Consider the following 60948-nt stretch of genomic DNA (forward strand, 5'->3'; position numbering starts at 1 on the left):
GCAGGTTCAGCAGCAACCAGCCCTGGCTTTCTGTGCTTCTGCCCGACTCGTGCTCCCACACAACCACATCTCTCCAAATACAGCATCTTAAAGCAGAGTCCTTGTTAAAGGGGATTAACCTGTACTTTTTCACTTTGCTCAGTGGGTCCGCACTTATCAGGCACCTAGCATTACATTTTCTTCTAATATCATGTATGACTCTTCTGTTGGCAGCAGCTCCTGGCTCAGGGAAGCTTTGCTGTGCAATGGTATGGGGGGGGGTACACAGGACAAGAAATAGATGCTACTTATGGATAACCAGACAGTTACCCAGATAGCACTTTGTTTGTCCTGAGAAGTTCCATAAATGCCTCTGTCTGTCAGTGCTCCCTCTCATAACCTTTTGTTGAGCCATTAACTATTATTTAGGAGGGCCTAGCAAAATTTAACTGTCTAAAACCTGTCTAAGCAAACACGCACTCCAATTTATTATTATAAAAGGTACACAGACAAGCAAGAAACACCTGCCTAAGCTGGCATTTGGCCAAGACATGGGTGGGTTTTTTTTCCTTTCCCTTTTATGAAAGAATACTGAGCGTTTCCCGCAACTGAGGCTTGAACTTTTTGTTCTCAGAGTTTTCACAAAGCAGGGAAAGAGAAAACTCTCTACCTTTTGGGGAGGCCAGAACTTTCTAGCAGGCTGTGGGAGCAGGATGTTGATCTGAATTCACCTGATTCACCTACTGAATCAGTAACAATTTCCTGTAACACACTGGATGTTTCCTTTGGAAGAGAACCACCTCATATTGACAGGGTCTGCTCCTACTTTGAGGTCCAGCAGAGACATGAGGGGTAACAGCTGTTACTCCTAAGTATGATCTGTATTTTTCAAACTGTCTAGACACATGGCCAGCAAAGGTAGTTAATCACATCAAACTTTTTATTTCTGTAAAGACCTGTGTTTGGCTTGGGTTTTGTTAATGAGCTATATGGAAATCCAGGGCAAGACAATGAATCAAGCAGAGAAGTGGGGTAATTTGAGCACTGAGGCCAACACTTTGACATTTTTAATTCTGAACAGATATAGACAGTGCACAAATTTAAAGATTTCAGAAGTTCTTGCCTGTGGTGGTTGATAACAACACTGACACTCTTCACCCTTAAAACAACAAGCTGTATTGCTGCATCATATGTGGTCTCTGAGATGTTAAATGGAAACTGACTCAAACTGCTGCACAATAGGAAATGACAGCAATGAAAATTATGTTTACAGAATCCTAGAAATGAATTTTTAAATTGCTTTCGTAAAGGAAAAAACTAGAAGAATGAGCACTCAGAGTCCTTATGATGCATTCTACTTGGATAAATACAGATGTTTCCAGTTAATGTTCTCACAGATGCCAACTATCTATTCCAAAGCAAAGTGCTGCATGATAAGATTGTTCTTGTTAGAAAGGAAAGAAGGTGATTCTTCATATTCAATCTGACATTTTTATTTGCATTTAAAAAATAGTCAGAAAAATGCAGATAAACCTGGAGTTTAAAAGGGTAACAAGACGTTTCTACATTGGAACCCCTCTGAGAAACTGCATCCTGGTGTTCAGATGCTCTTGAGCTGGGCTTGCAAATCCACAGAGCAAGAAATGCCTTGGAGGATTTTTCACATTTAGACTAACAGGCTTGTGCCACACATGCTTTAGGTCTGCATTTTCTTGTGTTTATGTTTCTGTTTGCCTATTGTATTTTAAACTTCATCATCATTTCAAGAGAATAAACTTGTTTTCCTCTGTTGCCTGGCACCAGCACTAACCTCAAGTACATTTCAGTAAGCACAAGGGATATATGTTTCTCTATAAACAGCAAATGTAAATAAAATGATGTTATGGTGATACAGGTAGGATACTTGCAAGCTAAACAAGCCTGAGAATTTCAAGACAGGTTATGATGCATTTTTCAGCAAGTTTAATTTGGAGTCTAGGAGAATTGGGCACCAGTATTAGATACTATCTCCCCAAATGAGTGTTAAAGGATGTTTTCAGGAAGGGATGAACACTGAAAGAGCAGTCCACCTTCAGAAGGAAGAAGCCAAGTTGTAAAAAGATAGTTGTTCAGAAAAAGCCTTTCACGTTAGTCTCTTATCATATGCATTTGGCAAAGGTCATCATTCTTGGGGACAAAAGAGGAAAAGATTTAGCCTGGGGGCTAGTTCAGACTTCATGGACGTAGCTGTTTGATGAAGGCTGGTTAGGTCTAAGATGGTAACTGAGGCCCTACAAGCTTGCTGTATGTCTGAAGTGGCAGGCTGGGTACCTGATCAACAGGTAGGGTGATTTTCTTTGCTTGTTTTCCCAGTTGTCTGCTGCTCCAAATGGTGCTAGAAACAGTGTGAGAGGAGCACTGTGCTGCAAAGTGCTCTCAGTTTTTAAAGTCTCTCAAATCTCTTTCTTGCCAAATACTCTTGGACAGAAGTTGTGTAATCAAACTGGGATGCATGTAAAAACACACTTGTGTAAGTCCAGGCGTGTAGGGTATTGCCAAAGTGGACAGTCTGTCCTACTTGTGCCTGCCAGAAAAGTTGTGTTTTGTCCAGCGGAAAAGAAAACATCCTTTTTTTCTTTGGAATTTGTCTTTTCAGACTCTGAGCTCATTAGCAGTGTCTCCATACTATGATAAGTTTGACCATCTTGGGTCAGGACCATGGTCCAGTAAATTGAGTCTTGCAAGAGTAGCCAAACCTCAGCTGTTCTCCACAGGAAGTGGTCCTCTTGGTAATGTGGCAGATGCTTCAAAGATTGCAGAGACCCAGGAAGAAGAAAGGGAGCAGTAATTTTGTAATATAAGTCTTTGGTGCTAGTTGTTCTTTGCACTATAAAAGACAGTATCTGCCTCTAAACAAAGTTGACAAAGTTTCATAATTAACAGATCTAATAGCTGAGTTTCAGAACACAGGCAACAGAAGTGATTTTGTTTCCCACTTCACTGCCAGCATTGGATTGAAATGGCAGATTTCCTTGGATTGAATTTTACTGTGAGACTACCAATTGTAACTGGTGGTTCCATTAAATATTGCACATGCTTTGTGTTCATGTTTTGGGGCTGCCAGAATGGCTGCATGAGAAAAGTCCACATTAGACACAAACAAACTAAAAACAGGTCAGCATTCATAGAACCCAGGGTTGCTTCTGCCCTTCTCAGACCTGCAGGTCCAAATAATTTCAAAATGCTCACAACTTCTCCCCATCATCCTTAGCCCAACTCTTGCCCCTGGCACTGCTGCACAAAGTCCCCAGCCAGCCTGATACTGGTGTGCTCTCCTGTAGCTGCTGCCTCATTGATCCAGCACTCCCTGGGTCCTTTTAGCATTTCACCAGCCAAGCAGCTATGTGTTAGGTCTAATGCTTCACTTAATATGAACTCTTTGCTTCAACATCTCAAACAGGAAGCTCTTATACCTTAGTGTAGCTTGTCTTTAAAGTTTGGCAGCTGCTGTGTAAAATTATAGGCTGATTCCATCAAAATCCTTATACAGTGCCCTGGGTGATGGTACACTGCTCATTCAAGGGAAGGGAGCAGATGGAGCCCAGAAGTTTGTTTTGCTCTTTTCCTGCTTGACTCCATGTCTGGAAACCTCCTAAAACCTGTCAACTTACTGCAAAACAAGTGCAGTGTGAAGGCCAGACAGGTGGCCTGCAGCATGGCCATCCTATGGGTGGCAGGCACAGATCCCTGCCTGGCAGAGCCTCCCTGGCCCTGAAAGGGCACATCAAGGGCTCCTGCTATCTACCTCCCTAGTTTTTATTTTTTGCTGCAGGCAGAAACAAGAAGATTGTCAGATGTCAGCATCAACGTGATTGGAGTCTCTCTGCATGAAAATATAGCAGCTTCTAGTTCAAAGGATTTTCTTGGAAGGGGAACAGCTGCCCCTCTGCAGTTCTTCTGCTTTTCAAATGGGTGACCAGTTTGTTTGTAAACTTCTTCGTTGGCAGGGTAGATGGGGACATGTTTAAAGCAGCTAAACAAAGGTGGGAGGAGAGGAAGCAAAAGGAGACACTCTCCTGAAGCCAAATTGTTTTGGAGGGGTGGCTGGGAGGGGGAAGTTGTTTTGTTTTGTTTTCAGAGAAAACATCTCTATAGCCAAGACAAACAAAGATGCCTGCTTTAGATTTTGTTACCTTTGGTCTCCCTGTGCCCTGTGTCAGTTCCCAGATTGTTTTTATGTACTGTTTAATTCAGGGCTTTTATTTCCCCTGTAAATAAACGGTATTTCAGATTCCAGGACAGCTTCAGATACTAATACCAGCTGTCTAGACAAAGAGCAGCCCATGGACATGATCATAAATAAAAATAGTCTCGGGCCTTTGTTGTTGGTTTTACTATTTTTGTTTTTTTTTAATCTTCCTTGTCTTGTCAAAATATCTTGCAGGGAGAGAGACTGGCAGGAGAGGCTGGCTGGGTGAAGGCAGGCACAGCACAGTTCTCACCTCCTTCCCCATCCCTTGGAGAGGATTTGAGCTGGCTGGTGCCATGCCAGGGGATTTTCGGTGTCTCAGAAATGTAAATAGTTTCCAGATAAGAAACCAGGGGAAGGAGCTCACAGTTACACAGCACATCTAGGTTTCATAAAGGAGCATGGAAATGTCTTTATGCCTCCCATGGCTTTCACTGTGTACAGATCTTCAGCTGGCTTTTTCTGCAGGAAGGGGAAAGTTTCTTGTCCCTTCTGTTTTTCATTACAGCTGTGCTGCACTCTCCAGAACCTGCCAGCCTCCTGTGTCACTTGGGACCATGCAAGAGAAAACAGTGGGCTAAGACTTGCATTTATAAACTATAGGAATCATCAGACTCTATAAACTGTGGACCTGTAGCTTGATAGTCTAGGGCAGTGCTGCTATTTTTTTCTCTTTTTGTCAGTCTTTCCCTGCAGCTGGCTTCCATCTTGCTCCCTTTGTTCATTCAACTGAGCAGTGTTAATGCCAGCAGCTTCTTACCTCGGGATTTTTTCAAAGCAGGTCTCAGTAAAGAATTATTATTCAGATTTACTTGGGAATCTGTCTTTTAAAGAGCAGAAAAACTATGGAAGAGTACAAATTAAGTGACTAAATCTGAACCCTCAAAGCCTGTGACAGAGAGGCAAGTAGGAGCAAAGGCTCCTGGACTGTTCCTTTGCAGCAACGATCTTTCTGACATCAAGACTTGCCATGCTAGATTTCCTTTTCTGATGCTATTTTAAGGAAGCATTGATACTTAAAGCATGTACTGATCTTTTCTAACAGCAGAGCTGATGCCAAAGTGCTGAATAAACAGATCACTTCTTCCTGCAGCACTGCTGCAGCTGTTTAACCTCCTTTCACATGCTCCTGTGAGTTCTCTGCAGGCCACAGGTACCTGTCACAAATGAATGGGGACATTCACGTTCCCAGCTGACTAGGACAGAAGAAGCCAGACAGGCAACTGGATCCATCACAGCCAAGCCATAACCAGCCCATGAAATGAACTTCCTAATTGCAAATATCCCTGGGGAGAGGGACAGTATCTTTAATGACGTGGAGAAGTGTTTTTTCAGATTTTCACAGAAGCAAACATTACCAAGCCTGTCAGAGCCTCAGGCCACACTTCTTTCCAGGGACCTGACTGTATCTTCCCAAAAGGCATCTTAAAGAAGGAATAATCCTAGAAGCAGAAACCATTTCAAAAGAACATTTATCATTGTCCTTACACCCAGTGATGACTCACATGGCCTTTGCTATCCTGTGCAATGGAATTCATTGCTTGACTCTCAAGGACAGATCTAGGAGCCAGAGTGGTATCTGCTTGGAAACTGCTGTGCTCTGAAGCAGACAAGATACTTGTGCCTAAAACACATTCCCTTCCAACCTGAAGCTGTACTTGTACTTTATAAAAAACAGATGAGCAAGACTACAGCTGAGGGCAAGCTCACTCACACCAGTGAGGGATGAATGTCATGCAACAGTGCCTGGATATCAGAAAAACAAGGACTTGCTTTACAATTTTTATGACCATTGTAATTAGGAAGGGGCTGATCCTAAATTCTGTTTATGTCAGTGGCAAAGCTTGATTCAGTGATCTCTGTGTTTGCCTTCCTTTGGCCTCAGCTAAGGAACATGGTCAGGCTTTAGTACCTGCTCCAATTTAAACATTCACATAGGTCACCTTAGTGAGCAACACTTGATTTTGTCTGTTGTAACCACCAGTTCTGAGGTACTGTCCCTGAGGGGAGATTATTGCAGAAAAAACCCAAATAAGTGAAATCACAAAGTATAGAAAGATTTTGGTGGGTTGCTTTTCTCTTGATAAATAAAGGGGGAATTTTGAACTACAAATTAAAAAGAAAAAAAAAGTTAAAACTTTCATGTTCCCTTTACAATACTGGAAGAACCATGCTCATAAAATTGTATTGAACACAGACATTATTTCAAAGGAAGCAAAATGATACATTTTAGTGGTTCCTGACCAGAAAGAAATTTGGAACTCTCATTTTGTGGGAAATGTCAACATTTCAATGCTTTTCCAACACTGTCATTTTTAAGAAATCCCCAAATTCCTGCTCCCAACCAGCCTTTCTGGCCAGCAGCATAAGACACAATGCCAAAACCCAATAGAAAGAGTGTCTTTTAATAGTGTACACACACCATGTTTATAAAACCTGCACTTTGTTTTCAGTTGACTCTTGGAGAGGATGTACAACTTCCTAAGCATTTCATTTCCATAGGTTCTTCAAAGGCTTGGAGTATTCCAAACTGTCTGTGAGCCAAAACAACCATAAATCAATCGTGCCAAGAAGTTCCCTTCTCCTGTGTGTTGCTTCTCCACAAGAGCATTTTGAGGAGCATAATGTTTTCATTTTATAGGCACCAGTGGCCTTTTCAGGGTCCTTTCTTTGGCACTATGATCTCAAGGAATTTTTAGAATAACCATTCTGTGCAAAAGGCTTACACACTCCATGTGTACCCATGGAGCCTGCTCTGGCATCACTCGGGAAAGTGGTGCTGTGATGCATGGGCAGTGATAGAATGACAGAATTGCTAAGCTATGCCCTTTATTAGAATGGAAAATCCAGGAGTAGAGCTCTGTTCAGAACTGAAATCTCTTACAGATAAACCCTGGAATACATGTGACAAGACCCAGAAGGGACTTTTCATTTGAGGCACTGGGGTTGGGACAGGGAAAGATTTGGACTTCTTTCCTCACATACACAAAAAGGTGTGTAACACCTGGATGCTTTTTTTTAATTTTTTTTTCCCTTTCTTCCAGAAAAGTGTCTATCCCTTTTAGCCTTTCCACAAGGTGACAGGAGGTAGTGGATAAAGTCATAGAATCATTAAGATTGGAAATGACCTCTAAGATCATCAAGTCCAACCATCAACTCAACACCACCAGCCAACTCATCCATGTCCTCAAGCGCTACATCCACAATATGGAGGTCAGAAAGACAGCAGCATTTCTACAGGTTGGTATAGTTTCTAAACCTGGTATTTACTGCCACATTTGTTTGTGAACCCACACATCAGATATATCTAGGCCAAGAAAAAACACAGAAATAATGAAATACAAGTGTCCTACCATGGGATGTGGTGTTTCTGCCAAAAGTGACTGCCTCAGGGTTGCCTGGTGTACAGATCTCCCGCAAAGTTCTCCATGTTTCCTCCTCCTGCCATCAGATCAGATCTAATATTCCTCTAGGAAGATGAGGTGCCACCAGCCAGGAAGCTGATGCCATTGCAGTTGTCTCATGAGTTTCCTCATGTTGCTGGCAGCCAGGGCAGAGGAATGATGAGGGGAGGGGGGAATGGGCAGATGGATTTTCGAGGTAACACCTGGTGAAAGAGGGACAACAGAGTCTCATTTAGAACAATGGGCTTGTTTTGAGCTGCTTGTCAGGAACTGACCTCTTTCCCCTCTCATCCTCTGAGCATGTGATCCTCGGGGTCCTTGTTTTCTTTCTGCTCTCCCTCCCTAAGATGATTTTTTTATTCTCACTTGGTGCAGTGACGCATGCAGTGTCCATTAGGTCTCCTTGATATCCTCTAGGCTAGGTCCTTGCTGATGTCTCTGTGGGTGTTGAAAGACTTTGAGGATGGATATTGCAGAGACCAGTTACAGTAACTCATCTCCTGACCCAGCCTCCTCCTGTTGCAGACAGCCCAAGGCTTTTGGCAGGCATGGTGAGGGTCAACATCTTTAATTCTTTTTTGCCCACCATCTGAGCGCTTTGTGTGGGGCAGGCACACATCAGAGGTCAGTTATCACTGGGGAGGCAAGGAGATGAGGTGCAGCACTTGCTCAGGTTCTGATGAAGGAAAATGCAAGTGCAAGTCTGGTGGGGAGGATACAGCTGCATCCTCCTGGGTGTACAGGCTGCAGCGGATATGGCCCTCCCTGTCAGGGCTCGGCTGCTGCTTTCTCCAGAAGCCAAAGCCATGATACACCCATGAGGACTGAACATTGCTCACAGCCTCTGTAATCAAAATACAATCTGAACCCACAGTCACAGCATGTCCTCTCCTCAGAGCCCCTCTACTAAAATCCTACCTGGAGCAATGAAGTGTGGGGAGGCAAGGAGTAAGCAAGCCAAGGGCTTGGCTCTGAGCAAGTCAGAGGCCTCAGGCTCTGTTCTTTGTAGTGGAACAGAGCGACCAGGTGCCTCTGATCATCAAGAAGTGGGTGTGAGCTGCCATCAACTCCACCTGTGCCCGTGCGGTGATAGCGGATGGGGAGTAGGAAGGTCCCTGTGCAGAGGGGGTGCTGGAAGAGAGTCCCATTTTTAGTGATAATTGAAGGATAATGGATCTTCTTACCCGAATGCCGGTTGTCGTTTGCCCTGGGTCAGGTCCTGTTTTTTCTTGATCCGACGGAAATTTGGGCTAGACCAAGGTCTATGCCCGCATTCTCCACCAGATGTTGCCGGAAAGGAGTCTCTAGTCCGGGATCGAAGCGTTGATGCGATGATATAGACTCATAGGATGTGATCTGAGTCTATTGCCCACAGTGTGGAACTAGCAAAGATGGTCTGCTGCTATGGAAGCAACCAGCCACTCTCTAAGCTAGCTCTAGAATGAGCTGCCTCGGTGGGTGTGAGCCTCACTATTTATTGGCCCCATGGTCTTGCACATGCTCCATAGGGGCCCTGCCCTGGCTGGGCACAGGTGGAGTTGATAGCAGCTCACACCCACTTCTTGATGATCAGAGGCACCTGGTCGCTCCTACAGTTCTTCACACTGGGCTGGCAAGTTCTGAGAGGGGTTCTGATACTGTGTTCATCCTTGCAGCATCCACCACGACCTCACAGGACTGATGTGCTATTTTAGGAAGCAGTAGCTGTTTTGTTACTGCTCAGAGATTTCAACACGTTGTATTGGTACCATACAGGCCTCACCATGCTAGGCCTGACTGGATTCAGGCTGTAATAGCATTCCACCTCCTCAGTCCTACCGTCATGGAAGCCACGGCCACATCACCGGGATGTCGTTCTACCTTGTGGATGGGCCAAGAGGACTGTGCCTGTGATCACACTGCTCTGCTCCTCTCCTGGGCAGCAGGTCTCCACAGCTTGGATGGAGGCTACGTGTCACGCCATGTTGCTGGCCATGTCAGTAGGATTCTACCAAGGGTTGTCAGCATCGCTTCTTCAGTCTCCACAGCCCGATCCTGGGGCATGGGGTGAGGGGGAAACTGCACAAAGTTGTTCTGAGGCAGTCCCAGAGGGGTCCCAGAGTTGTTCACCTGGCAGTAACCTCACCACCTCCTCTGTGACCTGAGCAGCCTGGCAACTCCTTCCCACCAACATGTCCTTCTCAGCCAGCTCTCCTCATCTCCACCTCTGTGAAAGAGAGGGACGTTTCCCTGCCTTGTGAGCTGCCTGGCTGGGCAGCAGCCCTTCCCTTTGACAGAATTTGCTGCTCCAGACCCACACTATCCCTCAGGGCCAGGGCTCAGCCTGCCTGGCAGCCAGCAAGGTGCATCCAGGCCAGGTGAGGAGCTGCAGAGGGGGGTAAGCAAACCCCCACACTCCCCTTCAAGGGAGAAACAAACTAAAATAAAGCGTGTGCTTGTAGCCACAAGGCTCAACAGCTGCTGGAGCAGCTCCCAGTGGTCCTCTCCAAGAGGAACGTTGACGGAGAGCTCCTGAGGGAAGCACTGGGGATGGCGTCAGAGCCCGCGGTACGTGAGGGCAGGCGGGATGTGCCCCTGGCCTGCGCTGGTCGTCACCCTGGCTGTGGGCCACATGAATCATCAGCCTCCTCCCAAGCACTCCTCCCTGCTCTCACGTCTCTCAGCTGTTAGGCCACAGCTGGGAGAAGCTGCCTGTGTCCTCCCTGCCCCGGGGACATCAGAGAGCTGAGGGCAGCCAGGACTTTGGCCAGCCTGTTCAGCCATGTGCTTGCCAGACCTGGTTTTTCTCTGCCTGGCACAGAACGGCCATGATGCTTCCTACGTGGCCTGCAGACCCTGGAGACCCTGGACAACGTTAGCAGAAGAATGTGTGGCTAAGGCTGCCTAAGAAATTTGGAGCATCGGGGATTGTCCAAATTCACTGCAATAAAGTTCTTTAGGTACATTGTGAGGGTCTTTGTTATGGGGAGGGACAACACTGCACCTGCGTGCCTGATGCTGATTTACAGTGAAGAAAGACTATGAAAATGTAAAAAGAGTGGAAACAAAAGAGAAAAAGCATCACAGTGTAACAGCAGAGATTGGGTTCTCATTCTCTGTGTTAAAAAAAACCAACAACCCTTCAAATGCCAACAGCAGCTGAAGTATGAGCTGAGACATGCTTCCCAGGAGCTGTCTGTTAGCAGTTCTCACCATGGAGGCATAAGGATGGGGTACACCTGCTCTGGGCACCACTGAAAGGAAGTGACTGCAGCCTTCCAGTGTGCTGAGTGGCTGAGACCTGCCAGGAAGCTTCTGCCTGGAAATTCTCCTGGGAAGAAGGCAGGAAAGTACTTTTCAAATTTTATGGAAAATGAAATCACAGAAAGGGGACAACGAAGGAAGAAAAGGGGCTTTTCATTGTTTCTATTTCACTTTTTTTTTTTTTTTTTTTTTTTTTTTAAATCAGCTTGTTTCTAATTAGGTGATGCGAATTCTTCAGATGAACTCTGAGTCTGAGGGGGAATATAAGGTTTTATAGAGCACGGCATGAGGTTGTGTGTTTTGTACCTTGTCTCCTAGCAGCAAAAACCACATGGATGTGAGAGGCTGTTTTATGATCCGGCAGGGCTGTTGTTGGACACGCTGGAGTGAGCAGAGTTATTCCAGCTAGCTGGAGTGCTGTTCCCTCCCTCTTTCTTTCTATCATTCTCTTCTCTCCCTTTTTGTTTTTTCTTATTTCTTTTCCTCTTATCTATTTTTTTTAAAGTATGGGAGGGGATAGATGCTTTCATCCTTCTTGTACCAGGACTCTCTCACTGGACTTGGCATCAGCATGCTTCTCATCTCCCTTGCAAACACTTTTCCCTTGCTGGCTAGGACTTCACCAGGCATTTCTAAAGAGGCAATGAACTATGTTGCTTACTCTTTCAATTGCTCATCTCCTTAGTATTTCCCAAAAAAAAAAAAAAAACCCAACCTAAAAAACAACAATTTTGTGCTCATGCTGTGCAGCAACTTCCGTCAGAGGATTTCCAAGCAGCTTGGCAAACATTAATGAGCTCAGCCTCACAATGTCCCTGTGTAGAAGAGAAAGGCTGTCATCTTTGTTTCACACAGCTGAGGAAACTGAGGTGTGGGGAACCTAAAAGCTTTGCCTGGGCACATGAAGTGTCATAATTCCTCCCTGAACTGAATTGACTTCCCTTCTTGGTGTTTTAACCTGCTGGGGTGAAAGGGTTGAGTTTGGTTGGGTCTGTTCTTTAGGCCCTTAGACCATCTGTCTCCCAAGACAATTTTTGGTCCATTGCAAATGAGTCTAATGGAGAGGAAGATATTCCTAAGCCATTAAGTTGCTGAAATAGAACCTGGTTGAGGACAGAAGTCCACTTCATGATAGTCTCTACAGGGGAAGGTTGCCTTTTGAGTTCAGTTCCCAAGAATGCAGATTTTACCTCCAGCATAGGAAGAGCTACACCACATTAGGCACAAGAGAATCCAGCCACAAGACTTACATAAGAAATCAAGTTTCAGTTGGTTCTTTTGTTAGAATAGATATGCCTGCCTCTAATACATGCCTGTTTTTTGTAAATACAAGGATTTGTTTGATTGCTGCTTATTATGGGAGACTCTGAAAGAAATTAGGGTTAAGAAGAGGGCCTACCAATTAAGGAAAAAAGGGGCTAACTACTCAGGAGGAATTTAGGAATATAGTTAAGTCATGTAGAAAGAAAATCAGAGAGACAAAGGCACAATGTGAACAGAATCTCGCCAGCTCTGTGAAGGATAACAAAAAGTCCTTCTACAGATACATAAGCAGCAAAAGAAGGGGCAAGGGAAACATCCATTCTTTACTGGACACAGGTGGGAATATAGTTGTCAAAGATGAAGAAAAGGCTGAGGTATTTAACACCTTCTTTACCTCAGTTTTCAACAGAAAGACAGGTTACCCTGAGGACAGCTGGCTTCTGGAGCTTATAGAAGGTGACAAGAATCTAAACAGCCCCCCTGTAATCCTGACGGACACAGTCAGTGACCTGCTGAGCTGCTTGGATCCCCACAAGTCTATGGGACCAGATGGGGTCCATCCAAGGGTGATGATGGAGCTGGCAGAAGAGCTCGCCAAGCCTCTCTCTATCATCTACCAACAGTCCTGGCTCACTGGGGACATCCCAGATGATTGGAAGTTGGCGAATGTCACGCCAATCCACAAAAAAGGGGCCAGAAAGAGGACCCAGGAAACTACAGGCCCATCAGCCTGACCTCAGTGCCTGGCAGGGTCATGGAACAGATCATCCTGGGGGCAATCACACAGCACCTGCAGGATGGACAAGGGATTAGACCCAGCCAGCACGGGGTTAGGAAGGGCAGGTCCTGTCTGACCAACCTGAGCTCCTTTTATGATCAGGTGACCCGACTGGTGGATGAGGGGAAGGCTGTGGATGTGGTCTACCTGGACTTCAGCAAAGCCTTTGACACCGTCTCCCACAGCATCCTCCTGAAAAAGCTGTCAGCCCCCAGCTTGGACAGGAGCACTCTGTGCTGGGTTAGGAACTGGCTGGAGGGCCGGGCCCAGAGAGTGGTGCTGAACGGGGCTGCATCAAAATGGCGGCTGTGGTGTCCAAAATGGCGGCTGTGGTGTCCCCCAGGGATCAGTGTTGGGCCCAGTTCTGTTCAATATCTTTATTGATGATTTAGATGAGGGGATTGAGTCCATCATCAGCAAGTTCACAGATGACACTAAGCTGGGGGGTGAGTGTTGATCAGCTGGAGGGCAGGAGGGCTCTGCAGAGGGACCTGGACAGACTGGAGAGTTGGGCTGAATCCAGCGGGATGAGGTTTAACACAGCCAAGTGCCGGGTCCTGCACTTTGGCCGCAACAACCCCATGGGGAGCTCCAGGCTGGGCACAGAGTGGCTGAGAGCAGCCAGGCAGAAAGGGACCTGGGAGTCTGCATTGACAGGAAGCTGAACATGAGCCAGCAGTGTGCCCAGGTGGCCAAGAAGGCCACTGGCATCCTGGCCTGTATCCGGAACTGTGGGAAAACAGTCTGCGGAGGCTTAAGGATTCCATGTGCACATCAATATGATTGTATGAAATCCTTTATTAACAACTTGCACTCGCTTTATGTAGAGAAGCCTTGTTTATACCATCTTATCATGCAGGTGGCTTTGTATTCCAATTACATATACCATTCTCATGGAACCTTCTTCTCACATAATTATTTTCCTCTTCTGTTGCCAATTAAGTTATCTCTTTCCCATTAGCTCGTTCTCAGAAAGCCTCTATATAGGCCTCAATAACCATTAACCCAATGTGGCCTAAATTGAAGTAAGTCAGGATTGCTCACAACCTGTATATTTCTGAACTGTTTCCCCAACACGGAACAGTGTTGCCAGCAGGTCCAAGGAAGTGATTCTGCCCTTGTACTCAGCACTGATGAGGCCACACCTCGAGTACTGTGTCCAGTTCTGGGCCCCTGAGCTCAGGAAGGAGATTGAGGTCCTGGAGCAGGTCCAAAGGAGGGCAACCAGGCTGGTGAAGGGACACGAGCACAGACCCTATGAGGAGAGGCTGAGGGAGCTGGGGCTGTTCAGCCTAAAGAAGAGGCGGCTCAGGGGAGACCTCATCACTCGCTACAGCTCCCTGAAAGGAGGGTGTAGCCAGGTGGGGGTTGGTCTCTTTTGCCTGACGACTTTCAACAAGACAAGAGGGCAGGGTCTTAAATTGTGCCAGGGGAAGTTTAGGTTAGATATTAGAAAGAATTTCTTTATGGAGAGAGTGATCAGGCATTGGAATGGACTGCCCACTGAAGTAGTGGATTCTCTGTCCCTGGAGATATTTAAAAAGAGCCTGGATGTGGCACTCAGTGCCATGGTCTAGCAACTGCAACGGTGGTTCAAGGGTTGGACTTGATGATCTCTGAGGTCCCTTCCAACCCAGCCAATTCTATGATTCTATGTTTCTGTGGATAGAGAATCAACTTGACTTTTAGGCCAGCTTTGCATTTACCTCTTGGCTGTTAAAGTTTCCTGGGTCCCTTTCTCCTGTCAGATGCAGTCAGTGGTGTAACGCACTTCTGATGTGATATTTTTCTAAGGTGCTGACCACTTTTCATGCCCTGAAGCTACAGGGACTTACAGCTGCTCAGCATCACTGAAACCTAAGGTAGGAGTGTATGTTCCTAATCCTTCATGCATATTCTACCTGCCACCCAAAGATGTCTGGCACATAATAAACTACCAGCTCTGTTTTTGTAGCTGGGGAAACTAAGACACAACAGGTCCCAGAGTGAGCCAGTGGTAAAGCTGGAAAACAAATCCATGGAAATTTGAATCCCTTTCTTCCATCTGCTGCTGGGCCTCACACAACAAGGTTAGTGGAGTGAGAACAGTTTAAGGTGGTAGGTACAAGCCTGACCCCTGGCAGTAGCTGACCCATTTATTGGTGAGAGTAAGGGAGTAAATTAGAAGAAGGATCATTCCTTAAACATGTTAAAAAGAAAACCAGTCTGACTCAGTGTGGCATTCTTTATGAATCCTAGCGAGGGAAGAAAACACAAGTTAGCTTTGCACCTTCCTGCTCTTCAGAGGGCAAAACTGCATTGTCCCTGTCTTGCTGTAAGTGCAAAGAGGCTGTTCATGGAAAGAAAATCTCTTCTGAAATGAGAACATTTGGCTCAGCTGAGTCTTATCCAGCCCAGGCTGGCATTTGCATCATTTGCTATCTGAATCTTCTAAGTGCCAGGGCTAGCACCAAGCTTTTATTCAGCTTGGGATATTATTCATAACATGCACATCCAGGCAGGAGTGGGGGTGGACTTGATTGATCATGGTGATGGCTGATTGTAATGATGGTGTCACTTCATCCATAAATTCAAGGCCAAATTGCAACATATCAATCTCAACCTAAATAATGTGGATCAGAGATGTTTCAGTCTGTTTCAGCCTGTTTCAGTCCTGGATACAGGACGGAATATCCTTTGGATACAAAGAACATGAAGATAAAAAGGCCTGACTGAGGACTGGGCTTTTGCCATAGCTCATTAGATAGTTTTAGCCTAGCCAAAATATTTTGATCTGTTTTATAAAGGCTGAGGTGTCAACTCTGCCCCAGGCAGATGGTAGTGAAAAATTATTCTTGCATTCAGAGGCTCCTTGGATTACCCTTTGTTTCCTGTGGCATGGAATTGGCCAGGATTTATTTGACACTGCCAGAGGAAATGTTTGTGATTAATTTTTTCCCTGCACAGCCTGTTCACTGTGTGTGAGACAAGTCAGGTCACAAGTCAGTCAGAGGAGGAAGTCTGCAAAAGACACAGACCCAAATGAATTTGCCTGCTATGCTTTTGACTGTAAAGATACATGATTCAACATGTTAGAGGCCTATGACCCAAGGCACTACCTAGGGAGATTTTTCATTCAATGCTGCTCTTTTTCACACTGGTATAAAGCTGTCAGTTCCTTCTTGGTGATTACAGATGTGTCACTGGCTCCTTTTTGGTATGAATAAATCACCAGGGAAGTGAACTGAATGATGGGGAGAATCAGCAGAGTTCAAATCCCTACATTTACTCCTTGCTCCTTTCTGCCAGGTTAAGATCACTGTATATACATGTGATTCCTGCACATTGCTGGTGGCCAAATGCCTTCTTCATCAGAGGAAGAAAAATCAGCTTTGCTTAAAAAGAGGACAAGCATGGAAAATCCCCTTAATTAGTGCAAATTGCAGCCAAAACCACTTGAAAGCAGAACAGTTCATGCTGGTTAAGCAGACTTCATAGGTTGAAAATGTCATGTCTAATTAGTAAATCACTTTCTTAAGGTCACAGAGACAAATAGGTATAAGGTACAACATGAAGCCACAGCAAGAGGTGTATCTTTGCACCACTGCAATAATCAAATCCAACTGCACTGTCTATCTGCTGGCATCAGTGCATTGATAGCACAAATGGAATCAATCCAGTCCCTCAGACTGGTTCATCTCAGTGTTTCTGAAGTGATTTATCCCAGCAGCTGGATTCACTTTTCTTGCTGCTCTGCTCCCTTGGTTTTGTTCTTCCTTGCCTCCCTTTCCCACTTTATACTCTTTGCCCCCATCCCCTGCTCTGCACTCCTCCTCTGCCCAACTCCTTTTCCACCACATCTGTGGAGGATGCTGCAGCCACCTTGGAGGTCTCGGTCTGTGTGTGAACAGAGCAGCTTCCTGACAGAGAGGGGGCCAGACAGTGCAGTGCTTCATTCCTCCTGCTCTGGCTCTCCTTCAGAGAGCTGAGGCAGACAGCCTTGTGTGAGTGGTGCTGCCCACATGGCTTTGTGGGGAGGCAAGGAACAGGCTGTGACTAATCAGGATTACACCGCAATTAAATAGAGAGTGAGAGAGAGTGCCCTGTGTAAGGAGGGGTGAGAATAGTCACGAGGTCCCTGAGGCCCTAATCTGCACAGAAAAATCCTATAATATTCTGCAGTGCTTTTTGCCCCCAAGGCATCACCACAGATTTTCATTAAGACTGTTCTTGCTGCCCTCTGTATAACTCGAGAAGAAAGAAGTGCAGTATTCAGTGTGCAGCCTAAGAACCAATATGGTTTATCAGGGCCTTGTCAATATTTTAGATAAACCTTTTGTGTCCTGCTTCTAGTTCTACTTCACTGCAGATTTGTCCAGCCTCTCCAAGCTGCTCTGGATTACTTACTATGCACTGATCTTGGGAGACTTATGAGCAGTTGTTAAAAATGTGTATATACTGGCCCATCTTATACACTGCCTATTCAGTGGTGGCCAAAATATGCCAAGCAGCCAGGGGGCTTTGCTTTCTGTGCTCTGCCTGCTTACAGTTTCTTTTCTGTATCAGAGACAATTGTATTTATTTTTTGTGTTTGATTCACCTGCAGTCAGTTACAGAGAAACAACTTGAAGAAACATGATCCAACATAATGGTGTTTACTAAATATGCACTAACATTTTATGCCTGACTCCTGTACATCCTTATAATTTCTGGAGTGCTTCCTAGCACAGGACATTGTGCCAACAGAAAGCTTCCCAACTGATTAAAGAAAGCCCTCCTCATTGCTCTGTGCTACGACAGAGGACTTTTATTTTCTTTCACAGAAACATAGCTCTTTCATTCACCTGTATTGCAAAAGGGAGTGAGAATGTGTGTGTAGTAAAACAAGACAGGAAAAAAGGTTGTGGTGCAGGGTATGGGAACTGATTTGATATTCTCTCCTGCCAGAAATATTTCATCTGGGGGTAAAGATCCAAAGGGAGCAACATGAGGGTTGCTATTACCATCTTTCTGCAGTAGTGTTCTCCATCAAAGAGTGCTGTGCTGGCCAGATGGCAGAGCTGCCAGAGACATTCTATCCACAGCTATTACAATGCTGGCACCCACAGTGGCTAATGGCAAATAGCACTTTTGTCCATTCCTGGCACTTCCTGGATTATGTGGGAGGGTTTTCCATAACTTCCAGTCAGGGAATGTGCTCGCTAATCAGTACAAATGCAGATGGAGATGTGTGCTGCCTTCTTCTGAACTCATCATGTCCTGCCAGTCTGACATGTAAATATTCTCTGTGTTCTGACCAGAGAGGGAGTGCTGAGACCAGAACTGTAACTTTATGGACTGTTAGACTCTGATTTTAGCCTCTACCAGAGGACTCATACATTAAACATAATATTAAAAATCCTGTAATCATTGTTCTGTCTTAGATTGCCAGGTAGAAATGTTTTATCCTGATTCCACCAGGCATATAATCACACTGTATAGACTCATCATCTGTCACTGTCCAAGCTGGATGCAGACTCATATGCATGGCAAGAACAAAAATGTTGTGCAGATCCTATACTTAAACACACTTTGTTGGTCTAACTTAGCCTATGCTTCCTTAGTAGTGTTAGGAATGGCAGTAGGTAATACGTAAAAACTCTTAATTTTTCTATTGCTCCTCTTATGTCTTTCCCTTTATGTGTTTGCAATAGACTGGAGTTGATTCTTTGCCTTGCTTTAATTAAATAGTAGCTTTTAAATGACTCCATCCAAAAGATTGCTTCCAGTCCAAATGCCCACTGATGCTGAGGAAGAGCTTCTGTAATTTCATAAGCATATAATGGCTGATTGAATTAAATGTAATTATAGGAGAGATTTCTGTCCGTATTTTCCTGCTGAAAACAGTTATTTTGTTCACAAGATCAGTCTTTGCTTTTACACAGAATGACCCTATCACAGATGGATCTGTGATATCAAAGACTCAGGTGCAATACAGCAACTTCTTTACTTTCTTCATGCAGAAAGATATTAGCCATTTTCTGCCATATTTATTGTAAAACTAGTTCAGAGTATACTTCTTTCATATATATAAATAATTTCAAGCTTATGTATCTTAGCTTTTGAGGAGGGCCAGCCACTTCTGAATGTTAGCAACATGAGCCCAGCCAAAACAAAACCTCCAATCTTGAGACAACCCTTGGGTTCTGCAAAGCCATCAGCTGCCAGGTGTTGCTGCAGATGATCAGCCACAGGGCTGGGGGAGTTTCCAGTAAACCCAGTTTCAGTCTCTCACATATGAGCTCCAGCCAGACAAACCACAACCACAATTTATGGCAACTGTGGCAGCAGCAGACAGGAGGCAAGGAACATCTGGCCTTTGACTTCCTTGAAAGAGATGTGGGTTTAGGTTATTCTCTTTTTTTTTTCCTCTCTGTTGGCTCTCACACTGCTCCTGCTTTCACAGAAGGCAGGCAGGATATGAAACCACACACCTCGAGGTGGCAGAGGAGACAGACATTAGGGTCAGCCCAACCTCTGCTGTGCCTTCATGAGGTCATTATTGAAAAAGGGAGGGTTGACTCCTGACTTGACCTTGTCAGGGTCATCATTACAGAGCCCTTCTTTTCTCTAGCTAAAGGAGTTAATTTTTGTGCAGTTTCCATATTTCCCTGTTCCCCAGATTGAATACACCCTCACTTGAGGACACAAAACCAGCTCAGGTCACAAGATGCTTCTTGAGCAATTAGCAGTTTCCCTGAGCAGTATGTCACCTAGCCAAAGAAGTCTTTTTGTCTGCATTTCTCTTCTCTTGGCTGATGGAGCTGTGGTTTGTTTACTTATTTGTACATTGCTTTTGCCTTTTATTCTAACGAGGCATACTTGAAGTACAGGATCTTTTAGAAAGAATAAAGTCTATTAAACATGAGGAATGGGGATCACAGTGAGACTGAATTAGGTCAATATTGCTAGCAGCAATATTTAACATTTAGTAGTGTTCAGAAGCCCCCCAAGGATGTCTGTACCACTGTTTCAGAAAGGCACAGATCAATGAATCAGCTCATTGAATGGCAGTCAAAAGGCCAGTGTAGAGTTAGGAATAGAGCCACAGTCTCTTGAATTTCAGCCCAGAGGACACAGGGACACAGTGCTTCTGGGCTTGGGTGTTGCCTAGTTTTTATGTTGCTCTTTCTGCACAGGAAGCAGTTTGCTCAAGACATGAATAAACGTGAATAGTCCTTAGAGTTTGATTTTTTTGTTGTTGGGGTTTTTTTCTGTTTAAAGGACAGTCTCCCAAAATAAATGTTCCCTTAAGTCAGTTCAAGTTCTGGTAGGAAGTTTCCACCATGTAAAGACCTTAATCACCTTAACCATTAGAACTCTACAAAAGGGTGAGGCAAGGAAAAAAAAAAAAAGCCTGTGATCATATAACTTCCTATATTAAGCACTTGTGTTATTGAATTTTCTGCTCAGTAACTTCTGAGAATAGCTACTGTAGATACTTCAGAGGAAAACAGAATCCTGTCCTCCCTTTCACCTGCCCCTATGACTCTACAAAAGACAATTTTGTAATGTCATTTTCTCTTGAAGCTCAGCTGTGTCCTTGGGATCATCCTTGTTAGTCTTCCAGCCTTTTCTCTGCTATCTAAAAAATGGCCTAATCTCAATTTTGGCTTCCCAGCTGAGGTTCCCATAGGTTGTGACAAAGGGCACTTGACATTGCAGCACTGCCCGTTCCTCAGTGGCATCACTGATACCTCTGGTGTGTTTTTTCCTCAGACTTGAGGAGTTTGTCCTAAGCAACTTGGTGTTGTGACTTTCCATCCCTTATTCATCTCTTTTGACTCTGACTCAGTATTATGACTTGACTGCAGCTTCTTTACTGACCACAGTGCTTGAATTACACTAATTACTGTCACAAGGGGAGATTGGACAGGCAGCTCCCTACTCTGTGTCAGAATGGACTTTCCAAACCATGGTGTCAGGACAAGAGAGGACCCTGATGAAAAATGTAATCACTAAGGTGAGTGTCTGCATGTCTGCACACTGAAGAAATGAAAGGGAACCAAAATTGGAGAGAAAAAGGACTTGGTGAGATAGGAGTTAATACCCTGTGGTGCAGACACCTCTAGGAAGGGAGGAGAGATAGATGAAGGGTGGCAAATGAAGTTTCCTGATGGAAGAACTTTGGCTGACATTTGCTATGAGTAACACAGATGAAGTGACCCCTGTCTGATACCTATTTATAGCTTCCCAACAATGATTCCCTTATCACAAGGCCATGATCAGTGTCTGCACACCAAGCAGGGTGAGAAACCAAGTTGGAAACAGTATTTTTGCAGCAGGAATAAGTGAATTGCCAGGAACTCAGATGTGGTTAGTGCAATGTCCCAGCAGTCCTTGACTATAAAACAAGTGGAAGGTATTTATGGACAGAACTACAGTGCATGCACATAGGTGCTACTCTCCTGTTGGCTAGTTACACCCAGATGGACCAAAATCCCTTTGCAGGACTGAGGCTGTGTGAAAGGGGTGGGGTTGGATAGTTTTGTCAGTCCTTTCATCTTTAGAGCCTTGAAGCCATCTGTCCTGCTGCAAAGGGGGTGCAAAGGAGCAGTGAGGTTAAGCCTCTTCAGTCCTTGCAGATTCAAGTTTTGATGAGTGCTCCATCTGCTCACTGGGAGGGAGTGTAGGGCAGTGGGAGCAGGAGAAGGGCTGTGGAGGAGGAAGACTGATATTAGTGGTTTAGGACACTCCACCCACCCCTCTCCTCAGAAATAAAGGGAACAACAGAGAGAAGAACAAGGCTCAGAGGCAGAGTAGCTGTCTGTACAGGGCAGGCCCCCTCACCCAGTGTAGGAACAGTGATACTGCACCAGAACTGCACATCAAAATGGGAGTCTTCGTTTTGGCCATTCTTTCTCTAGACAGTTGCTTCTAGATTACTATCTCTCTTAAGATGCCTTTCCCACTTCCCTTCTTGGTCAGAAAGGGAAGAGGTCTTTGAAATCTGCTTTTGTGTCCAGAAGCCTCTTGGAGCCTCTGTCTTCCTCTTTCGTTGATTATGCCTCCACCCCATCCAAGCCCATGGAGATGTGAATTGTGTTCATACATTTGTGGCTTGCCTTCATTAAAGACCACAGGTGCTCTCAGCTCTCCCTGGTTATGAACCTGCCCAGTTTTCTAGTCAGAGGAAATTATTTTGACTTCCTAGTCCCCCTGTCCATCTATTGGTTTGGATGACAAAGTAGAAGCAACATAGAAGGAAGTGCCCATTACTCAGGGTTTCCAGGGAAAGTTTGGGACAACAGATGCCCAAGTCATGGAGAAAGGGAAATATCAGAGCCAACTGCCTGGCTGGAAAATTTGTGTAATGGACACCTGGAGGGAGGCTGCTGCAGCTTTGCCATCATATCCCTTATACCACTGCTCTTTAACAGTCTGTCTTCTGGCTTTCAGAGTGCCCTCACTCATTGCTCTGTGAGAGGAGTCAGAGCTGCTGGCTGGTCTGTACAGAAATCACCTTTCTAACTTCCCCACAGAGCTTCTGCAGGTACAACATTCACATAGCTTTCCAGCTGTCCTCACTTCTATGAGAAAACCATGAAAGAGAAGACCTTAGCATGTATTTTTCCCTGGTTCTAATCCATGTAGCTGTACCACCCTGTATTTCTGGGTGCCACTGACCTCCACCCTGTCAGTGAAAAACTGAGTGGCCATAGATCACTGCAAGCTGAGGAGTTAATTTCCTTGGCAGATCAGGGAATTATGCTTGGTCATCCAGTAAGTTACTGTGGTTACTGTGGGTGTGATGGGCAGAGGTGAGAGTAAGATTCTAACATGGAAATTTTGAGGGTGACAGTTTGAAAACTAGGTATTCTCACTGCACACCAGGTGACAGACCCCACTGTTGGGACAACAAAGCTTCTCACAGCTTAGGAAAACAGCCTCCTTAAAAAAATCTGTTAGGGATATGGGAAATTTTCCTAGTGAAAGCACTGGAAGATTGGGTTCCTTGACCTTTCTCTGACTTCTAGGATGTGCTAACATTTGGGCAGTATACTTTCTGCTTGGGTAATCCACTTCTACCTATGAGTGACATCTCTCTATTCAGGGCAGAGGTTTGTAGAACAGATGTTTGCCCAGTGCGTGGGATTCTCAGGAGAAAGTCCTGTGTTTGTGCAAGCTATTATTAAAGCCAATTATGTCTGTAAAAGTTTCTTTCCAGGTGGAAGGTTGAGGTTTCATGACATGCAAGTCACACAGAGGACACAGATGGGTATTTATTGCCAACCTTACTCTTCTACTCCCCCACCATCACCTGCAGAACCGGTTCTCCCCACCTATAGGCAGTAACCTAAAACCCTTTGTAACAAGGAGAGGGAAGAGCAGTCATGTCCAGCTCTTGATGTGGCACTCCTTTCCCCGAAGGACTGAAGGAAGATTTGACATGGAGACTTCCTTCACCCTGTTATCACCGCTCCATCACTTTGCCTTCCTGTCTCAGCCAGCCTGTCCCACAGGGTGTCCATGTTCCAAGAGGACACGACTTTGCCACACTATGATAACATAGGAGAGTGTTGGGGAAACAGTTCAGAAATATACAGGTTGTGAGCAATCCTGACTTACTTCAATTTAGGCCACATTGGGTTAATGGTTATTGAGGCCTATATAGAGGCTTTCTGAGAACGAGCTAATGGGAAAGAGATAACTTAATTGGCAACAGAAGAGGAAAATAATTATGTGAGAAGAAGGTTCCATGAGAATGGTATATGTAATTGGAATACAAAGCCACCTGCATGATAAGATGGTATAAACAAGGCTTCTCTACATAAAGCGAGTGCAAGTTGTTAATAAACGATTTCATACAATCATATTGATGTGCACATGGAATCCTTAAGCCTCCGCAGACTGTTTTCCCACAAAGGGGGCCCGAACAGGGACTAAGGATGGCCCGGACCAGGGACTCTCATGCTGTTGCTTCCAGGAGCGATGAAGACGGCTGGAATGAGAGGGTAGCAGAGAAGCCAGTCGAAAGGAGATTGCTGCCCCGGCAGTCTATGTAGCTGGTGCCCGGCTATGGAATAAACGAGCTCAGAATTGAAGAATCTTGCCCTGATCAGGTGAGTGGCTGGGGAGGAGATGGGGTCTACACTCTCTAAAGAAGAGGCAGTAGTTAAGCTCCTCCAATGTATTCTTTCTAAGACACGTTTACCATACGAAGGCAGGATCTTACAAGAATTACTGAAATGGGCACGGGATAGAGACTTGATCCTCTCGATGGCAACCATTTTTGAGCTACCTACTTGGGAAGCCATAGGTACTGCCCTATGGGATAAAATTACCAATGGAGATAAGGAGGCACGATGCTTAGCGACACTCTGGAAATTGATTAGAGAAATCTTAAAAGAGATGGAAACCGAAAACACAACCAGGATCATCAGAGGACCCAGAGGGAGAGAAGCCGGAGAACACCGACGGAAAAAAAGAATAGAAAAGAAGAATAACAGTCTCGTAGCCTGATATTGCTCTCTTCCAGCTTTTATTTCAAGAAACTTGGTGTTTGAACGCATTCAGGGTGAAGCTGAGAAGAGAAATCTGGGAAACAGAACAGCATTTCAAAACCTTCCGGGCACCGAAGCATATGGGGTTCATATACATATGGGGGTCAACGATACATATAGCATTCCTAGCACGTTTGGTAGTGTGAGGGCTTTTTCATGCATCCAAAGCAGTTTAGCTCTGCTGCTTTACGCAGACCTTTACACCTTTGGACCATTGCGAACGTAAGCCAGTATGAGAATGACACTCCTTAACTCGTTTACCATCTCCCCACGTAAAGGGAATCGTGAAACAATATTCATATCTGCTTTAAAATGTGAGGGTGTCCCAGCTTTTTATCTCACTTGCACCACCCCTCGTCGGACACTCTCCCACTCTTGCCCAATAGGGCTTCCAAAACTCCGAGCGAAGGTGACTGGCAAAACAATGCCAAGAGTGACCACTGAAAACTTTGGCTGGCCCTAAGCCTCACATGGAACCCTGCCCACAGCACCACCAACAATCGGGCTACAGCTTTGCATTTTACCAAAAATCTTGAATATAACACCTACAGGTCCCCCCCATCCCATAGGTCTCTCCTACCCGTGGGTCCTGGTGGGGTCACAGTGGTTTTCTGGAGCCCGAATCCAAAAGGGGAGAAAATGGACTCAAACAGAACCCAAGTGGGCCCAAGATGGGACAAAGGGACCCAAAATGGTAGAAAATGAGCCCTAAAATGAAGGAAAATGGACCAAAAATCGGACTGAGGGGACCAAAACAGGAGACAGGGATCCAAAATGGGAGGAAAGGACTGAAAATGGGAGAGAGGGACTCAAAATGGACCCAGATGACTCCGAAAGGGGAGAAAGGGACATAAAATAAGACAGAGGGATCCAAAATTGGACAAAGAGACCCAAAATGACTCAAATGGACCCAAGATGGGTCAAAAAGACCCTAAACAGGACACAGGGACCCAAAATGAGAGAAATGGATGCAAAAGAGTATAGAGGGACTCAAAATAAGAGAAACAGAAGCAAAATGGTGAAAGGGTCCTGAAACGGGCCCAAAATGTGCCCAAATGACCCCGAAACCAGACAAAAGGACCCAAAATGGGACACAGGGACCCAAAACTGGAGAAAGGGACCAAAAAAGGGAGAAAGGGACCCAAAATGAGAGAAGCGGACCCAAAATGGGATAGTGTCTCAAAATGAGCCCAAAACGTCCCCAAATGACCCCAAAATGGGACAAAGGGACCCAACATTGGCCACAGGGAGCCAAAACGTGACAAAGGGACACAAAATGAGAGAAATGGACTCAAAACGGTGTAATAATTTACATACAAAGTTATATTTGTTCATTTAACCTATGTAACTTTGTTTATAAAATAGAAGTATTAACCGCAAAGTTATGTGCCAAAACCATTGTGTGACTGTGACAAACTGTAATAACTTTCATAGAATCATAGAATCACAGAATCCTAGGGGTTGGAAGGGACCTCGAAAGATCATCTAGTCCAACCCCCCCTGCCAGAGCAGGGCCACCTAGAGTACCTCGCATAGGAACGTGTCCAGGCGGGTTTTGAATGTCTCCAGTGAAGGAGACTCCACGACCCCCCTGGGCAGCCTGTTCCAGGGCTCTGTCACCCTTACAGGAAAAAAAATTTTCCGATTATTCAACTTGAACCTCCTGTGCTCCAATTTACACCCATTACCCCTTGTCCTATCACTGGTCACCACTGAGAAGAGCCTAACTCCATCTCCCTGACACTCACCCCTTACATATTTGAACACATTGATGAGGTCACCCCTCAGTCTCCTTTTCTCCAGACTAAAGAGACCCAGCTCCCTCAGCCTTTCCTCATAAGGGAGATGTTCCACTCCCTTAATCATCTTAGTAGCTCTGCGCTGGACTCTTTCAAGCACTTCCCTGTCCTTCATGAACTGAGGGGCCCAGAACTGGACACAATACTCCAGGTGTGGCCTCACCAATGCAGAATAGAGGGGGAGGAGAACCTCTCTTGACCTACTAACCACACCCTTTCTAATGCACCCCAGGATGCCATTGGCCTTCTTGGCCACAAGGGCACATTGCTGGCTCATGGTCATCCTCTTGTCTACCAGGACCCCCAGGTCTCTTTCACCTACACTGCTCTCCAGCAGGTCAGCCCCCAACCTATACTGGGCCATCGTGTTGTTCTTCCCCAAATGCAAAACTCTACACTTCCCCTTGTTGAATTTCATCATGTTTCTCCCTGCCCAACTCTCCAGCCTGTCTAAGTCTCTCTGAATGGCACAGCCTTCTGGTGTGTCAGCCACTCCTCCCAGCTTAGTGTCATCAGCAAACTTGCTGAGGGTACACTCTATACCCTCATCCAAGTCGTTGATGAAGATATTGAACAACACCGGTCCCAGTACCGACCCCTGAGGGACTCCACTAGTCACACACCTCCAACCAGATTCTGCCCCATTAACTACAACTCTCTGACTCCTTCCTTTCAACCAGTTCCTGATCCATCTCACTACCTGATCACCAAACCCATACTTGATCAACTTTTCTACAAGGATGCTGTGAGAGACGGTGTCAAATGCTTTACTGAAATCAAGATAAACCACATCTACCTCTACCTCTCTTCCATCATCTATCCACCTAGTAATTTCCTCATAGAAGGCTATGAGTATATATATAATGTTTGCTCATTTAACCTAAGTAGAAAATTTTTAGTGTATTTACTTATAAAGGCAAGATAGATAGAAGTGAAAGAAGATAAGGATGTTAACTGCAGAATGTACTTTAGAGAGAAAAAGCGTATTGTGACAAACTGTTGTGTGATCATGTTTAAACGTTCTTATAGATAACCTTTGTAGAAAGGGGTTAACCAAAACACAGGATGTGTCTGCATAAGAAGAATTAGTGTAGAAAGGGGTTAACCAAACATGTGTCTGCTCAAGAATTAACATTGTTAACAGATTTCGAGCTTTCCCAGCAACATCAGGCTCACACGGCCATAAAGGACTATAAATACCTAAGAAACTTTAAGGAAGTCATGCTGTCTTGTCGGAGTGTTATAAATTGGGTCCTAAAAATTGACCAGGACATGCCAATTAAAACCAATTAGATTTTATTAGCAAGCCACAAGCAAAAACACAGCGCTGGGCGCACGAAGATCGCGCTCCGTGGCTCCGGCTCTTCTCGTTTTCATAGACCGCCACCCGCTGGCACCACCGATTTCGGCCGTGTTCGTTCTCCGCATGTGCGCAGTGTTGCTAGGGGTCTGGGTTCTTCTTTATCACCCTATAGATGAGCTTCTTGAAAAGTGGCTACACACCCCCAGTCACGTAGCACCCCACTTTTCCCGGGTACATTTCGCGGCTTATTTTATAAAGTATAAACATAACAGTTTTACTGCTTCTATCTTTAGTGAAATGACAAAGGAATATAGCTTGCAAACAATCCATACAACATTATATACAATTCATAACAATTCCCTTTATCAGAAATATACCTCGCTTAAGGTTTAAATGAACAAACATTATACAATTCATAACAGGAGCAGAGACTCCCAGCGCTGTTTTTTGCTTGTTGTCGCTTGCTAATAAATTGTCAAAAACGCTGACATGTTTAAAAACTTTTTATTGAGAGAGATGGAAGTAAAGCACCGTGCTGCAGCACCGGGGGGGCCGCAGCCCCACCACCAGCTCTTACCTTCAGTAAGGTGAAGCCGGCCCTTTATACTCTCCATAAACCCCTTCCCCTCAGACTTCCATCAGTTTATCTTTGGTTCCCATCCTGAGGGCTCTCCCAGCACTGGATCTTGCTTCGCGGGCTTCTCTCTGTTGCCGAGTGTCAAAAACGCTGATATGATTCAAAACTTTCTATTGAGAGAGATGTATGTAAAGCACCGTGCTGCAGCACCGGGGGGGGCCGCAGCCCCACCACCGGCTCGCACCTTCAGTAAGGCGAAGCCCTTTATACTTTTCATACAGCCTTTCCCTCTCAGTTTCCCATCAGTTCATCATTGGTTCCCATCCCAAGGGCTCTCCCAGCACTGGTTCTTGCTTCGCGGGCTTCTCTCTGTTGTCGAGTGTCAAAAACGGTGACATGTTTAAAAACTTTTTATTGAGAGAGATGTAAGTAAAGCAGGGTGCTGCAGCACGCTGGGCGGCTGGGGGGCCCCAGCCCCACCACCAGCTCGCACCTTCAATACGGTAAAGCCGGCCCTTTATACTTTTCATACAGCCTTTCCCTCTCAGTCTCCCATCAGTTCATCACTGGTTCCCATCCCGAGGGCTCTCCCAGCACTGGTTCTCCCTTCCCGGGCTTCTTTCAGCCTGAAGAAGAGGAGGCTCAGGGGAGACCTCATTGCTGTCTACAACTCCCTGAAAGGAGGCTGTAGCGAGGTGGGAACTGGACTCTTTTCACAGACGACCTTCAACAAGACAAGAGGACACAGTCTTAAGTTGTGCCAGGGGAGGTTTAGGTTAGATATTAGAAAGAATTTCTTCACGGAGAGGGTGATCAGACATTGGAATGGACTGCCCGGTGAGGTGGTAGATTCTCCGTCCCTGGAGACATTTAAAAAAAGACTGGATGTGGCACTCAGTGCCATGGTCTAGCAACTGCTCCGGTGGGTCAAGGGTTGGACTAGATGATCTCTGAGGTCCCTTCCAACCCGGCTAATTCTATGATTCTATGATTCTATGATTCTCTGTTGCCGATGGGAACGGTTTCACTCGAGGGCTTCGCTCTGCTGCTGAGGGGAATGGTTTCACGTCACGTCCCTGTTTGGCGGGTCCCTGCAGTCGGCCCCTCCTCCTGTTTGTCTGGCTTTTCTTCCTTAAACATACAAATACACCCCAAAACAACAGGACACAACAAACCGCCTCAACAAACTGACCAAACAAACATTTATTAAACTGAAAGATACACTCAACAAAACAATAAGCTACAATTTTAAACCCGTATTTTTCACATAAATTCTAATTGGTTTTTAATTGGCGTGTCCTGGTCAATGTTTAGGACCTAATTTAGAACAACGGGATGAAGGGACCCAAAGGAACCCCCACGCACCCCTCCGAAACCTTCCAGAACCCCAGAACCTTCCCGAACCCTCCCCATTCCCCTCCATCTCCGTTCTCGGGGTCACGGGGGGGTCAGCGCGCGCCCCTTTTGTTGTTTTGTTGTTGTTTGGGGTTTTTTGGGGGGGAAGAAGGAAGGGGTTAAAAATGGCGCCGGCTGGGGAGTGCGGAGAGCGCCGCGTCTTGGTGACGCCACAGCGAGCGCCGCCACAGCGACGGGGAAGACTGGAAAAGGGAGGTTGGGAGGCGGCAGCGCCCCCTGGCGGACGGGATGACCCAATATTGGAAGGGGAAAACTTGGGGGTCCTGGGGGGTCCCTGTGGGTGGGGGAGTTCCTTTGGGGGGGAGGGGGTCCTATGGGTCTGGGGGGGTCCCTGTGTGTGTGTGGGGGTCCTATGGGTCCGAATCCCCCGATATGGGTGTAATGGGGAGGGGGATGGGGAGGGTGGAGGTGATTGTTTCCGGGTCTGTGTCGCGATGGGGGAGTTAGGGTGAGGGGGGGTCGGGGGGCAGGTCTGTGCGTGTGCCCGCGGAGGAGCGGGAGCTGCGGCGGCCGAAGTGTGCAGGGGGGGAGAGGGAGAGAGATGGAGATGGGAGGGATGGGGAGGTGGGGGGGGGGATGGGGAAGGGGGAAGAGAATGGGATAGGGAAGATGGGGGGGGTCACCCCGAGTTGGGGGGGATGGGGATGTTAGGGGGGTGGGGGATGCGGGAGATGGGAGGAAAATTGCGGGGGACTTGGGGGGGGTGTCACATCCTTCCCCTCCCCAATCACCGCGATTTTCCCGTGTAGGGGTTCCGGGTGCTGCCCCTCCCCCCATCACTGCAGGGTCTGGGGGTGCATCCAGAGCCCCCCTCCTCAATTCCTGACCCCCATCCCTTAAATTCCTGGACTCCACCAATTCCAGGACCACCCCGCCCAATTCCTTTCCCCCTTCCCCAACTCCTGGCCCCCCACAATTCCTTTCCCCCTCTCCCCACAGAGTTTTCAGTGGTCACTCTTTGCATTTGTTTGCCAGCCCCGTTCATTCGGAGTTTTGGGAGCCCTATTGAACAGCAGTGGAGAGTGGCCCCCGAGGGCTGGTATATTTGACGTTTTTGGTGTAGCCTGATTGTTGGTGGTGCTGTGGGCAGGGTTCCATGTGAGGGTTTAAGCCAGCATAAATTTTTGCCAGTCTTGTTTGTACAGATTTTTGGAGTCATATAGATCATGAGTCGAGTGGTCGCCAAGGGGTGGTTTATTCAAGTTTTTTGGTAAAATGCAAGCCCATAGCCCGACTGTCGGTGGTGCTGTGGGTGTGAGGGTTGCGGCCAGCCAAACTTTTCAGTGGTCACTCTTTGCATTTTTGAACCAGGTGAGGGTGATCAGGCATTGGAATGGGCTGCCCAGTGAGGTGGTGGATTCTCCCTCCCTGGAAGTTTTTACAAGACTGAATGTGGCACTCAGTGCCATGGCCTGGGAACCACAGTGGTGTAGCTGATGAAGGGTTTGAGACTTGATGATCTCCAAGGTCCTTTCCAACTGGATGATTGATTCTCTGATTCTGTGATCTTTAGGGCACAAAAATTAGCCACACATTTAGCGGGACTACAGAGACAAACAAGCCGGGGAAGGCAGTCAGCTCCCCCCCTTCTGCCTGGCCTGAGGGCGCCAAGATCTCAAGAGAAAAGAACTGGAGGTCACTTACCTCAGGCCATCACTGCCAGGCAACTGCTGGGGTCAGCAGCAGCTTTGCTCCTTAATAAGCTCCTTTGCTCCTTTTCAGGTCTGGTTTCCACACAGAGCTTCATGCCTTGCAGGAGAGCAAAGGAAAGCTGCAGGAAACCTGCGGGATCCAGTCAGAAGGGGCTGAGGGCAGAGCCCACCCTGCAAGGACATAAAATCACAGAACCTGCCACGTTAGAAGGGACCCAACAGGAACATCGAATCCACTTCCCCGGGGCGGCTGTTCCACTGCTTCAGTTACCTGAGGAAAATGGCAAACAGGAGCAGCTGTGCCTCCTCTCCAAAAGAGGGGATTCCACATTAACAAACAAACCACTTACCACAGGAGGGGACAATTAGCACAATTAAGGTGTCCCAGAGGGGGACCCAGACCCCCTGCTGAGTTCCTACAGCCCACAAGAGACAGAAAACCAGCAAGAAGCACCAAGAGCAGCAGGCATATCCTTGTGCACAAAACCTCCTGTGCTGCCCAAATAAACCGGGTTGAGCTGAACACAAATCTTAGCAAAATCACAGGAAATTGAAGTTAGGAAGAAGTATAGGTGTTTGGCTTCAAATGAGCTGGGGAGGGGGGGAGAAAAGGCACTTCCCTAAGTGTATGTTTGGATTTGGCTTTCCTCTCCCCCACCCCAAGAACCTAAATTGGTGACCAGAATTTGTACTTAATACGCAGCTGCTGTAGTTCCACACACCTGTACTGGTCACATATGCTCTAAACCACAGCATGGACTGAAAAACTTGTCCGAAACAGAATGTAACTGTACTATGTAAAATAAAAACCCTAGAAGAATTGTTTCGATTACATACAGACTTGCACCAGTTTGCTCAAGAGGACCTTAGAGCACCTTCCAGTACCTGAAGGGGCCACAGGAAAGCTGAAGAGGGACTTTTTACAGGGGCATGTAGTGATGGGACCAGGGGGATCTGTTTTAAGCTCAAAAAAGGGGAGATTGAGGTGAGATACTAGGAAGAAATTCTTCACTGTGAGGGTGCTGAGCCCAGGTTTCCCAGAGCTGTGACTGCCCCATCCCTGGAGGTGTTGAAGTTCAGGATGGATGGGGCTTGGAGCAACCTGGTGGGAGGAGTCCCTGCCTATGGCAGAGGTTTGGTTAGATGATCTTTAAGGTCCCTTTCAGCCCAAACCACTCCCTGATTCTATGAAAATAGTTCACGGTAGTTTCTGAAGCCACAACTCTTAGTAAGTATAATTTATTAAACAAGTCATAAAATAGAACATAAAGCAAGTGCTGCTCTTCACCTAACAGTATTTGAGCTCACAAATTTAAATCACAGCTGGCATTAGAAGCATATTTTGTCTCTGAATGCTTATTCTGAAGGAAAAGCATAGAAACTACTCCCTTTGAAATTAAAAGGGAATAATACCCTTACATAGTAATTGCAGCATCATTTTTAAGAAACATGTTAACAATGAACATATGTTAACATACATAACAAGCAACAATATAAAATAACCCTTTACTGTATGAAAAATCCCACATATATTCAGTGTAAGTACAAAACCCACAAAACTACCAGTATTACCAAAGATCTTTAAGTTCTGTATTTCGTTGTTGGTTTTCTTTGGGTTTTTTTTCCCCAAACGCCACAAAATACATAATTGCTTTCTCATAAACCTTGAAAGAAAAGCTCCAGAGATAGTTTGACACTTGAAAAAATAACTGCCCTGCATGAACCAAGTTTCTCCTTTGTAAGGACTGGCATCTGACTATTAATGCACTTTCAGACTCGAGAAGCCTCAAGATGCTGGTGAGCTCTCTCAGGCTCTTCAGCTTTCTTTCAGCCTTGCCTGAAGCTTCAAACAACAGCATAACCACACCGCATGCCCAAATCCAAACCCAGAAGTCAGTACAGAAGCACGATCCGCGCTCCCCTCAACACAGATGAGCGGAACAAGGTAACGAAGTCACTGCAACAGGAGCTTTTCAAACCAATCTTCTAGCTGAACGTTTTTCAAGTCCCTTTCTCAGAAGTTCAGTCAAGATGCTGAAGTACCCTGAAACCGGCAGGCATGTAGAACATCTGAGCGGTTTTACGTCTCTTTCTCACAAATTCAGTCGAGATCCAGAAACAGCCCGAAACCTGCAACAAGCTGAGCCAAGCTGGAGCCCGCCGGTCCCGGGGAAGCTCCTCTCTGGTGGGGATCTCACGGGAAGACGGAGGGCACCTTCGTCCCCAGCTCACCGGGGACCCCGAGCTCCAGCTCGGCGGGGCGCGAAGCCGCCCCGGTCCCGGTTCCGCCGGGCAGCTGCCAGGCGGGCGACCCCAGGAAGGAGGTGGGAGCCCAGCCCGGCAGCTCGGGGCAGCAGCACCCCCGGGGCAGCGCTAGGGCCGGGCAGGGCCCGTGCGAGCAGCCGGGAAGCGGCGGCGGGGGCAGCGGCAGCGACCAAGGGACGGCGACGGCGGGAGGAGGCGGGGGAGTGGCGGAGAGCGGGGAGAGTGGCGGATGGGCCGGGGGTCGGCGGGGACAGCGGCGGCGGCGGCGGCGATAGTCGCCCCCCGGGAACATGTCGTGGAAGGCGGGGTCCAGCGCCCAATCGGCGCCGCGGCGGGGGGCTGAGAGCCCGGGTCGGCGGGGGAGGCGGCGGAAGCAGGGGTTGAGGCTGAGGTTGTGGCGGACGCTGTTCCGCCAACCCTGGGCACCGCCGCGATAGTAGGGAAAGCGGCCGGAGATGTAGGCGTAGATACCGCTGAGGGGCAGCCGCTGCTCGGGGCTGTCGCGGATGGCCATGGCGATCAGAGCCACGTAGGAATAAGGTGGCTTCTGCAGCCCCTCCGCTGCCGGGTTGCCCGCCGCCTCCTCAGGGTCCGCGTCCCCCATGGCTCCGCGTCCCCAGCCCCGCTGCTGCCCCTCTAAAACCTCTCTCCCCCCCCCCCCCCCCTGCTGCCCTCCTCCACCCCAGCCCCGGGCTGTTTGGGGTCGCGGACGGGTCAAGACGGCGCTTTGGTTACGCAAACCCAAATATTGAGGAGGGGGGCAAAGGTGGCGGCTGCGGAAGGGGGGAGCTGAGGGCAGTGGCTGAAAGGGCTCGGCGGGGGCGGCAAAGGGAAGGGCATGCAGTAAACCCATTCGAATGTGTCCAATCTTGTCGTTTCGGGGAGATTCGATGCTCAGCTGCACAGCCGAGACTTAGAGATGCATCGGGCAGCGCTGCCCTACGCAGCATCCCCGGTGTCCCGGCTGGTACCGGGCGCCACGGCCCCAAGTGTCCGCGTGCCAGGGGGGCGAAGTAACACGGAGCAGAGCCGATTTTATCAGTGTCACATTGGTGCAAGCACTACAATTCACCAAGTGCTACAAAACACATCCGTATGTGAAGAACTATTAGCGGTCTGCTGGGTACCGGTTTACCTTTGCCAGTCATTTAAACACGCATCCTCCTTTGAAAAGTGTTTCTGTGTTCAGGCCTTATTAATTCCCTAAAACATACCAGCAACTCTTCACTGAAAAAAAATTGTGACTCACTAGTCTGGAAGGAATCAGTTCCTCTTTTCCAAAAGCTGTACAGAGCTAAGAAACAGAAAGAAAACGTTGATCACTTATCAGGCTGTTGCTCCCAGTTTACAAAAAGTACCAAGAGTCCCTTGATAGTCATAGAATCATAGAATCATAGAATTAGCCGGGTTGGAAGGGACCTCAGAGATCATCTAGTCCAACCCTTGACCCACCGGAGCAGTTGCTAGACCATGGCACTGAGTGCCACATCCAGTCTTTTTTTAAATGTCTCCAGGGACGGAGAATCTACCACCTCACCGGGCAGTCCATTCCATAGCCTGATCACCCTCTCCGTGAAGAAATTCTTTCTAATATCTAACCTAAACCTCCCCTGGCACAACTTAAAGACTGTGTCCTCTTGTCTTGTTGAAGGTCGTCTGTGAAAAGAGTCCAGTTCCCACCTCGCTACAGGCCTCCTTTCAGGGAGTTGTAGGCAGCAATGAGGTCTCCCCTGAGCCTCCTCTTCTTCAGGCTGAACACCCCCAGCTCTCTCAGCCTCTCCTCATAGGGCCTGTGCTCGAGTCCCTTCACCAGCCTGGTTGCCCTCCTTTGGACCTGTTCCAGGACCTCTACATCCTTCTTAAACTGAGGGGCCCAGAACTGGACACAGTACTCGAGGTGTGGCCTAACCAGCGCTGAGTACAGGGGAAGAATCACCTCCCTGGACCTGCTGGTGACGCTGTTTCTGATACAGGCCAGGATGCCATTGGCCTTTTTCGCCACCTGGGCACACTGCTGGCTCATGTTCAGTTTCTTGTCAATCCAGACTCCCAGGTCCCTTTCTGCCTGGCTGCTCTCCAGCCATTCTGTGCCCAGCCTGTAGCGCTGCATGGGGTTGTTGCTGTCGTGTTTCCTATCATAAAAATACTGTATAGGTCTTTGAACAGAAAACTTTCAGTGGGCTAGATGGAAATATTTAAATTATTAAGAATGAAACATCTCTACAGGTTATAACAAATCTGCCACTAAGAAGAAGGCAGCTTTTAATAGAGCACAGTAAAACTCATCTGTATGAGGTTTTTTACTACTACTTCTTTTTACTACTATTTAATGAAAACAGACTGCAGAAACAAACAGGTCTCCACCTCTGAAAGAAAATAGGGAAAAAATAAGAGTGTCTGAGAAGTGCCTCTCCTCCTACAAAGCAATACACAGAACTTCTCCAGGTATTTAAAAGAGGAGACAGAATACGTTGTCAGGTCTTAAAACAAATTAGCCATAAACATATAACATATAAATTGAGAAAAACTACAGCCTTTGAAACTTGTGCTCAGAAAATCTGTCTAAAAGCCCCACTTCTCTCTTAATTTACATTACAAAATAATACTATAAAAACTTAATTTGACCACACACACATAAGCAAAAATACAGTCTACCTTTCCTCCAAAATATTCCCAACCTTCCCAAGAAACAGAATCACACTAAGGTGAAAACTTATCCATTTTTATTTTTTAAAGAAAAATATTCCTCTTTAAACACAAAGCATGAACTAAAAACCTCTGAGGAACTGCTCCTCCTCCCTTGGAGCGCATTTAACTAAACTGTACAGTGTTAGAGCTCCCCAAACAGGTATACACATATGACATACAAGTATTTTTTTCACAGGAAATAAAGTTTAGGAATCAAAATTGTCCTCCTCATCCTATCTAGATACCCACTCCATCCAAAAGTACCCTGTCCCTTACTCCCACCACAGGACAGTGATGATAATTTCCGGATGCAATGTATATTGAAATTAAAAGCAAGTAGTATTGGCCAAATAGGCCCTTTTTAGCCTTCTAATAAATGTCTGTGAGAGAGGTTAGGACAATAATTATTTCCAGGAATGGTGACTGGAAGAAAAAATATAGCAGCATCCACAGGCAACACAAGCCCTTGATTCCAGCTGCCCTGTTTTAAGGTACCACACCAGTTCAGCAGTGTTTTACAGATGTTCCTATCACCCAAGAACAGGCAGTAGGAATTAAACATTCACAGGCCAAATTGGTTGCTTGAGCAGACAGCCTAAAATTCAGTGAATCTGGCCTACATATGCCAGCAATAATTTTTTTCCCCACATTGCCACAGTGACCAATTTCATGTCTAAGATTTTGTGTAAAAAGATATGATGAACTTCAGAAATCAGCAACTCACTCTACTGGTTCTCTATTACATCAAATAGATACCTGCCAACAGTTGTATCTGCCAAAATACCCAGACTGCAGAACTGGAACCACACTCTAGAATCCAGCTTCATCCTAATTTGGATCAGCAAAATCATCAAAAGTCTCTGCAACGTCTCAGAACAAGCCCCTATCCAAAGAAAAAGTACCTGGACATTTTCAAATGAAGGTATGTAATGGAAAAAGTCTGGAAATAGAGCTCATTTATATCCCAGCTGATCATTAATTGTTGGTATCATTAAAGTAATGGTCAAACCTTTATCAGACCACTTTGTAAAGATCTTCTCCATTCCATACATTCCAACAGTTTTTACAGTAGGAAAAATATTAGAAAAATAAAAGTTCACCCCTGAATTAACATCATCAGTAACAAAGATTTCTACAGGGGGACCAGATACTCTTTCTTCCTCCTACCCAGCTTCATATAGAAAACAGCAGCAACATAGACACAGTATCTAAGAGCTAGATTAAGGCCAACAATATAAAGACAAACATGGGATCAGACCTTTTGAAATGAACAAACACTCCAAATGTTTTTATACATATGGTTGCACATTTGCACACATTTGCACACATTTGCACACACACAGACACACACACACACACTTATACTCGTGTGTACTTTTCAAGCAAAGGCTTTAAAACTGTGAAAGCACCACTGGAGAATGTTCTAGCACCAGAATGAAAAAGTTCATTGTCTTCCCTCTTCAGCAATAAAATCCAAAGTCTTATATTGTTTTGGACAAGGTCACCAAATACTCTTCAAAGAACAGTTTCAGTAAGCAGATTTAGAATTGCAGGGACAGGCTGAAGTCAGTATAAGCAAAAGAGGTGTGTTGAGGGGCTGCAGCTCCTTGGTTGCTGGAAAGGAGGTGAAACTTTGTAGTGCAATCTGGTAGAGACAGAGACCAACTTGTACTTCACGTGAGGGAGAATGGTAAAATTCAGGGCAGACTGGGAGGTGAAAGTGGAAAGTTTGTACACATGAAGTCACAGTGCACATCTGTTGGCATAACAAAGACAAGGAAACCCACAATATTGTCTGGCAGTCTTGTCTCTGCATAGAAGGCCCCTAGGTATGCTGGAAGTCAGGACAAGGATCCATGAATGGGACATCACACTGCACCTGGAAATCATCAAACTCAAAGAGCAAAGGTCTGGACAGAAGCTTGTAAGCTGGCCTAGTGTGTCTATACATGCTCAAGCGAGCATGCAGAAGTTTATATAAAAGGGACAAAAATCCCTTAACACAAGGTTACAGATCACGTTTGGCTATGAGGAGCAATTCATGCAAGTTACAAAAAGAATTAATCACCAAGCTGCAGCACATGTCTCTGCTGCAGGTCTCTCTCCTGGATTTAGGCTCTGTATCTTTACCAACACTCAAACTGCAGAGTCAGGGATGACTTCTCCACAGCCACCCCAGTCAGCAGGAGTGGGCAGAGTCTGTCTGAAAGGAAGGGTGATCATCACTCTGAGGTGTGATTTCAGGTTCAGTGCAGAGAGACACTTTGCTTCTGTGCACATGCAAGAGTACAACAGAGGGAGCAGCAGCAGAACTAAAAGGGGGGAAAGACACACTAAGCATAACATTGACAGTGGGGTGAGGGAGAGGAAAGAGAAAGGAAGTTTGGGGTAACGACCCAAAGGAAGAGACAATAGGAAAACTCTTATTAGTCAGTCCTCTTACTAGTCAGGAAATACATAGCTAATGTCAGGTGGCTCTCATTTCACCAGGTAACCTCAACACAGTGGTAAATCTTCTCTCTGGACTTGGGATTTAAGAATCAAAACATAAAAATCAAGGGGGTTCTTTCATACTAAAAGAGTATTCAGCACATTTCTCTTAAATGACCCCTGAACTCTAAGTGATGCTGACGACTCAGTCAAAAGCAGAAGTGCCCAAATTATAAACTACTTTTGAAAATCTAGGGCTACTTCTCCATTGGACTAGAAAAGAAGAATCTATCCAGAAGGCTGAATTGTCCAGAAGCAATTTTAGCATTTCTCACTGAGACCACCTTGGCATTTAACTAATTAAGAAATACCTTAATTGGTTACTTAGCAAATCCCAGTACCAGACTGAGGCATCGGGTTTCTGGATAAATGTATACAATCAGACAGCTCCTTATATATCTTCTAACAGAATAGATTTGTGCAATTTTGAGCAAGAACAAGCTATGTCACTTGCTGCTTCAGTGAAAAAAAAACAGTGGTCAGAGTTGTGAGCTGAAGCCTTTTGACTGTGGTGCAAATCATGCAGGGATCCTTTCTTATTACAGAATTAATTGTAAAGAATTAATGTCTCTTGGGTAAAGCAAAGCACAGGCTTTCTCTTTCTAATGCAAACTACAAAAGGATGTCTATCTGGGGTGTGTGCATACCTACACCAACAGTGCTGCTGGGGTATGTATAAACAGCAGTTTCTGAGAACCAGTATGACCAAATGCCAGCTGGTGACAGCACCCTCAGGGCGCAGCCCAAGTAGAAGCACAGAGAGATACAAGATGCAAGAATATGACAAACCAGCCAAGGTCATCCATATGCTTAAGCAAGCTTAAGGCAACTTAAGAAAATGTACTGATAATATAGAGGAGAGTGCCAAAGGAAAGAAAGAAGAGGAATCACTAGGCAAAGAGGCTGGGAATGTTGTTACAGTAGCCAAAGCCCAGCACCAGCTACTAAGCCACCTCTCTTCTCCAGCTCATTTGTTCTACTTCTCCTCATTTTACCAGCACCATCAGCACGAGGTTATGTCAGAAAGAAGATGTGGGGATAAGTTCTTAAAAACGTAGCTTAAACATTTTCAGGCCTGTGTCTCTGGTCAGTTCCTTTGTGAAAAAGTGCATGGGCCATTTGACTGGCCTCTTGAATTGAAATGGAACTTTCTGGGAATTCTGCCTGCCACCTCCAAGGGACAATCCTGTAATACGTTCTACCTGGAAGTGATGGCAGCAGCTACCTGGGTTCCTTGCCATGACAAGTTGAGCACACAGTAGCTCTTTAAAAAAAACAGCATGCACCAACGGCATGAACTCTGGACATGGACCTGTGGTTGAATTCTTCTTGTCTCCTCAGAAGCAGGTAGAACCAGAAAGAAAGGAAGTGTTGGCACAAATCAGCGCAGGCTCCGGTAGACATAGGCTGATGTGAAGATGGCATTGAGAGTCAGGCTCACAGCCAGCAGACCTCGAAGAGCAGAATTACCAAAATGACCTTCATAGTTCAACACAAAATAAAAAAGGAAGAGTAGAAAAAGATATTAAAGAACTGATGAGATAAATAGCAGTGAACACATGTTGTGGTCTTTCTCTCTCTTTGGCCTATGTTTTCACCATGAGCAGAAATTGCTCAAGCTCTCTTTCCTGTCAGGAAAAATTCTACTGCTCTTTGGTCCTATTTTCATCTCATTGCTCTTCTCAACACCTGCATCTCCACCCCCTTCCTTCTGTCTCAGTTTAGCACTCTGCCAATATTATTCAGACAGTCCAAAGAAAAGGAATAGCTTTATTAGGATCTTAGCTTAGTAGGCAGAAGCTCCATTTCGCCACTGCTTATTTGATCTCAAGATCAAATCACTATCACAGGACAGCAGAGATCTCAGTTACTCTCAAAGAAATGTTCACACATAAATGAAACACTTGCATGACTTGCACCTACCTCGCCAGCTTGCCAATTCTTCCCCTTTGGTAGTTGTGTCAACGAGACAGGTAGATGAGTGTGATGAATGATCCTCCTTTTTAATGGAATTTTCACTGCAAATGCTCCCTCCTTCCACAGCAGATCTCATATCTGCAAGGAGAAAAAGATATGGAAATTTAGAAGGCACCAGTGGAAGCCAAAAGCAGTAGAAGTTAAAGCTGGACATGAGTAATGAATGGTTGTCTGGTAAAATCATGGAAGGACTGAGGACAGGAACTGGAACCAAAAGGGAAATTTCACTGCTGTGCAGCAGAAGTTGCCTGCATGTTTGTCTCATGCATTGTCCATATCTGCATTACCACACAGAATCATAGAATTGTGGTTAACATCCAGGGTTAGAGGAGTTATCCAAACAAGGGCACCGCTAAGCAAGCAAAGGACATCTTTTTTCAAAGGCAGGTTCTCCAGGTCAGTAGATGCTTAAGGGAGCTTTGGTAGCCTCACAGTCAGCACCACTTGGGTTTTCCCTGTAGGCTTCCCACCTATTGTGTGGCCTAGATGATGCATGACTTTGCTTGCAAGCCAATTCCTTCCTACAAATGTTTTTCCAGGTGTGCAGCAGGCTGCCAGCATACCGTGCATTCCCCGCTCGCCGAGGTTCTTCTTTGGAAAGGAAGACAACTCGGTGGCAAAGATGTTGCTGTCTGAGTGGGTGTGCTCCTCTGAACTAGTTGGGGTGAGCAGAGCTTCATTCTGAGATGGAAAAAGCAGCAGTTTCTGTCCTTTCAGGTTCAGGCGGGCAGGGCTGATGAGTGGCCGGCGGTACCGCAAGGAACCTGAGCTGGAAGTCACAGAGCCGGCTACGGACGGTGCTGGAGAGGGGATACGGGAGGGAGCACAGCTGCTGGACAGCAGGGAGAAGTGTTCTGCAATGGAAACATCCCCAAAGAGGAAATACTGAGATTCTAAACCCAATAAAAAAGGCACAGTTTTCTTTAACAATTCTAGAAGAAAAGGGAGTTGCAAATGTTCATCGGATCTTGTACTAAAACCCTTTCCACATGGACTTCGGTACACTCAGGAATGACTTAGACTGGATATGGGTTTAACAGGAGCTGGGTGAGCTTTCTCAGTTGTGTCCATTCAGCAGATACTGCATTACACATGCTCTTCTGCAGCTAAATTAACCCTTCTGGCATGTCCTTTAAAGGCTGTTGAGATATCAGTATGAAGGGAGATTTGCACAGTGGCATAATCCCAGGCTGGAACTGCATTTCCAGCAGCAAACACTTCAGCAGCACAAACAGCCGAAGGATCCATTTGGAGTCAGGAGGGCAACAGACAGGTCACTAAGGAAGCAAAAGGGCAGAGCAGCCAGGGTATTCAAATTAGTAATTCCTTGGGCTGGGAAACTGAAACAAAAGAGCTGCCCTAGGAACAAACTGAAGTAACTATGAAAACTTCAGAGCAGAGAAGGAAATTTTGCTTCGTCTCACTGATTTCATGGAGAAGGGCACCCAACACATCCAGCACTTTTATCCAATGAACCTTCTGCAGCATTTCTAACAATGAAATTTTTCACTGGGATGTGAGCAGGGAGGAAAGAAACTTGGATCACGCATTTCAACCCACGCACTGCAAATCCTGCAAAGACTGCTGCTGTGGAAGGCACAGAGTATTACCTGATGCTGGAGATTCCTTGGACTGAGATGACTGTGAGGCTGGTCGACTTCCACTGAACAAGTAGCCAGAATCTAAAAAACCAAGAATGAAACAGTTTTGGCAAACCCACAGCAGCCAAGCACTCACTGAGACTACCTGTTTGTCCCAGATGGCAGTGGTTCACTGAGAAACTTCTTAGTGCCATAAATTAAATCACCAGTGCTGGATACTCCTCTGTGCCGCAAGAGCAGCAATCATTCCACAGGATAACCAAATGTGGGTATGTCCCAACCCATTCCCTTCAGAAGCATTGTACCACTCTACTGAAAGTTTCAGACACTTACCTGCTCTGGCCAAGGAGGGGATGGTGCCCAGGGAGAGTGCCCTGTTGAGACGACCAGGAAGGGAGGAAGAAGAAGTTCTGCGTGGGGATCTGAGAAGCTGTTGGTTTGTCAGGTGGACAATACTGGGTGGCGTTGGGACAAAGACAGATGTAGCAGAGGATGGGAAGGAAGTCCCAGTGCCGTTGGGAAAGAGACTGATCGAATCCCCAGAGAGGTACCTGCAAATGACATGCATGACAGACATTTAGCATATTGTACATTCCAGTAACTCCCTCCCTCAGCTGCACTTTTGGCATTAACACTGGCTTTGTGCTTTGTGCTAATTTTTCAGTGCAGGAGTGCAAGATGCAGAATGCTTAGGAGTTTACAGGAGTTAAGTGACCTGTTGAGGGTCACAAAAATCCTGTGACAGAACAGAGGCACAATCCTCAGTTTTCAAATCCTACACTGATCCCTAAACCCATTAATTTTTCCTTTCTTTGCATATGGTAATGAGCCACAAAAGTGTACCAGCATAGCTATTCAGAGGTAACTGTGGTCCTGAAGCACGCACTCCAAGAAGTGTATTGCTTTTAGTGCATAAAAACCCAACCTGTATTACAATGCCTGGGAAATAGTCTAAATTGGCAACAATAATAGCAATAGTATTATTTCTGGGTTCTTTCCAAGACAAGAGCTGCAGAAGAGGTGTCCAACTTGAGAACACAAGATTAGAGAACAGACAAAACATACTAAGGGCACCTGTGCCAGTTAGCTTGCTTTTTAAGTACCGAAGACTTAAAAATAAATAACAGACAGATAAAATCACTCCTATTCCACTGGAAAAATAACTGCATGAGAGGAATTTCTCTCTTAACCAGTTTTTGCAGCTAGCAGTGCCACAGAATTTCATACCCAGCTACCACAGGCAAATAAACTATGCAATTAATTGCTGATATCCTACCTTTGCAGCAGTTTTAAAATTTAAATATCAACCTAAGCTGAATAATCTGTCAAAAATTTACTCCTATTTTTACCTTCTCCCTATTCCTCCTTGCAATCATTTACTGATCTTAGTTGACTACTTTGCATGAAAAATGAGGAGTCAGCTTTGGAGTCTCACTGTGTCCTCATACTATCAAAATGAACAGTTCAAGAATTTCTCAATGTAGAGTAAACCCAGTATTATTTTAAACAATCAAATAAAATACACAATATAAAGTCTAGAATATGAACAAGATCTCTCAAGAATATCCTGAAAGATTTTTGCAGTACACTTGTCAAGTAAGTCATGATGAAGTACTAACAAAGTAGAAAGTATATATATTTTCAAATTGAGATATCAGGCTTTGCAGCATAGAATTAAGCTGCAACACTTGGAGATTTAATCTCACTTCTGATGAGAACACTGAGACAGATGAGAGCAGCAACTTGGCTTTTCTTCAGCCAAAAGAAAGCCAGTAGTAAATTAGTGTGAAGGAATACAGGTATGTCAGTCTTGTGCTGCAGTGTGATTAATGCACATGCCATTTTCTCTTGGAAATTAAAGAGGTGGTGCAGCAACATTATGCAGTGCTAGCATGTCCAGAAGAAGCAGCCTAGAGTTAAGATTACAAATTTAAAATACCTTTCAAAACTACTTATCTGCTAGTACGAGGCAGCCATCAGCACTCCCGACCAGCTCAATCAGGCTGCACAACCTCTGAGTCAGCCAGCTTCCTGGTGCTTGCAAGCAGGACATGCCTTTAACAGCAGCAAGGAACTCATCAGTCTTGCAGCAGAAACTGCCCAACCTCTTCAGGTTCCAGAGGACCTGGGAAGGGTGTCATGCTTCACAAACGTGCAGAGTCCTTTAGTGCACAAGCACTTGGCCCACCACACATACAGAGGTAAAGAGCAGGTGTAGGTGTCCATCTCAGCTTTGTAAGAGAAAAGGAATGGGAAAGGAAATTAAAAGTGCAGCTCAGGACTATGGTATGAATCACATCAGAAAGAGTGATGCCTCCCACTCACTGTGCCATGACTGTGGAGGGCCAAATAAGAGCACTGGCTGGGAATGACAGAGCTCTTTCTCCTGTGCTCCTTTTGGGTCTTCAGGCTAAAGGAGCCAGCATCAGCCAACTGGAAAACAGCTTATCTGGCTTATTGGGTTTTGGCTTATTTTGGGCTGGAAAATGCTACCATCATTTGTCACTGATAACCTCAGCCTCTTTCCTGGGCTTGCCCTTTTTTCAGTGGGGTTTTCATGAGCTCTGCTGCTCAACATCTCCACTTCTTCTCAACCTCACCAAGTTAGAGCAGTCAGATCCTTTGGGCAACTGATGAATCATTTCTCTTGCACCATCCAGAAAAGGAATTTTTCTGCTAAGCAAAGAAGAGCTGAAGAATTTTAAGCATAGCATATTAATGCCTTAGGCTTGGATGCTGACCAAAGAATGGCTTAGATATTGATCTGCTCTGAACAAAGTAAATTCCTGCAACATGTGCAAAACTCTCTCTTTTTCTACGTGCTCTTCACTGTAGTGTTTGCCACTGTCAAGAGGACTAGATGGTGCTAAAAAGCAAGGGTATTGCCATGGGAATGCACTTCAGGGCTGAGAATGGCCAGCTAAACTAAAAATTCTTTCAGAAGCAAATGAAAAAAGGTGAGGAGATCAAGAGGATCGCAAGGCAGGGAGCCAAGAAGCAGCCACATCACTGGAATGGAGCAATGCAGCTGTGTCTCTGCTCTCACACTACTGCATTGCTCCAAGTTTTTTGTGATAATACTAGGTCAGGTAACAGTGAAAAAGTAACCAAAAAAAGGAAAAAAACCAAAAAAGGCTCTGGAGTCAGTTAGTTTGTGGAAAAAGTCAGGGCCCGGAAGCCGTTTATTTCAGAACTTCATATTGTGAACATCAAAAATTAGGTATCTTAATTAGTGTTTACAATGATTGCTAGACAGTTGGGCACAACTCTGCTACAAAGATACTTTAAAAATAAATAAATAGAAGGTTAATGAAGAATGTTACATGCTATGGGACTGTACACTGTCCTGAAGAAACACCTCCTGCCAGCAGAGCCTCCCCTCCTCTGTCTCAATACCTTGCTCTTATCCAAAGACACCACCACATGGGCGTGCCTTTTTAATTCACATTTTACCCAGAGATGCTGAATCACCTCTGGGACAGAGAGAACCATGGGGGAGCATGGGTCAGGTCAGACTACAGGGCTGTGAGATGGACCCTCTCTTACCATCAGGTAATTGTCAGTTGTGAGTTTCCTCCGGACTTTGGGTCCCATCATAATTTACTTAGGATTTACCCAGGTATAAGAGCACCATTTTCTCCTGTGGGTGCTGCTGCCCAGACTGCAGCAGGAGGAGCAGCAGCTCACTTTTGCTTCACTGCTGGCTGGGAGATGAGCAGGTTTCTGTGAGCTGACCTGCAGTCACTTGTCTGGTCTGCTGCATTGCATCGGCCACTGCCACAACCTGTGCCTTGGGTCAAGCTGACAGCATCAGGAGCAAAGAGCAATACAATAACTAAAAAACAGGCACAGGGAGAGGGGAGAACAATGCTTAAAAGTCTCAGACACAAAGATTCTGATAGGTGACGCTGAGAGCTAGAAACTTTAGCTGCCAAGACTAAGAATTCTCCTATATGTTGCCCTATTTTGGATGAAAAAGGAGGGCTGAATTAGAGCTGAAAATGCTCCAGCTGCCAGGCCCTGCACTAATACCTTCTAGAGTACAGACAGATGTTTGGTATCAACTCTGCCTTTCCTCCTAGCTGGTGGCACAAAGGTAGAGGGATGTGTGTACATGCACATCCCACATCTACCTAAATCCAGACTTGTTGGCCATGACAGAGAACCTCTTGACTTTTCCTGCCTGGGGACTTAACAGCTTTGGTCCCAAATGAGGCTTTACAGGGGATGACACGAGGAACACTTCAGGACTGAGTACTGCCCCTTTCACAAGAGAGCATCTGCTCTGGTTCAGAGAGGCCCTAAGTAGACCTGCAGGTGACAGCACACCTAGCACAGACAGGCAGGTTATATGTGACAACACACAATGTCAACAGCACCTCTAAAAACTGAAGCAAAGCCATACACCACAGCTCCCTGTTTTCACGAGTGGAGTCACTCAGGAGCAATTGTCTGGTTACTAATGACACTATTTTTAAAAGTATAAATAACTTGTCCACAATACATCAAGATGTACTTTCTATAGTACCTAAACATGATTATTAGTGTCACATCATTTCAGAGTACTTGAAAAAAAAAGCCAAAATAAAACACTACTACTTGATTGTTATACTGCCCTCCTGTCCTCACTCTTTGAAACACCCAAGCTCAGTTCACTAGGGCATGCAAAGCATGGATGTAGGAAAGGATGAGTTAATAGAAAGAATGGGACATAAATATAGTGTATTTAGAATTGTAAAGAATCACAAAGGGGTCAGATTGCATGCACTGATGTCAGTAAGGTTTTCAGGAAGATCAGAAGTAGCAGCAGCAGAAATGCTTATGTGGTTGCTAGCTCTGGGTTCTCCTTCAACTCTCCCATAGTCTGCAGAGCTGCTCAGAAATTTTAGAGTGCAGCCCAAGTAGCCAGGTATGCTCAGCCAACACTCACTGGTGGCAGGTAAAGGACAGAAGCACTGGCAGATGTACAGGCACTGCTGTTCCTCTTGAAGCTGTGTCAGTTCCACTGAAGCAGATCAACAGTGTTGTAAAAAATCTCATCCAGGGAAAGGCACTTAATGAACCCACACTGGCCCCTTTGTACACCCAACTCTGCTGAGCAGGGCACAAGGTGCTTTTGAGTTGGCAGATAAGCCATGGCCACTGTGAGAGGAAAGACCAGAGTCATCATCCACTTTGGGCTGGAGCAGGTTTTATTTCAAGTGACATACAAACCCACTAACAATCCCTCACCACATCACTCCATTCTCTGGTACCATCCTCTGGTCCAGACACCAGCACATGGCCAGTGGAAAAAAAACCAGCACCTGAAATCAGAGGCTTTTGGCTAAAATCCTTCAAAACTGTTTGCATGCTCTGGCCTGCATGGCCAAGAGAATCGTCAGGCAACAAAGCATCAGGTGAGCACAAGTTACCTACCATAAGTTCCTCTGTGGATAGAAATAAGAGTACAACTAAGAGAAAACAACAAGCACAAAGCACTGATCAAGTGGTTCTGGATTATTTTTGTGTCAGAGGTGTTAGTAAATTACTAGCCCTTTGTTAGCTATTACTCCCCTTAGCAGAAGGAAATGATTCACACAAAATAGCACCTCAGCTCCACAAGGATGGTGTGTGGTACTGTGCTCAGATGTTGGACTTGCACCAAAATACCTGAGCTGGAAGCACACGTTTCCTTCTGCTGGGCCCACTGGAGAGGAAGCAAGCAGGCAGAGTGAGATGGCACAGCTAAGAGCTATTTCCTAACTGAACCTCAAGTAAAAAATGCAAAGTTGGTAAAGCACCTTCTGTACACAACCTATAGCATGGTAGAGTGTTTAGAACAGTTTGTTTGGCACTGAAATCAGATAATACACAAACAGTCTTAGTGAATGCAGTGGTGCTTCAGCTCTTTTTTTCTTTTTTCCTTCAGAAACAGTCAACAGTAAAATACTGGTAATTTATGACCAATCTTTTTCAGACCTAATTGTCAAAGGAGAAACAATTTGGACAGATTGAATGCTAGCAGTTTATAAATTAGAACACCTCTGAAAAAAACACCTTCTCTATCCTCCAAAAGATCAGTCATCCTTTACCATCAGCAAAAGAATATGTGAGACAAAGCAGGTGAGAAAAGCATAAGAAGAGGAGACTGTCTGCATCAAAGTCCCAGAAGACCAAAAATACAGTTGCTACAAATTTGGTTTGGAGGCTTTCACATTTTTTGGTCTTTTTTAGAAGCAGCAGCACAGACATGCTGATGCATCAAGAAGTAGGAACATAAGCTGACACCTGAGCAAAGACAAAAGATTCTTTGGCATTAAAACTGAAACACACTTCTGTTTGTGTTTTGATATTTTGTTTTGCCTCTGAAATGTTTCCAGTTATGAGTACAAAAGTTCTTCAATTACAGCCCATGGACAAAGCACCACAGGGACCAGGGCTTCAGTTGTACAGCTTGTCCATAAAACAAAACAGATTTCTGGTCTTCTGGCATATAAAATCAGTGCAGCTTGTAAATGTATTTCATTTGGATTAATCTGCATAAAGTGAAGACAAATGGATTCTTGCTTGCACATCAACTGCAGTTAATGTACCTCCCAGATGAAAAGATTTTAAACCCATCTGGTATAGATTTGCACTTGCTGTGCAAACAGAGCTAAAATATTTCTTCACAGTATTACTCAGGCTTCACAGTGTAAACCCCACTCCTTCCCACAGTTCTACCAACTGCTCATTCCTGATACCTAGCATGTACCCTCCCCATCCCACAACAGTACTGCACATGAAAAAAAAAAAAAGAGAATAAAAGATCAGATACAGGAAAGCAACATAACACTGAACGGCCAAACATCACAAAAGGCACCAGACCCCAGGGAGGTCAAAGATAGGGCATGCTAAAATTGAAAGAATTTTAAAAATGCTATTAGAAAGAAGGGAAGAAAACAGCAGCTCAGAAGAGAAAGAAGGCCACATAGAACAGGGCAAAGTGAAACTTAATATAGCTTAAAACTTTCAGCTCCTGAAAGCAAAGGATCTCAAAAGGCTCACAAGCACCTTTAGAGGCTGCCAGTTAAAGTTTCCTTGCTATGGGGCAAGGAACTTTGGACAGATTATTTTTTTTCTTACTTAAAAAAGGGTATTGTCAGCATTGTCATTTCTAAAATCATGCATGACATAAAGCATGACCAGCCCCACATATTTTAAATGTTTGTCAGCTGCTCTCACTCCTCCTCCTCAAGGTCTCTACATATCCTTCTAAACATGAGACTCCTCCCATCACTTGGATGTACTTGAGAGCAGAGCTGTGACTGTGGAAGTCTAACCCAGCACTGAGGACCCTGCATACATCTGATGGCTTTTTTTCCTCTTTTGATGAAGCCATGTGGCTTCTTGAAACAATTGTCTAAATTATAAAAACCTGTCCTAGTGGAAAATGGGACATAATGGGTCTTATTTAGCATCTTAGAAGTCTGAGGCTGGAACAAGAAATAATCTGACTGTGAGCTGGAAGACAGATCTTTAGGGTCAGAATTGATGAATGATGGGAACATGGAAGAGTGGAACCAGACTTTGCAGATGCTGGATTCCTTTAGTGGACAAACATCAGAGAATCATCATCCCCAAGCACCAGAATGGAGAAAGGTGTTCCATTTGCTTGGAGGTGGATATTGCAGTTCTCTGAAGGCACCAAAGTTCCAGTGGAGAGCAGATATAGGAGGCAGGTTTGTGTGTCCCCTGCCCACACCAGTCATTAAGTTACAGGCCCATGGGCCTTCAAACAGAAGCTGTACCTTCCCATGACACGATCAATTTGGTTTATAATTAACAAATCTCTACCAAGCCTTTGTTAGTGCAATCTGTTTTTGCAATGAATGCCAATTTGAAGAACAGGATGTATGAAAAGCTATGAAATATCTTTTCCTCCTTTAAATAAACTTCTATAATATTCCCAGCATCCAGTAGTGCCTGGACCTTTCAGCAGGAGATGCAGATACTTCATAGGGAGATCTCCATTCTGATTATTTTAGAGTTTATACTTAGGAAGATCAAGGCAGCCAATTAATTTATATCAGCCTATTAGTGTGGCAAGAATCACTATGCTATTCTGACCAGAAGAAAATAGAGCATCTCCTGTAACAATGTTACTTCCTCTTGAAACAGCCAAATCCGGATGAGAAACTCAGTGGAGAGCCTTGCAAAAAACAGTGCAGGGTAATTAGATTACTTATCCTAAGAGGGCCCAACAAGTTAATTCTATAAAAACCCCAAGCACCCTCCTGCCTACAGTTAAGATCCAGCTTGCAGTGGAAACATGCAACTCAAAGTCCCAAGTTCCAGACCACTTTCTGGCACCAGTGCCAGACTTGAAAAAGGAATCCCTCCAAGTAACGAGAAAAATTCATCCTATTGCCATGCAGTCCCACAGCAGAGACTCCCACCCCTTCCTAGAGCACCTCCTCCTACACTGTGTACTCAATGACACAGAAAACATAGACTGAGTAAGGAGTGATGTATCACGAAAGCTGATCATATGCCATAGTAGTATGTGGTTGCTAGTCCCCTAATTCTCTTTTTAAGGCCACAGGAGTGGAGGCACATACATATTTTTATCCAGTTGTGTTTTCACGCAGATGTTCCTTGGAGAATGATGAGGGTGGGTGGGTAAAAAATCCAAGAAAACCAGCACAGAAATCAACAGCCACTGCTAGATTTGAAAATTGAGCCTAAAACAGTTGCATACTTTCAGATATTCAATCAAGATACCCTGAGCTACATAACCTTTTAGAGCACCCTTTTAAATATATTACTGAAGTTGTATTCAAAAGCACTGAAGGATGACTCACCATTTAAAATGAGAGTCATAGAAGGGCAGGGTGAGAGAGAGCATACAGGTAAGTGATGCTACACAGTGGAAGGCAAGAAGAACCAGGTTATGGATTATTTGTGTCCCCTCTTTGCATGCCTGTACACCATGCAGTGTTACTACAGCACACATTATGAGGACTCAGAATCCAGAGGCAAGTTCCCATCAGTTCAAAATTAAAATGACCAGCACCATTAGAAAACTGAAGGTGGCCTGGGCCCCATGAAGCATCAAGGCAGAGGATTCCTCTGTGACAGGCTAAGGGTGGACAGGCAGTTAGAAGAACCAGAAGGACAGAAGCCAGAATCAATTTTGGCTGGAGGAGCAGAATGGGGAGGAGGTGGCTGCATTTATGGAGCAGTTTGTGAAGCAGCTGCTGGAAGAACTGGCTTTGGGGCTAAAGTACGATTCAGGAGGAAGGGAAAATGGAGGCAGCAGGAGTAGCTTCCTTAGCTAGCAACAGCAGTGGAAATGCTCCAAACAGCTAGCACAGTGGGAAGCAATGATGGGGAAAAAAAAAAAAAAAGTAAAAAAAAAAGTATATATATGGAAGATCTTCACTGCTTATCTAATATAAAAAAAAAAAAAGAAAAAAAAAAAAATAAACAGAGGAAGAGAAAATAGAGAGGAGAGAGAAGCACCAGTCACAAAGAGTGCACAAGGCTTTTTCATCCTTCCCCCAGGGTCACTGCTCTGGCTCTGACCTTCGGGGCCGGTATCTCCGATGGCCCGATGACTTCCGTGTTGCCACTGCTGCAGTGAAGCCCACCAAGCAGCACAAGGAGGTGGTGCCAAACTTGGCTGTGTCAAGCCAGCTGGGTGTTTCTGTCTTCAGGTACCTCTCAGCTACGTGCAGACTCATCACTATGAGCCACAGGACTGAAGCAAACGCATCGATCCGCCGGAGCCTGCAACACCAAAAAGAAAGCGAAGACATGAGGTAAGGGTTTAAATACCAATGAACCCCCTGGTTCCCGAGGAAGAAGAGGGAAAGTGGGGAAAAGGTGGGGAGGGTACACAAACTAAGCAGGTTATGTTCTCTTTTACTACAGTTACACCATCTGCACACCTTTCCGCAGCTGTAGGGACCCGAAGAGATCAGTTCCATTTTCTACAGGATTATGGAACTGCCCAGGGAGCTTTCGATTCAGTGTAATTCAAGGTTAAATTGAATGAATCAAGACAGAGATCCAAAGCAAGCTCTGCTGTCTCCATCATACTGGCTGGCAACCGAAAAAAATAAACAAGAACTGTGCCACCCATTACCACATGTGCCCTTCTGGCAAATGTTGATTCAGTGAGGTAGGGAGTCAAGACAGAGCAAAAAAACTCCAACCAAATGCAGTTTTCCTTCAGGTGAAACAAAAGAGTACACCCACCTGATCCGTCCAGCTAAGAACATGGCCAACACGCAGGTGAACAGCCCAAGGACAGCCACTGCTACCTGGTGATTCTTCCCATAAGCCCATGCAGCACTCAGGTTTTCCACCATCTTCTCTGGGAGCAGGTGGAGCAGCTCCTGCCAGCCTGCCACTGGCACAGAAGTGTCATTTTCCAAGTTTGCATGTGAGCTGGTGACAGTCCTGTTCTGAAGGGATGCTGGATCAGAGGAGACAGGGGCAGAGACTGCTGCACTGATTGAGAAGGGGTTGCCTGACCCATACAAGGCCATCAGAACCAGGAATGCACAGCTGAGAAAGGCCAAGAACCGCAGAAATATGACCTGAGCTGGTGTGGTTACGGAAGCAGAAGAGAAGGATGAAGACAAATTCTGCAGAAGAAGGGAGAAACACCTTGTCAGAAGCTGAATGAGCTCTAGTAAGGTTTTGAAATGGTGCTTTATGAAACACTTCCAGGCCGCATGGTTTACTTGGACAGTTTGCTCAAGTCTTTGTAAATCTGCACTAGGCTGACACCACATGGGATGCTGAAGACTATCAAAGAACGACAGCAGAGCAGAAGCCAAGACCAGGTTGGACAATGTGGCAAGGAGAAGGCTGTAATTCAGTTCCCATCATTCTTAATTCTTCCCCCTCCTTGTACCCTGCAGTTTCCTGCACTGTACTCATAAATTGGCTTCCCTACCTCTCATTTTCTGCCTGTACACTATTTTCCTTTCACTCTTGTTCTTTTCATATAGTTGGCTTACCTTCTGGCAGTTGCACGGAATGACACCAGCAAGAAGAAAACCTCCAACTAACATCATGTGGCAACCATCATGTGCTCTTCTAAACTTTTGCCACGCTCCTCAAGTCCAAGAGTCAGAGGCTGCTGCCTTCCTTTCCTAGCAGCAAATCCAGGTGCAGAAGCACCTGGTTGTCCACGCTTCCCCCTGAATTCCCTCACCTCTCCCCCCCACATACCTGAGTATAGGTCTTGTCTGTCTCACGGCGTTTGAAATGGTGGCTGAGCAGCAGCGCCCGGAGTTGCCGATTCTGATGTTTGATGTAATACTCCACAGCAGCCTGGCATGGACGGCACAGCTTGTAGGTCTGCTCCAGGTGGTGTTTATACACCTCAATCTCCTCATCATATTTGCCCTGGTGAGAGAAGAAGAGAGGAAAAAGTAGGTGAGAACTGCAGGTTCTTCACCACTTGTATTTTCTACTGACACATGCATCCAGACTCCAGAGAAACTGCTGCCTGAAAACAGGCCTGAAGAGTGACCAAGCTGGAGCCCAGCCATACAATCAGTGTGGCATACAGCTGACTCAGCCTTCATGTCCCAAAAAGACAAAACAGCCTTTGAAGAGAAGGCTGCTGTGGCCCAGTTCTGCCATCTTTATCAAGACCTTATGAACTCAACACAGAAGAGAGAGAAAAAACTACACTTCACTTCCTCAAATGTTGTACCTTCACACCATGGTAGAGAAGGGAGAAACAAGTTCCTTTCAAAATTCAGTCCTAGCCTTGAAGGCTGTCACTGGAAGCTCCATAAATCATTAATGGCACTTATCAAAGAAAGACAGTGAGTAGGACCAAAGGTGCCTTTTTGAGCATCAGTACAGTGGACACACCACTGCTGTCACTGACACACACAGTAACCATGATGAATAACATGGTGTCATGTTTCTTAACTAGCACAGACACTGCAGATCACTAAATGCCTAAAAAGGGGACAAAGGCTGCCATTACTTGAGCAAGTGGATAGTCTGGTAAGAGGCAAGGACTAGAAATAAAGCTGAGAAAAGGGAACCAGCCAAAGATGCTCTCATTAAGTATGCTCAAATCTAAATCTACTCCCTGGGAGTCATCCTGACTAAACTCATTACAATTACACAAAGCAGACTGGATTAGGCAACCCAGAGGATGAACACATTTCTCTGCAGATCAGTCTTATAACCCCAAGGCTGAAAGCTAAAAAATGCCACACTAAATTCTCTGCACGAAGCTTTGAGGAGCCACAAAACTGTGAAGGAGAAACCTCACTATCCTATCCTCCATGCATATTAACTGATGGAAAGACAACGCAGTTGCATAGCAGGAAATCCCACTGCTGCAAATATAAAATCCCTTCTTCCTCCTAGGCATAAATGCCTAACCAGAGAGATGATGAGGCTGCACAGAATTTCTCTCTCTCTCCACTACCAAAAGCAGAGCACCATAAGCAAGGCCTCAGGAAAAACAGAATCTATTAAGGCTTCAAGGTGACTAGTGGGCTGCTGTGCTTACTGGATCCTAGAAGCTCAGCTGGGTCAAGGGTAAGTACTGGAGTTGTAAACTGATCTCAGCAACATGCCAGCTTGGTTTTGGGTTAAAGCTTCAATTTCCAGTGTCCACCTGAAACAGGTCATTCATTCTGGCTTTGGACTATGGTTAGGTAGGTTTGCAACATTAACCAGCAACTTTTTCTGCAGTGGAGTGACATGCAGTGCTACTGGATACATCATTCCATAGCACCCTGAAACACTCCTGTCTTTCCTGGCTGCAGCATGGTATTAAACACAGAAAATACATGCATGGGAATGCTGTTGAGAAACATTTTCCTGTGGTGCCAGTCCCTAAGGAACACTTACCTCGTCCCTTGGTGAAAATGAAGCCAACTGTTTGATCTTTGTGGTTTGATGGTTGTTGCATTTCTTGCAAAGCAGAATTTGGCTGCTCACCCACTGTTGTGGTTTGGTAGGATCACAGAAAGTTGTAGCACCTGACACAACATGATTAAGGTGTTCCATGTACTGAGCAGGGATGGGCTTGTTGTAGTCTCCATTCTGTCAAGAAGCAAAAAGGGAGGCAGGAAGAAAAGCTAACATGAGATCACAAAATCAAAGTTAAGTATCCTCGGGTTGATAATAACATTCCCTAAGCTTCATCAGAAGCCCCGTGCTCCATGGATTCACATGTAATAAAATACAAAATGTTTCAAATCTTCTCCCTCATCCACTGCTCTATATACCTACTGCAAGCAGTTGGTTGTAGATTTTTGGCTTAAGACAAGCTTCATTGGTGAATACCCTGAAATAAAGCAATTAATCCAAAATACAAACCCAAAGAATTGTAATAAAGAGATTCTTAAGACATATTGGTGAAAACATCAAAGCCCTTTTTGCCATTTGAAGCAAGAGACGAAGTCTTCTGTGTCAGCACACCCCAGTACAGTGAATTCTCTCCTACTTCATCAAGTGCTCAGCACAGAGCTGCCAGCTGTTAGACTGCTGGATATTCATCTGCCCTGGGCCTGTATCATCTTAAATGAGGAGCGGGGTTTTCCTGTTCTTCAGGTCATGCACTTCCCCAGCCAACATTCAAGCAATTTGTCACTGTACCTCTTGGAACCCATTGTATTGTTCACAGTTGGGGCAGTCCCAGCAGTTTCGATTCCCGTATGGCACCACCGTGTCCTGATTGCAGAACCAGCAGTTCACTGTCACGTGGGTGGGTTTCTTCCTGTCAGGAGAGGAAATGTCAGGCATCAACACCCAGTTCAGCTGATGCAGAGGAAAGCAATGGCTTTCAAATAGGGAATGCAAGAGAGGCTGGAATAACAATCAGTCTTCCCGTTCAGCATGTTTAGAGGTATGACTCAGAGTTGTCATTTTAGCAATGAAAAGATGGACTTCTAGTCCACCTCTACTTCCAAAGTAGAAATAAATTTCTGCCTGATGCTTGTACCTCCCTGTCCCAGTACCACAGACATGCCAGAACTTTAACAACCTTGTCATTTACCCACTTGACTGTTTTTCAGAGGCATTTTTAGGGATGCAAGACCTCTCCATAATCAGCAGTGTGAATATATACAAAGGGTCCAGCACAGCTGCTGCCTAAAACACAGGATTCTTGGAAATGGAATTTATGCTCCGCAAGAACTGCACCTGATGGAACTCTTCGAGTTCTCCAAGAATCCTGTGTTTTAGGCAGCAGATCTGCTGGACCCTTTGTATATATGCAGACCTTCAGCAGACCTAGGAAATGGGCTCATGGTTACAGATGTGTCTGCTCAGCTTGTTACTACATTTTTCAAAGACAAAGCATATCAAACAGCTGTGATGTTCGAGCAAAGAACTTCAGTCTCCTGGCCCTTGAGCCTGCCTGCTGAAGGTCTGCATTTGTCTTGAAACTTTGTGCACAACCCAGGAGGAAGCTTCCTAGCAGGTCAAGGCAACACAGCCCATCTGTTTGGGTTTATCCAAACAAGTCCTGGTCGCACCTCCAACGGGAGGGCAGCTGTTGAGGCAAAGTGCAGGCAGGGGCCCACAATGCTATGCAGACAGATGGACCCAGCTGCTACCAGCCCTGTTTGCTGCTCAACTTCACCAGCATGCCTGGTGAAGCTTCTCAAGCAGCAGCCAAAGCAGCTCAGCAAGGATGCTCACTGGGGGTCTGGAAAGCAAGTAACAGCAGCTTAAGTGCTTCCCCCTGCTCTAGGAAATGTTCTCTGCTGCCGCAATATTTTGTTGCAAAACATCTTCTGAGTGCTGCAGAAATGCTGCCTGGCATCCTGCAACCAAACAGGCAGGAGTTTCTCCCCATAGTTAAGCTGGCCTCCCTCTACTGTCATCTTTATAGCTGAGTGCCTATAATTAAGATTCTTCCCCACTGCAATTTTCACAGATCACGTCCTGAAACTTGGTTCATAAAATACCAACCCCTCAAATGATACTTAAGCCCCCTGCTAAAGTACTAATGAGGAGGATAACCTTAAAATGAAGCACCAGAATGAAGCTTAAAAAGCCTGAGTGCACAGAGGGTTCCCTACCAGATGCTGAAAGAAAATGGCTGGAGCTACTAGGGTGACAAATTCTCATCTCAAAATAGATGCACAAACCCACACCCTCTTGAAATGAATATTCACTGCTCAACTTCTTTTATTGGCAAGGAGGCTCAAAACAGTAAGTGATCCAAGTTAAAAATACCACCACTGAAACTGATAGGCAAAAAAAATAAACAAAAAGTTTAAACCAGTCAGAAATCTAAGTTGCTAGTCCAAGTTATCCAGGAGTTACCACTGTCCAAAAGCCAAGCAAAGCTCACATCAAAACAACCATGTGAGTGATGGACAGCAACACCTATTTCACCAATAGTTTCATCTTGGTGTCACTGGTGTAGAAGCTACGGAAATATAATGTGTAGGCTTCAGCATGTTAACCACCAAGATCCAAATCCCACTGCACCTTGAGCATAGATTTTGCTAAAAAACAATGAAAGAGCCAATGCTGAATCCTATCTGAGAACTTGCTAGTATCAGAGACCAAATTCTTCATATACTTAGGACCTTTCCATCTTTTCCAAACAGGGTTCTATTTCTCACTCTTCAGGCTGAAGAAGTGCTACCAAATAGCAGCCCTTCATTCTCACAATGTGTTCAAATGAAGTTGCTATATCTTGGATTATTTAGGATAAAAAGCAATAAACCTTTTTTGAACCTAAAATCTGTTGCCATAGAAATAGGTGCAAAAAAAACCCTAAGTTCCCAACCCCCTGGATGCAAAAAAATTAAATAAAATAAAAAAAAGTAATTTCAGGAAAGAACATGTAGCTAGGGTGCTAATTTTAAAGTAATTGGACAATAAAAACCAAAAACAAATACTGCATTTGGAAAGACTCTGAAATAGAGATTCAGTGACTTTGGAACTATATATACCTTCACTGGCTTCACGCAGCAGCTGAATGATAAACTAGAGAACACATTGCTTCTGAAGTCAGACATTCTGCAACAAGAGAAACAATGCAAAACTCATCCTCTCAATCCCTTGCAAAACATTAGGCAAATCATCTTTAAGGAGTTTATAATTCATCACTGTATAAACCTGAACTAGCTTCACTGGACAAAGAACCACTCTTTAAAATAAAACCTGAGCAGCAAGAAGTGATTGAATTACTGCAGAGAGATTCCATTGACAGCTGAGTTTGAACAAACTGTTTTGCTGGTATAGAGAAGACCTTTGCTTAAGACAACACTGAGGGGACATACATGGAGTGAATTTAGTTATGAGATCAAAACCTAAATGTCTGATACCACTCAGACAATATGACACGTTCTTTTGTAAGAGGCTATCAGATTCTCCTTTTCTATCAAGCTTTCTGCCACGTACATGATGCTTTCAACTATCAAATGGTGACAAACACCATTTAGCAACTAGTTTGTCTCTCAAATAACATAAGAAGGAATTCATGTTCCTTCTGACTTCCAATACTCTCCACTGTTCCCCATTTATATATAAATACAGTCATGCTTAAGTCCACACATTTTATAGATTCACAGACCCAGACAAGGACACAGACCCACAGTCACAACCACCTCCTGTGCTGGCCCCTTCAAAAGCTGCCTTCTATAAAATGGCACCTTGAGGGAGGTAGCAAATGTTAATAATCTGGAGAACACCAGCCACTAGGCTGGAAAAGGTGCCTCTTTATGTCATGTCAGCATCTCTGACAACTTTTCAACTAAATGAAAAAAATGCTCACTTTTTTTCCATGCTGAAAATCGAGCAAACATTAACAGCAAAGGCTGTTAATAACCAGGTCTGTGTTTGGATCAGATGCCCTCCTTAATGACTTTAAAAGATTCATTTAACTAAGGTACTACAGAAGCAGTATTGAGAAACACAAATATATATAGCTGCAGAGAATTATCAAGGTCATGTCCTGAAAATATCTACAGCTCACTAACAATTTTGAAGGACTTTGGGAAAAAATGCCTTCCATTCCAGAGACCTTTGAATGAACTTGAGTAAAAGAAATCCAATCTCTTCCCTCAAAAGACATGTCAGTCCCAGCTGGGTCAAAGAAATACTGCCTGCTTCACTGGGATTTGCTTTAGGCTACCACTACTTCTTAGCTGCCCTAAACATGCCATAGAAATGCCAAGTCTTGTGTACAGGCTAATATACCACAGACCAGTTATATGGCTACATAAACAGAAAATACTTTAAAGCAAACAAGTATATGATTATGGATGCAGAAATATGCCTCTAGTTCAAAGCATAAACTTGAAGTGAACCTTAAGAGAAGGAGCCCTTGGGAGTGCCTTTTACTCCAGAAGCAGTGGGCAGATGAGCAGACTGCTCACTGTTCTGTTGCACTGTCTCACAGTGTTCCACACATTCCTACATCCATTTCAAACTCTGCTAGATTAAAATCTGTCAAATTGTTTAATTTACTCCTTTTACAACATCTGTACCCTGACTTCTTTCTAGGTGCTCTTCAAACCTTTTCAATTGATCTCATTTTTAAAATATGTTCTGAGGTCAGAAACGTTCAGTGCAATTAAGAACCCAAAGACTTTCTGGTCGCCAAGAGCTTTGACTTCTCTGTCACCTCCCCAGGTTGCAGCCCTGCACCCGCCTGGATGCTATTCCATCAGCTCTCTGCCACTGTAACCCAGCAATCACTCTTTCATCTCCACACCGACCAACACAATAAGCGAAAGGCTCCTTTCCTGAGGAAAACCCCGAGCCTTCAGCTCTTTTTGTAACCCCGCCAACCTCCAGATCACGCATGGAGGAAGGGAAACGCTGTGTTCCTCAGCACAGCTCCCACAGCATGCAAGCCCTTCACGATCGGTGCAGGCACACAAAGGGACGAAGCAGTTCCAGGGGACAGCGTAACCCAACCACTTACCTACGAGTTTCCCTCGCCGCCGCCAATTCGCAAGGACCTTCTCCTCACCACGCGCTTCCTCAATGCCACCACGGGGACAAAACCCACCCGAGCCCCCAGCCGGGAGCCCCGGCCTCCCCCCTCAGCCCTGCCCAGCTTCCCTCCGCCGCCCATGCCGTTCCCTCTGCCGCCGCTCCCGGCGAGGCCGGGCAGGCCGAGCAGCCCTGCGCGAATCCCTCCCGCCGCCTCGGCCCCGCCATCGCCGGCCCCGCCATCGCCCGCCCCGCCCCGGCCCTTACCTCCGCGCCATGCGGTAGAGCAGCAGCCCGGCGGCGGCCGCGCAGACGGTGACGCCCAGCCCGCCGGCGGGGCAGCGGGCCAGCAGCACCCCAGCTCCTTCCATACCGTTCCCCCACACCGGGGCCGCCGCCGTCGCGGTGACCTCGGCGCCGGAGCTTTGAAAGGCGGCGCGACCGCCCCCCTGCCGCCCCCCTCGCCCCCGCCTTTCTCCTCTCCGCTCCTCTCCTCTCCCCTCCTCGCTGCCGCTCCGCCCCTCGGCGGGGGCGGGGGCCGTGACTCACGGCGCGGGGAGAGCGGCGTGAAAGGCCGGAGTCGTGAGGCGGTCGGGCCGTGAGTCAGCACCGTAAAGGCCGAGATCGTGGCGGCGGGGGCGGCCCGGGGGGGGGGGGTCCCGGCCCTTCCGGGGAGCCAGACCCGTCGTGCCTGGCCTAACGCCGAGTTCAACACGATTTATTTATTGTTGGGGTTTTTTGGTTTGGTTTGGGTTTATTTATTTAAGTAAATGTGACTTTCAGTGTTACACAAGCACTTCCAGCCCTTGTAAGTGCCAGCTCCACCGGGCAAGGCTGACAGCACTGG

The 60948-nt window shown here is 45.7% G+C and overlaps 2 protein-coding genes across 3 annotated transcripts; both read right to left on the reverse strand.

Moving 5' to 3' along the window:
• Positions 1-32423: 32423 nt before the first annotated feature.
• On the reverse strand, positions 32424-34033 carry LOC115599481 (forkhead box protein D4-like 1). Its single transcript, XM_030463420.1, has one exon. The coding sequence runs from the start codon at positions 34031-34033 to the stop codon at positions 33359-33361; it is 675 nt and encodes a 224-aa protein (XP_030319280.1). The 3' UTR covers positions 32424-33358.
• A 2097-nt stretch (positions 34034-36130) lies between these two features.
• Positions 36131-60608, reverse strand: TMEM201 (transmembrane protein 201). 2 transcript variants are annotated; one of them, XM_030463526.1, is made up of 11 exons: positions 60369-60608; positions 55797-55917; positions 55047-55241; positions 53394-53570; positions 52410-52801; positions 51735-51938; positions 42519-42736; positions 42195-42266; positions 41148-41438; positions 40531-40662; positions 36131-40086 (listed from the first exon to the last, which is right to left on the reverse strand). In XM_030463526.1, the coding sequence occupies exons 1-11, from the start codon at positions 60470-60472 to the stop codon at positions 39989-39991; spliced, it is 2004 nt and encodes a 667-aa protein (XP_030319386.1). In that variant the 5' UTR covers positions 60473-60608; the 3' UTR covers positions 36131-39988. The 2 variants fall into 2 exon arrangements, with proteins under 2 accessions (XP_030319386.1, XP_030319387.1); XM_030463527.1 differs by lacking the exon at positions 60369-60608 and adding an exon at positions 60091-60169.
• Between the last annotated feature and the right edge of the window lie 340 nt (positions 60609-60948).

Source organism: Calypte anna, chromosome 21 (assembly GCF_003957555.1).
Source record: "Calypte anna isolate BGI_N300 chromosome 21, bCalAnn1_v1.p, whole genome shotgun sequence".
NCBI classification, from domain to species: domain Eukaryota; kingdom Metazoa; phylum Chordata; class Aves; order Apodiformes; family Trochilidae; genus Calypte; species Calypte anna.

Bases quoted from the DNA above. Each gene is read 5' to 3' on its own strand.
- LOC115599481 (XM_030463420.1), bottom strand. From the start codon at position 34,033: ATGGGGGACGCGGACCCTGAGGAGGCGGCGGGCAACCCGGCAGCGGAG.
- TMEM201 (XM_030463526.1), bottom strand. From the start codon at position 60,472: ATGGAAGGAGCTGGGGTGCTGCTGGCCCGCTGCCCCGCCGGCGGGCTG. The intron at 52,802-53,393 runs GTATGTGGGGGG...CTTCTTCTGCAG, and splicing joins CAGACAAGACCTATACTCAG to AATTTGTCTTCATCCTTCTC. The intron at 40,087-40,530 runs GTAGGTGCAAGT...TGAACTATGAAG, and splicing joins AGAATTGGCAAGCTGGCGAG to GTCATTTTGGTAATTCTGCT.